Source organism: Chenopodium album, chromosome 27 (genome assembly GCF_948465745.1).
Source record: "Chenopodium album chromosome 27, dcCheAlbu1.1, whole genome shotgun sequence".
NCBI lineage: Eukaryota > Viridiplantae > Streptophyta > Magnoliopsida > Caryophyllales > Amaranthaceae > Chenopodium > Chenopodium album.
Window position 1 is genome coordinate 1,234,819 of NC_137860.1, and position 72,089 is coordinate 1,306,907.

At 33.8% G+C, this 72,089-nt stretch overlaps 6 protein-coding genes and 2 pseudogenes across 6 annotated transcripts; 3 read left to right on the forward strand and 5 right to left on the reverse strand.

Annotated features, from left to right (window-relative positions):
- Positions 1-284: 284 nt before the first annotated feature.
- LOC145621276 (protein BEARSKIN2-like) lies at positions 285-5,137 on the forward strand. Its single transcript, XM_081676022.1, has 3 exons — positions 285-546; positions 3,044-3,318; positions 4,114-5,137. Exons 1-3 carry the CDS (start codon positions 381-383, stop codon positions 4,723-4,725), a joined length of 1,053 nt encoding a protein of 350 aa, XP_081532148.1. The 5' UTR covers positions 285-380; the 3' UTR covers positions 4,726-5,137.
- A 922-nt stretch (positions 5,138-6,059) lies between these two features.
- Positions 6,060-9,548, reverse strand: LOC145620707 (monooxygenase 1-like). Its single transcript, XM_081675414.1, has 6 exons — positions 9,387-9,548; positions 8,656-8,802; positions 8,499-8,549; positions 8,023-8,191; positions 7,639-7,867; positions 6,060-6,917 (listed from the first exon to the last, which is right to left on the reverse strand). Exons 1-6 carry the CDS (start codon positions 9,464-9,466, stop codon positions 6,388-6,390), a joined length of 1,206 nt encoding a protein of 401 aa, XP_081531540.1. The 5' UTR covers positions 9,467-9,548; the 3' UTR covers positions 6,060-6,387.
- A 644-nt stretch (positions 9,549-10,192) lies between these two features.
- On the reverse strand, positions 10,193-16,062 carry LOC145621159 (F-box/LRR-repeat protein At3g60040-like). Its single transcript, XM_081675892.1, has 5 exons — positions 15,822-16,062; positions 14,348-15,592; positions 14,075-14,171; positions 13,442-13,572; positions 10,193-10,923 (listed from the first exon to the last, which is right to left on the reverse strand). Exons 2-5 carry the CDS (start codon positions 15,584-15,586, stop codon positions 10,696-10,698), a joined length of 1,695 nt encoding a protein of 564 aa, XP_081532018.1. The 5' UTR covers positions 15,587-15,592; positions 15,822-16,062; the 3' UTR covers positions 10,193-10,695.
- A 916-nt stretch (positions 16,063-16,978) lies between these two features.
- On the reverse strand, positions 16,979-21,414 carry LOC145619473 (monooxygenase 1-like). The gene is made up of 6 exons (XM_081674171.1): positions 21,259-21,414; positions 20,346-20,492; positions 20,168-20,218; positions 19,308-19,476; positions 18,211-18,439; positions 16,979-17,628 (listed from the first exon to the last, which is right to left on the reverse strand). The coding sequence occupies exons 1-6, from the start codon at positions 21,339-21,341 to the stop codon at positions 17,099-17,101; spliced, it is 1,209 nt and encodes a 402-aa protein (XP_081530297.1). The 5' UTR covers positions 21,342-21,414; the 3' UTR covers positions 16,979-17,098.
- Positions 21,415-36,911: 15,497 nt separating this feature from the next.
- Positions 36,912-39,113, forward strand: LOC145620694 (chalcone synthase 3-like). The gene is made up of 2 exons (XM_081675401.1): positions 36,912-37,089; positions 38,099-39,113. Exons 1-2 carry the CDS (start codon positions 36,912-36,914, stop codon positions 39,085-39,087), a joined length of 1,167 nt encoding a protein of 388 aa, XP_081531527.1. The 3' UTR covers positions 39,088-39,113.
- A 14,934-nt stretch (positions 39,114-54,047) lies between these two features.
- LOC145620792 (chalcone synthase 2-like) lies at positions 54,048-55,946 on the forward strand. The gene is made up of 2 exons (XM_081675503.1): positions 54,048-54,225; positions 54,955-55,946. Exons 1-2 carry the CDS (start codon positions 54,048-54,050, stop codon positions 55,944-55,946), a joined length of 1,170 nt encoding a protein of 389 aa, XP_081531629.1.
- A 1,078-nt stretch (positions 55,947-57,024) lies between these two features.
- LOC145618955 (trans-resveratrol di-O-methyltransferase pseudogene) lies at positions 57,025-59,569 on the reverse strand (annotated as a pseudogene).
- A 9,624-nt stretch (positions 59,570-69,193) lies between these two features.
- LOC145618956 (chalcone synthase 3 pseudogene) lies at positions 69,194-71,660 on the reverse strand (annotated as a pseudogene).
- Between the last annotated feature and the right edge of the window lie 429 nt (positions 71,661-72,089).

The following is a 72,089-nucleotide window of genomic DNA, read 5'->3' on the forward strand; positions in this document are numbered from 1 at the left end:
GCTTCCCCTAGCCGACGGCGTCGAGACCGCCCCGTAAACTTTCTCTCTTTCACGCTATCCCGTTGACATCTTACTCTTTATTCCTATCTGTCTTTAATAAAGTCATCTTCTTTCATTCATTTTCTAACATTTTAGTTATTTTTTTCTAGCTTATATTAGTAACTTAACGTATGTTATGTAAGTCCATTTATATAAAACCTTATGTAACTGCATTTTAAAGCACCAAAAAATCATTGGTTAGAAAAAAAGAAAAAGAAAAAAAAAAAAAAAGTTTGTTAGTTGCAATAATATTATGCGTGTTTATGCGTAGGAGTACGGTTTTTGAGTTGGTTGGTTGATTGATAGTATTGCTTCAGGTGAGAATAAGAGGCTAAGTTTATATGGGATCTTCGAGCAATGGCGGTGTGCCGCCGGGGTTTCGGTTTCACCCTACGGATGAAGAGTTGTTACACTATTACCTTAAGAAGAAAATCAGCTTTCAAAAGTTTGATATGGAGGTTATTCGTGAGGTTGATTTGAACAAGATGGAGCCTTGGGAACTTCAAGGTAAATTTACTCTGTATTAAATATACTCGCTTCAAGTTCTTTCTGTTTTGACTTAATTTTTTTTCGGGATATAATCACTATCCAAATATGAAGAGTATTTAGAAACGAAGAAATTATTTTCTTTTCTTAAATGAAGTATTAGTGTATTACCCAATAACACCTAAATGTTTTTACTTTTTTTTTTTTACAAATATATTATATCCCTTTTTTTTTTTCCTAGGGTTTTAAGAGGGTTGCAGGGATCTTTAAATTAGTTGTACAACTTTGCATAAATCTTTTTTTTTTTACCATTACTAACCATCTTAAATGTTAAATTTCAGAGTTCATATTCCTTCATTATAGTCATGCACCTAGATCCAGGATGTCACTTAATGTTCAATTGTTCATAAATATAATGATCTGATAATAATAAGTGTAAAGTAGGGAATTTAATGAATTGAAAGAAATTTTTGAATTTTAAAAGGACTAATGTACAATACTAACAATAGTATTTCTGTACATTCGGCCAATTGTAAAGTGTAACTTTTAACCAAGTGTTTTTTTTTTTTTTTTTTTTTTTTTTTTTTTTTTTGAAACAACTTTTAACCAATTCTGAATAAGTTATAACTTTTTATTATTTTATTTTATTTATATATTTTTAAAGAACTTATAACCTTTCTTTCAAAAAAAAAAAAAAAAAAAAAAAAAAAAAAAAAAAAAGAACTTATAACCTGGTTTAGGGTAAGTAGGTAACCATAAATATAATCGATTAAAATTTTTATTATAAAACGTAATACGGTATTATGTTTATGATTGATTTTATGAGGTCAATTTCTTGTAAGAAAAAGTAAGTTCTCTAAAAAATTATTCACAAAGAAATAAGAAAAGATAATGAAATTTATAGCAAACACAGTACAAATTTACATTTGATAGATGTTAGCAATCAATGTAAAATTCGATCTTAAAATATATGAGTGCTTTAAGTTTGATGTCAACCTAAGTTATCTATAATACACTTTTAATTATATTAGCTTTTATTCTTTTATAAATTTTAATCAAAGTAAAGATATGAACATACATGTTATTTAAAAATAAAGTATGCATTGCGTGCATTTAGATCTAGTAATGTATTTATGTATATATGTGTACAAGGGCTTCTTACTCTTATTTATTAGTTTTTTTTTTTTTTTTTTTAAACCTCTTATTTAGTTAAAGTTACTAAATACTAATTAAATCAACTACTTCTACACATTTGTAATAATCTTCTCACAATATTACCCGTGTTACAGCTTATCATGCATGAATCACACATAGGGTAATACTTATATCTGATTAGATGAATGCATGTTGATCAATGTAATTTATGAATAATAACTTAGATTAAATTTTATTTAGGTTCTTACTTGCAATCATAAAAATTGTATGTACTTATTATTATATTTTCCGATAAAAGTTTTGAGGTGTATATAATTTGTATTAGGTTGTTGGATATTTGAAGACTAAATATTGAATTAAATTGAATTGGATCAATTCATCCACTTTTCTTTTTTATTAAAAAAACAAAGTATTTCATTTTCGAAATTCTATTTAGTAAATAATACGATGAATTTATTTTTGTAAATAGATTTTGTATGCAATCATTATACTCCTATGATCGATTTACTTTCATACTTCATTTTAAGGTTTTAACTCATGTGATAAATGTATTTAGTCCAACATGTATGGGATGGCCTGGTATTTTGGTTAATTGACTAAACATTAAATTCCTTTCTTAATCTTTGTGCACGATCCTTAAATATCACTCAATTAAATTTACTCTTTTTAAATCTAAGGACTAAGGGAGTATGTACATATTACAAACATGTATTCTCTTGGACGTACTTAGTAGTGCTACTTCTAATTCCGTTCATCAACAAGGGTAAAAAACTAACCAATGCATGTTCAATTTAACCTTCTTTGGTTATAGATGTCATTTTACCGTCATAGGTCAAATTCTTGCAAAATAATAATGCATAAATTGTATTAATCCTAACATAAACAATAAGTAAATTTATTAGAAACAAAATTGACAAATCTTAACCAAAAAAAAAAAAAAAGGTGTTTCTAATTTGGTGCTTATGCCATATTAGAGGTGTTTAGTAATTGCATCATTGCATGTATGTACCACATAGACCAAATGACTCATCATCGAGTGTGATCAAAAAGTTTAAATTTCCTAAACTCTATGACAGTGCACCTCTGAAATTTCATTGGTTCGCCCCCATTTTGGGGCACATAATCAGCTCATATTCTTGACCTAGCTAGTCTATGTATGATTGAAGGTCAAAGTGAAAATTAAACTTTGTGCTGATTCCTAACAATCAAATATATGTATCAAAACATATTCATCAAAAGGTTTTCATACTAACATTTTTTATTAATTTAAAAAATACACAAGAAGTTAGAACAGTCTTCTTTCAAGACTATTGTATTGTATAATAAATTAACGTGTACGTTTAAACATGTTGATTATTGACAGAGAGGTGTAGGATAGGATCAACTCCGCAAAATGAATGGTACTTCTTCAGCCATAAGGATAGGAAATACCCAACAGGATCAAGGACTAACCGAGCAACGAATGCCGGGTTTTGGAAGGCCACAGGGAGAGACAAATGCATTAGAAACAGCTTCAAGAAGATTGGTATGCGTAAAACTCTGGTTTTCTATCGAGGAAGAGCTCCTCATGGTCAAAAAACTGATTGGATCATGCATGAATATCGCTTAGAAGATACTGATGATCCTCAAGCTAATGGTGTAAGTATTAATCCTACTTTTTTATTTATTATTTTTCTTAATTATACCCTTTAGATTAACATTTATGTGCTTATAATTTGGATGAATATATTTGATCTATGACAAAATCATCTATGATGTGCTTGCATGCTAATAATAGATACTCCGAAATTATCTAGGCTCACAAAAGATTGGTATACTAACTATATATGAAGTGTTAATTAAGGGCACGTTCGATAAAAGTAGTTTAATCATTTTAGTATGTTACTCTTGTTATTTCCAAAATAAATAAAGCTACTTCAACTCTATGATCGCTTTTAATACAACCTAAACCTCTAAAATCTACATTTGTAGTTTTGTTCGTGGCTTGATTAAATATGCATTTGTAAGGTGCATTCTCAAGCTAAGCTTCAATTGTGAGTTTTTGTGTTACATTATGAACTTATCATAAAACATAATCCTCCGTTGTATGAAGGAAGAAAAAAAAAAGTATTTGTGATACAACAGATAATACCTTAAAAAAAATGTATTTCATCCGTGTTTTTTTTTTAATTGACGTGTTTCATTAATTATTTTTGTTAATGCAGAATAACCATCAACACCTTTAATTTTCATAAGCAAAAATTATATATTATGATAGAATTTATTAAGAACGATTCTAACAAAATCTCACATGAATATGTTTTCGTTACATATAATTTACAAAAACGGTCAAAAGAGGGATGTTGAATAATGTAAAAGTCAAAGCAAAACAAGTAAAAAGGAACGGAAAAAGTATATGTTATGTGATTAAAATTATTTTTAATACATGTTCAGGAAGATGGATGGGTTATATGTAGAGTATTCAAGAAGAAAAACTTGTTCAAGATCGGAGGAGAACAAGGAGGAGGGACAACCACAAGCGCCACCTCCGATCAGCTACTATGCAACCCCACGGGATCAAGCAGCGCGAACCAATCACGTCACTTCATCCCTAGGGATCACACCAACAATAATCCTCAATACCCTCATCACCTCCTCCTACGCAATGACCCTCAAGCAACCTCAACCTTTGACTTATACATGAATAAACCCGACTTAGGGCTTCATAGCTACTCCCACCCACACCAAATAGCAACCCTAACTCCTCCTGACTACGCGACTCATCCCCACCATCTCTACCAAGCAAGCGAGGGTGGTGGTCCTACCTCCCTCGAGGTAGGACCATGTGAACCTTCTGACCCTCATCATCCAGGGATCAACGAGTGGGCTATGCTTGACCGCGTCGTAGGCCACCAACAAGATGAACACCATGGTGAGCAGCAGGCTAATGCTAATGCTAATGCTAATGACTTGACTTCTACTGTGCTTGAAATGAATCAACAACATCAGCAACAACAACAACTTTCATTACGTGGGGAAATGGATTTCTGGGGCTATACCAAGTGAATTTTTTGCATTATTTTTTTTTTTTTTTTTTTTTGGGATTTTATTCAATTAGATTTGACATGTAATGTATAAAATTTAATTTCCATGCATGAATAATGCATGCACAAATTAAGTTTAATTTAATTTGTTTGCATATAATACTTCATACTATTACTATTACTATTACTATTATTGTTTGTTGCATGTATACAATTGAATTGGTTCATGTTGCATCATTATTGATTATGATAATGTGTGTATAAGCTTGAATTCAAATTGTGATTGTTTTATATTTACTTATTAATATTCATTTACTTAACTGCCTGCTCTTTCCTTTTATTTTTCTTGATTACTTGTTCTTGTATGTGTCGTCTCCCACGTTATCTTTGTCGCGAACGACAATATATTACTATATACACAAATATATGTTTACTACTATATACACAAATCGAATTAATAATTTTTGGAATTTTAACTTTCACGCGAACCTAATTTAGTCATGTATCTTTCACAGCAGCAGTTAGAAACCTTTAAAAAAGAGCTTGCTCTTGTGTAGATCAAGAGGGAAAGCAAGTCAGTCAGGTTGATTTTAAGTCGGGTTTGGTTTATTCTCTAGATGTCAAGTTCTAATACTACAATTCAAGATTTCAAGCTCATTGCAACTATGGTTAGTAAAGCAGCAAAGCCACCCTGCCTCAAGGACAAGGCATCATACAGATGGCACCCGGCAATCCGGCATCCTCAGCTGCTGATTCGGCTTCTCTGCCCAAATTATACAGTGCAGATAGTTTCAATTGCACAAAAGACAATAAAAGCTTCTTGTTTTATTTACCATGCCCATACTAGTGGCCACAATTTCCGTCAAGTAACCAACAATTAGACTCTGAAGATTCGATCAAGCACCGGTTATTAGCCTAAACAGTCTAATAAATGCATGCAAGAACTTTTGGTATTGTTCACTTAGCTTATGCAGGACATGCACTCATACCTGAATTAATACCTCAACGCGATTCAGGATACAATAAGAGCATCAACGATGAACAATTGCATCCTTCTGTGAAACAAAAGTCAAGAAAAGCCGTCTCTTCATGAGGACCTTAGACATTGGCCTCAGCTCATACAGATACCTTGTTTCCCCTGTTTCAGCAATGGCCACTAGATGTCATTGTGTGTGTGTTTCGTTCGCAGCCATTACTTCAGCATCCAACATATAAACTCATGTCCCAAAGGTTCAGATATTTTATAAACTCCGTGATTAATTAATCATATATTGTTGGTCTCAAGTCTACTACATACTACTTGATAGAGAAAGACGGTAAAGCCTGTCACATTTTCATGCCTAAACCAAAGAAGAATTAAATATAAATCACACCACACTGCAACAAAAACCTTTCTAGAAGACTGGAAGCGAGAAGATAATTTGGAAGAGTTGCATTAGCCTTTCTTTTGACTGTAGTACCTCGTTCAGATCATCAGATTAGACCAAGTTCGATGACACAATACAGTACATAAAACTATTTCAGAATACAATCATAAGAGGATTTCACGTTGCACCAAAAAAGGTTGGTGCTACTGCTCATCATCTTATATTATTAACTATTACTCGTTTGAGGATGAGTAAAAGTGGGATATCCAACCCGGAGATATATAGAAACTACTTACAGCGGCAGCATCAGAAAGGTCTTAGAGTTCACCGCAGTCATATTTTTGGGGTTTTTGCAGGTCTCGGAAAAAAACAAACAGGATTACGATGCACAGGAATCTCAGCAGCAAAGATGGTTTTTCAACTATCAATAAACCTGTGAAGTAAGTTTGGGTGGATAAGAGTACTACTCGCTTCCTCCTTTCCTTCAAATAGTCATCCAGAGCTTCCATAGCCTTCTGTGCTGACAAATGCATAACACTCTCATTCAAATCAGCAGCGCGTATCTTCTTTGATAAACATCTAGCAAGAACAACTGCATCTTCCAAAGCTGCAGACCCACCCTGCCCTAAGAAAGGGCCCATAACATGCCAAGCATCCCCAGCTACTGTTACAGTTTCTTTGCGTAATCCTGAAAGTAAATTCCATGGGGCTCGATATCTCAATCGTGTGCATGACAAAGTGCTTAAGTCAGCGTTCTCTATCATCTCCACGGTATCCTTAGGTAAACCCGTTGTTTTGCTTAAAGTAAATTGTTTGATGGAAGCAGGATCCTTTGGCATATCAGCATCTGCTCAAAAACAGATTAGTTGTAAATTCCCAATCTGATTAAAAAGAACATAATGTATTATTCCTGAAAAAAAGGATGTGGTTATAGGGGTAAGAAACATTAAAATGAGTTAGTTGAGGTTGTAGACTACATAAACGTGAACGAAGGACAATGATGACTAAACTACCTAGTATTACACTTCACTTAGAATTGTTCCATCCATGTTAAAGTGTTGAACATACCAAAAGGTTACAGTACTTTATAAAGAAAGAGGTCATGTAAAATCTAGGATTACCTTCATACAATTCTAATCAATGTTGCTTACACACCAATAATCGATAGTCACTGATGTTTCAAGAAGTCGTATATAACAAGAGTTGGTTTCTCCAGAGAACCAAAGCATAAGCTAGACCATTAAATTGACCAAAATTCTTTATTTCACTCTATAAACATAATTCCCTTCATATATATTCAAATTTGATAACTCCAGAACCAGCTTAACTCCAAGCTACTTGTAAATAAAAAGTTTCCTTAAACAAATATTACGTTCCTCTTTGTGAACCAAAAATTTCCAAACAGGAACCATGGTGAATTACGGCATGTTAGGTCAGGTAATCAGTACTTCATGATAACCCAACCATTGACATCTCTTGTATGATAGGTTTAGAACTATGACATTATATCAGGAAGGTCCTCCATCAATTATATTATACATTCAATGATGAAATAGGTGAAATTATACCTTTTAGTGCCCAACGCAGAGAAACATACCAGTACACTGTCTTATCATCAATTGGAACTCTTCCAACTAAATGCTTATTTGCTCTTACCCTCAAGAACTCAGGAGCATAACCATGACCATCTGGATATCGAGTCAGGCCTCTGACTGAACATGTGGAGTAAAGCCGAGTAGGCTTTAAGCCAATGTAATTAGCAATGACTGAGTTTGCTCCATCACAGCCAATCAACACCTGCAAGTTGAATTTGTAAGTGTATGATTATTCAAGTGTAAATCTATATTTGAAATGTAATTAATGTTTATTCCACAATACCAATGCTAGTAAATAGATAAAATATTGGGATGTCTATCACGCATTGGAGAAGTAAATAACAGCAACTGTAGTACCTTAGCCCTGATTAAGCTCCCGTCAAGGAGTTGAAGAACTGCATATGAACTTGATCTTTCAACATTTATAGATACAACTTGGCAGCCAAAACGTATAGTCTCTTGTGGTAGCGCATTTGCTAAGGCTTCAATGAGATCACTTCTTCTTATACAACGAGCTTCCCCTTCACTGTAAAATGCCCAAATTCAGACTGTCATTGTTTTCCAATGTACTTTAAGAAACTATAAGCTTTTCCACAATATAATCCCATTCACAATTCAATCTAGCATTTTTCACTAGAACCTCTATATTCCTTAAAGCTCCATAACTAAAATTATCGAATGTGCATCATGTGACACACTAACATAAGTACATAACACGAGTAAACAAATCTGCATCTTAACAACATTTAAAGACAATCTTAGTATAGTATGATAAAGAGATGCCTGCAGTGCTGCTGCCAGTTAGACAAAATCGAAATAATTGTAATGATTACCACAAAAGAAACCTTCGTTCCACACCAGTCTCAGCCTGAAGATCAACTGCACTGTAGGATACTGAAGGATGTTAGCTAGACAGAAACAAAAACACTGAAAGTAAACAAATTCGAGTAATTTAGATGTCATGCAGCTAATTTGAATTTCGGGTTGTACTTATGAAGTGCAATAGCAGTTGTTCGAAGACTGGAGTCAAGACCAAGCTGGTGGAGGGCACGCCAGCCATTAGGCAAAACACCAATAGCAGCTCCTGTCGCTCGCAGTGTATCGGACCTCTCTAACACTACACTCTTAATACCTTTCCTGCATAAGCAGCAGACATGTTTCAGTAGCAACTTTCCTTCTTAATACTATTTAATCTTTCAACCATCCTTAACTCACTTCTGAAAAACATCATATTTCTTGCTTCTTTAAGGTATGTTAGTTTTTATCACCATTGTACTACAAATATAAAAGTTGTCATCTTTACTGGATACTAACCAAATTAGATCAACTTGGTAACATTCCCAACAGCATGCAATCATGGAATTGGTAATGAAATTGTGCATAAATAAATGAAAAAAATTGTATGTCAATACCAATGGTAATATGAGGTCATCTCAATACCCTCATTTTTCTTCATTACCATCCATTACCATTTGCAACATCGTATTGAGTGGTAATAAAAATTCACATATATGGGGATAGAGTTCTATTACCTAGACATGTTAATTCCTGACCGACCCGATTCCAAATACGAGTTACTAAGAGAGAACCTAAACCCGATCCAACCAACCCAACTCAACCAAAACTACCTGAAATCGACCCGATTTGACCCATTTATCATATATTGTAATGACCCAAACGATCTAAACCACTCGAATCAAACGAGCCGAAATTTAATTTACCTGTGGAGAGCAAGAGCAGTAGCTAAACCACCAATTCCACCACCAACAATCACTATATCTATCTCTTCCATCACTGCCATCAGCCCTCCTCTTTCTTTTATTTATTTTCTTTTTGGGATAAAATGGGACTAAAGCTCAGAATAAAAAGGCAGAGCTGTTACCAAAAGTCCAAAATGGCAAGCTTAGTATAGAGAAATAAGGGGATATCAATGAGACACTTCAATAATTGTGAATTTGTGATGTTGATTGGCTAACTACTGGGTAAGTTTTTATCCTTTAATCTATGTGAAGACTACCTTTTTCTCTCTTCGTGCAAGATTTGAACCTTAACCTCAAGAATGAATCCCAAATTATAAAATTACTGTGGTACAATAACAGTACATGTAAAAATATTGTATAATACTTCGCTCTAGGTAGTACCCGAGTCATGTTGTGTTTTCACATTATATTACTCGGTATAAACTACCTCATTCATATTATGTGCAACAAAGATCTTGTCCCGGACTCCTGGGCAAAATTGATGACATGAAAAGCTTAAGAGTTAAGATAAGACTCTGAAAAGTGGACAAAATTGAGACATAGAAAAGTAGGAATCCTTGAACTCACGTTTTCAACTCACGTTTTCTGACTAAAACAATTTTACTATACAAGAAAAGTCTACACATACTCCTCCCAACCGCATGCAAAATCAACTAGAACTGCACTGTGTGCACCAGCCTCAACACTTTGCAACTCGGGGCTGGTTTAGGTTCAACAAGCCCTAAAAGCTAATGATATTGAACCCTGAACAAAAAGGGAAGGCCAATCTTTCTGTATTAGAGTGCAATTAGCCATAAAATTATCAAGCAATTTCTGGTTAATCATGATATTGCAGAAGGAATAAGCAATTAGCCATAAAATTATCAAGCAATTTCTGGTTAATCATGATATTGCAGAAGGGACAAGTCATTTGCTCAAAGGGTTCATAAACTTGCAGAATTAGTTAAGAAATATATACTGTAGTAACCTAAAGCTGTTATTAACATCAGATTTCAGATCAAAAGAAAGATACTTCCACTACAGTCTACATACAAAAAAGTAGAAGCTCCTTAACCTTTAGTACTAATTCCAAAGCTCGAAAATTATAGATTTATTTATTTATTTTTGGATTTAGTTACGGTAAGGAAGGCAAATAATTTTCGAGCTATGGAATTAGTACTGGCTCAAAACCATGCTCCTCAAAAAACCACCAACAATGAAGTCAAAATATGTCATGTCGTCTCAAGACCTTTGGAGAAACATGCTTCAGTCTTGGAATTCTTGACAAGTTTTACCAATTACCATATACGTCTATTTCAGGCGCGGTAGTCTTGACAAAATCCGCCATCTTCCCATCAACCCTGGCATTGCGAAAGAATTCTGCTAATTCTGTATCATCTTCATCCCCTTCCTCATACTCAAGCAATACATTGGTAAGCGAATGCTGCCAACAATTAATAGCCAGAGACTTCCAGCAACCACATTTTTTCTTGCCTTTTAATGGCTTCTCATATGTAAACTGAAAAGCAAAAGAAAAGTTAATAACCGCCAACAATAGCTTCTAACAATCATTTCTATTCTGAGAGGGAGAGGTTTCTTTAATTTGGATCAGCAATGATTACAATTCTCAAATAGAATGTGTTCCTGAAAGAGATACTAAGAATGAACAACATACTCCGTATATATTGCACATAAACAATTACTAATTACAAAGCCTGTGCGTACTTATTCCAGCAGGGCAGAAGTAATTTTCATGCCTCTCGACATGGGTTTGGCCTAATACAACCTGAGGCTCATTACAGGTACAGCTAATATCAAACTGAGCACAAGCCGAGCTTCAAAGAACCAATATAGATGAGACAAAGATCTAACACACCACACACAATGTCATAAACAATCTAACAATCTGTAGATGTATACCATCATAAAACAGTACAAATAACAATCTAGCATAGAAAGTTCAAACAAGATGCTTAACTCCCCTCTTGTAAAGATTAACTCGACAATTACTTCAAAAAAAAAAATCAAGTGCAGCCGCAATCACATATTCACTCTATAACCTTGAGATATTCTCAAATATCAATATATTGAACTACCACAACGTGACAATTTAAATACAATTTTTTTATTGAAGGCCTCTTTGCTTACCCTAAAAAAAAAAAAGATTTTTTTTTTTTTTTTTTTTTTTAAAAAAAATTCCGTCTTGATTGTAGCCCAGTTCTTCCAAATCCATCACGTTGAGAAAAGCACATCCCCAGCTATCAAAATGAGACATAAACCAATTTTTTAGACCATAACAGGTATAGCACCTAGCTAAATACTTGAGCATTCCCCATATCCACACCCCTTTAGCTGAATGAAAACAAAAGAATTTATGATAGCATTTCCAATCCTTCACTACCAACTACAACAAAGCCTTTAGGGTCGGCTAACATGAATTGACATAAGGAGCCTTTCGACAAAGAATAAAGGACATGACAAGATAACCAGTTGAAAAGGTTAGAAAAAAGGTGTGTGAAGTGAGGAAAAGACATAACATCAAAGTAAAATTAAGATAGTTTTAGAAGAGTACCAAGAATAAAAAATAAAAATAAAGGAGTGGTTAAAATGTGTAAATAAAAACATAATGATTTATGAAAACTTTAGCAAAGGAAATCAATAAAGTTTATAAAACACGAATTGAGTAATATAACAAAAGTATTTCCTATCCTCCAAGGATATAAAATTGGAAAATATTCCAAAAGTGAAGTTATCCTACACCAATAAGAATCAATTTAGACTAGATTACTTGTGACACATCAGAGTAACAATAGCACATAGCCAATGTCATTCCACACTCAAGGGTAATACATTCATCGATATCTCTCATAAGTCGCAATGTAGCCTCCAACTTTGAAGAATTTATAGCAAATATCGATGATACATTAACTAATTGTGAACAGATTCTAAAGTGGCATGAGAGTTTAATTATCTAAGTATTTGTACAATATACAACCTTCCTGGTTCCTACTCTATGTTAAATTGTTATTTAGTGACAATTATGTACCAATTAATCTTGATTACCCAGGGACTTGCTTATTTGACTAGATTATCAGATAATTCAATTGCATTTATAAGTATAACAAGATGCATTAAATTAAGTTTTGCACTTGCACATGCAAGTCCAGGGATCATTGCTTGACACAAACCTTCTTGCAACTCCTAGATTTCTCCGCTTTTGCTAGCACTTCCTTCCCTAACCCACAATGCACATTCAAAGAGGGTGCAATTCACAAGAAGATAGATACTTAACATGTCAGCACTGACACATCATTAACAGTTATCTACAAGGACAAAATTTAAGCCTAAATATAAGCACAGAGGACTGTCTACCATCAAAAGGGGAAAAAAAAAAAAGTGAGGTCCCAGATATTACTTTCCCATCACATAATATTTGAAATTGAGAGGTTTATAATAAACTACTATGTATCTATGATTAATTATTTTTTTATCATGTGGAGAGGTAACACCAAAAATAACTTGGCCTATATCCCTTCGAAAACATGTCCTTTACAGGTAATCATTAAAATCAAGACTAGCCCTTCAAATTGAATATTGTTCTATAAACAATAGTAACTTTTGAAAAGAGTATGAATCCAAAGTCTCCATGACCAGGATGGAATTCAACCCAAACCATACTCGAAGAATGCTCCTACTAATTAAGTTGTGTAATAAATTCACAAACACTAATCATTCCATAAAAATTAATGCAGAATTCAAGGCCAGGGTACTCTGCTGGTCTGCTTAACAAGAAGAATTAAGTGAGCAACAAGCAACTTAGAGCTGCAGCTGTATGAAAACTACGTAAATTGATATTGGTGCCAATATGTGGGTTAATAAGAATGAAAGATAGAAAGCCAAACCACTAGTAGACAGAAACAAGTGGACAAAAAGAAACAAAGAAAAGAGAAAATTACAGATTACAGGACAAAATTAAAAGAGACCACATTTTTTCATTGTTGATGTATGTTGTATATAGTATCCAAATATATACCTACCTTATATAACTTAACAATTTCATCATCGAAATTGCATACACGTAGAGTCTCTGAGCAGGGAGCAAGCCACAGGAGACACTTGACTAAATCAACAGGAGTATGTTTCAATCTAGCATAATCTGCACCATAATCTGCATGAGTGCAGATTTATTGTCAAAATACAATACAACTATACTAGAAGATACTTATTGACGATTAATTAAAAGAGCGTGACTAAATGTTAACCGAAAAAAAAAAAAAAAAAAAAACTACAAAGATATTATCCAACATCACTACCGGCTCATATTTAATGTTACCCTATAGTTTTAGTAGATAGCCAAGGTTAGCTACAATAACCTCACAATCAAGACATAATAAAAACTCAACCTCATGCAAGGACACGTGAAGAATAGCTATTGGAAGATTAAAACAGCATGTGACCACATCTAATAGTTATCTTCAAATGCAATTGAACGAGTGAAGTAAAAGTTTACTCAGAATTATTCCCTAATTTTTGCTATAAATCAGTTTTTTCCATAATCCTTAAGCCTTTCTTTTACCTTTTGGTAATCTCTGCAATTACTTTTCTCTCAAACCATGCATTATTACACTAAGCCAACAATACATACTATCTAGTACAAAGTTATAGAATACCATGAATCACTGACAGCTGAATCTCAACCATCAAATGCTTGACACCATACAGTGGAGGGCGGAATTTCAGTCTCAAATGTTCTGGGATTACGGCATCCTTCATCAGCACAAACAAAAGCACACCCCCATGAAAAAAATAAAATAGAATAATTAGAATCATGGATATGTAGAAGAATCATGTAGTAGCTAGTAGGAAACAAATCAGCTAAAGCAGATGACTTATGTCCTCGGTAAAGGATTATGAGAGAACTAATTACATGAATCATTGGTTACCTGAATAGTTGCGAGATGGAGTGAGAAATCTTCAGTGTGACTAAACTTTGCAATTAATTTGATGAGTCCAAGATACCACTTTTCAGTCTGGAAGCCAGCTCTTAGGCCAACGACAGCAAATTTCAACTTCAGAGCTGGACCCTTGGACACCAAAGATATGGCATCTTCTCCCCAGTAAGTGAACGATTTTAGATTAGGAGTATGAATTTTAACTTTTACCAAGTCCCTACAGTTGTCAATAGACAGGTGTGCAAGGCGTTCACTTGAAATCTCAACATATTCCAAATAATGACACTTGGTTAAACACAATTTTTCAAGGACAGGAAGGTTTTCTAAATAGGAACTCAAGTCATGATCATCCAATTGAACACAATTCAGGTGCAAACTCTTCAGATTTTTACAGCCTGATACGTCTATTTCACAAAATTGCTCACTGAGACAACCATCATACCAATAATTGAAATTCAAAAGGCTTGGTAAACTTATTTTAATCACTTCCAAATCAACTTCTTGGAGAAAAACATCCACCTTCTGTAGTTTGGGAGTAAGATTAGAGATTTCAAGTCTTGTCAACCCACGGCAATTTCTTAAGTAGAAACTTTCTAGATTAATGCAAATTCCAAGTATAATCTCCATAACCTTCTCATCCAAAAAAACATCATCAAACTGTAACTCCTGTAAAGAAGGCAACTGTGTACACATAAAAGAGGATAAATTCAGCTCACAATTATTCAATTCCAATTTTACAATTGAATTCGCACCAAGTACACACCCAGGCAAAATATATCGAATACCTTCTGACTTGGCTATTTTCAATTCCAGATATTTGACACTGCATCCAACAGCACAATCAAGCCAATGATCCACACGAGACTTCAACTCCGACCCAAAACCAGGCACATAAAGCTTAAGCTGCTCTAACCCCGTAACCAAACCCAAAGCTCGATCAAGAAAGTTGTAATAGTTCTTCCTCATCCTAAAAATTGTCTCCCCCTTGGTGTTAAAGGCAATATCCCTATGATAACGAGACAGTCTTTCCACGGTCAACGAGCTATCAAGATACATTTCACTGAAATCCAACTTACGTAATCCAGCCCAAACCATCCGCCAACTGCTGGACAAAATGCTTGTTTGGACAGCATACTTAGTTGGCAAAAATGAAAGTATATGGTGCTTAAGGGGTTCCGGTAACTCGGTGATTCGATCATAACTCATTCCTAAATCAATCTTCTTCTCCATTTTAACCTAATAACATAATCGTATGAACTAAGAATTTTCCAATTTACACATTCAATTATAATCAATAACTTATAATGTATGCCTTAAATATCATATTATCATACTTATACATGTCATATATGAATAATTGTGCAAGAATGACAAACAATTATAGAATGACTGAATTAAATCAACAATATGAATGGAAATTGAAAAAAGAAAAAAAAAAAAAAACAACATGATCTTAGGGAATTACCTGAGTTATTGGAGAAGATGGGATGCAAAACCCTAATTAGTAAATTTTCCAATATATTTGGTTAAGCGGGAAATTTAACGAAATTTGAAATTAGGGAACTTTAAGTTTTAACTCATCAAGTGAATGAACCTCGTACCACCATGGAAGACCCAAATCCTCGAGCTTTAAGCCTCTGTTTTCATGGAGTTTGTTGAGAAATGGTGGCTTGCATTAACAAGTGTAATTGTGTGAAGTAAATGGGCTGACCGGGTGACCACTAATCAGTAGTTATGCATTATAGTGTTTAAAGGTTACTTTGTTAGAGTTACAGGGGTTATTTCGCCAGTATTAAAGGGCCATTTAATTAGTGTTAAAGGGGTTATTCAGTCGGTGTTTTATGGGTTAATTACATAATACATACGTAGTATAAGAATTTGTGATCATACCGTACTATGAGGTGTCAAGAAATGGTCTTACCGACCCAATCCAAAACCTATCCAAAAATAACCAAATGCATATTCGATTTGTATAGATACAATAATTTAACATGTCACAAATTTAAAATAAACTCGACTCGACCTTACTAAACCCAAACCAGACACTTAAATTGAAACCTCAATAATTGGGTACCCTACAAATAGTTAGGACTATTAGGACTGGAAATTCAATTTTAAGTTTGGATTTGGCTCAAGTCCAATCCAAATTTATTATTTATACTGTTATACATCTTATTTGATCCATTTTAAATTTCTATGAAGTAATTTATAATTGGATATCTATAACCCAATGTAAAATCCTTTTTTTTTTTTTTTTTTCCACTGGGGCCCAAGGGCTTATCTATCTGTAAAAAAAATAAAGGATTTCATTAGAAAAAAAGGAGATAAAAGAAAAAGAGAGAGAGAAAAGAAACAGTAATGCCAAGCAGAGCTGAGTTGCCCACAGCAGCCAAGCTTGAGCTCAGCGTAATTCTACTCATCCGTCCAAAGAAATGCACTAAATCGTTAAAGTGATGCTCATTAGATGCAGTCCATGCAGATCACGTCGCCACGAAGCAGCCAAAATTGAAATATAAAACCGATGGAGCAGAAGAAAGACTAAGAATACCTACACAACAGTTGCTTACAACAATTTACATAACCAGTCTTTGGAGTTCAGACAGAAACAGTGTTACATCCAAGTATCCAACAGAAGAAATTCAAAATCCATTTACAGAAGCAACAACAAAAAAGACTTGATAGTTCTCACTTCTCAGACAACAGCCAGTTACACAGAAATTACGTGACTTCAAGAAAATAGCCTTAGAGTTTCCCGCAATCATATCTTGTGTGACTTGATGGATCCCGGAACATAACAGATATGATTAAAATGCACAGGAATCTCACCAAAATAGAGGAATTTTCGACTAACAATAAACCTCTAAGGTAGGTTAAAAGTGATAAGAGAACAACTCGCTGTCTCCTTTCCTTCAAATATTCATCCAAAGCTTCTATAGCCTTCTGTGCTGATAAAGGCATTCTACTCCCGTTCAGATCATCACCTATCTTCTTTGATATACATCTAGCTAGTACAATTGCATCTTCTAAAGCTGCAGACCCTCCCTGCCCAAGGAAAGGACCCATAACATGCCAAGCATCCCCAGCTACTGTCACAGTTTCTCTACGGAAGTTACCAGAAAGTAAATTCCATGGGGCTCGATACCTCAATCGTGTGAGTGACAAAGAGTTTAAGTCACTGTTCTCTATCATGTCAACAATATCCTTTGAAAAACCAGCTGTTATGTCTATGATCATCAGTCTGATGGATTCAGAGTCTTTCGGCATCTCAGCATCTACACAAAAAAGATGACTGATTTTTATTTTTTACAATCTGATAAATAAAGAGAATGATGTGATTTCAAGGAGAACGAAAGGAGAGAATCAATGAGATAAGGTTGTAAACTTCAAGATGTGGTTTCCATTCCATGCTGAACAAAAGACCATGCCAACAATACATAACACTTCACAGAATCATGTACAATCTAAGCAAAATTCTCAATAATTAGTCCGAAGAAATTTTTATTGACGTAACAAAACATAGGAAACAATTAAGAGCTGGTTTTTCCAGATTCCACAGCGTCTTAGTTAGATCACTTAAGGCAAATCAAGCAATAAACCTATACATCAGATCACTCCAAGAAAGAAGTAAATCAGAAAATCCTCAAAACAAATAATACATTCCAATTTGTAAAACAAGAGCTCTAAACTACAAAACCAACACAAAGTAGGACACAAATTATCAGAGAAGCAGAGAATTTAATGAGCACATATATTTTATGACTGTTCGCCTTCTTATAATGATAGGACTAAATCTAAGAAAATAAGCATTGAAATACATAATGCATAACAAAATAGTTTCGATATTACATTATTACCTCCTTGAGTCCATTGTAAAACGACAAACCAGTAAACTGTTTTTTCATCAATTGGAATTCTTCCAACTAAATACTTATCTTTTCTTACTCTCAAGAATTCAGGAGCAAAACCATGGCCAATTGGATAAAAAGTAAGGCCCCTGACTGCGCATGAGGTGAAAGGCCGAGTAGGTTTTAAGCCAATGTAATCTGCAATGACTGAGTTTGCTCCATCACAACCAATCAACACCTGAAAGTCCATTTTGTAAACATGCAGTTAATTGGGTGCAAACATATAGTTAAAAGAAAGGACTATTCCACATTACACCACATACATGCTTAAAATAAAGTGGAGGTGAGGGGCAAAAGAGCCAAAATCAATCTGGAATCAACAATCCAAAGCAAGACAACAAAACTCACTATCTTCGTTGAATCCTAAGATATGTTACTTAAAACCCTTCATTCCAATCGAGTATCCTTATTAACTACACACCCCAACATGTGTGCATGTGACAATAGAATTTTGACCCAATACTACATAAAACCTTCAGAAGAAACCTAACAACTGTTAACACCATGCACTAGCATAAGCCATGAAGCCTAATACTCTACAGTTCTCTTTTAAGGCATTAGGATACACAAAACCTTACCTAGGGATAACAAAGTGGATGTTCCAATCATACCTTTGATCTGAAATGCAATGACTATCCATATTGTACAGTCATTAAAAATAAAAAATAAAAAAATAAAAAAAAAAAAAAAAAAAAAAAAAAAAAAAAAACTATTAGGCTCTAAAGATTGGCTAATTATGTACTCCGTAGTCCATATCAGTTTTTCAGCTTGCCGAACTAAAACTTGTTGAGTTCTTAAGGATCATGAGCCAATATAAAGTCAATACAACCTGTGCAAAAGCTACAAAGGCCAGTAAAAGGCATATATCACTGATATAAATATAATGCTGCATCAACCGTAACCTTGTATGCAATATCAAAATCGAATACATTTCTGCAATGTACCTATGTGCGATTTTTTCTGCAATGATGACCGCCACTGCAGTATATATATAACTATCTTAAAGCCTCTAAAACACTTGGAGAAGTACATCAGTATTGAAATACCTTAGCTTTAATCAAGCTCCCGTCATGGAGTTGAAGCATAGCATATGAAGTAGAACTTTCCACATTCATAGATACAACTTGGCAGCCAAAACGTATTGTCTCCATTGGTAGTGCATTGGCTAGAGCTTCGATGAGATCATTTCTCTTCAAGCAACGAGCCTCCCCTTCACTGTAATAAAACACTAAAACCCATTTTTAGAATTGTTTTCATTTTCTAGAGTAAGCTTAAGCATTTATGAACTTTTCCAAGATCTAATGTAAGCTACATGATCCAATTTGAAGGGCATAATATTCAACATTTTCAATAGCACATTAGCACTTCACTTTAAAGTTCTTCCAGTTTTCTATTCCAAACCATGGCATATGTAGGTTAGTGTCACACTGTTAGGGCCTTCAGTTGAAGATAAGATGCCAACTTTTCAAGGATTTCTTAACATTTGATGCTTACTTGACCCATATAATATAATGGCCTTAATGGGTCTTAAATCTTAAATTAACCTTACAATCTAACCTATTTGATTAATTAGGATAGTCGTGTTAGTAAGAAACAATGTGTTTTGTTAGGCTATATGATTCCTATTCAGAACAAACATATTTCTCCAATATGTCTTCGGTATTTAAGTTAACAATATTAGATATTACAAGTTCTCTAACGAATGCAGATCATGGAAATGCAAATATAGTGAGAAACAGAGGAAAATATCAATTGAGTGTAAATTGTTGTAGTGATTGTGTCAATGACCATAAAAGTAAACAGCAAAAGCTGTCAGTGCACGGCTCATTTGATCCAGAATCAAGATACTCGCAAAAAACAAAAAGAACTAAAGCTTTGGAAGTTGGACACAAACTCTCAAGATTACCTCAAAATAGTTTCTCGTTCCACACCCTTGTCAACCCAAACATCAAGTGCCCTGTAAGACACTTAAGGATGTTAGACAGAACCAAAAGCACTGAACATACAATTAAGAAATAAGAAATTATTACATATGTCCTAATGTGTTAGAGTGCAGCTTTTCTGTACTACAATCAAATCATCACCTTTGAAATGTAATAGCAGTTGATCGAAGACTGGAGTCAAGACCAAGCTGATGTAAGGCACGCCAGCCATTTGGGAAAACACCGATAGCAGCTCCTGTCACTCGCAGTGTATCTGACCTCTCCAACACCACACTCTTTATACCTTTCCTGCAGACATTATGTGTCAGTGACAGCTTTTCTATTTATAGCATTTAATCTTTCAGCCATCCTTAACACTCTTCTTTAAATCATGAAATATACTGGTTGCTTTACTTCACTAGTGAGCTACTAACTAAAAAGCAAGAAAATGACTGTGTCCCTGAATCACAGCATTCATCCAAGCAGAATAAAAGCTAAATTTGATCCTATGTAACAACACGAATCGCCAAGAATCACCAAATTTCATTACGAACCAGTTAAATACATAACAAGAAACTCCTAGTTGATCCCTAGATTCCAATCACATAATTTTCTTTTCTAAAACTACCTCTTATCAATCAGGTAAATCCCATAATACCTCCAACCATACTGCCCAAATACAAAAAATATTGCCTAGAATCGAAACCCCGGTCCCTAACAGTGTGTTTGGATAACATTAGAGGAAGGAAAAGAAGGGGAGAGAGGAGAAGAGGAGGGGAGGGAAAGGGAGGGGAGAGAAGAATGGTGAGTTTTCCTTCCAAATCTCTCCATTGTTGGAGGGATCATTTTCCAACAATTTAATCCCTCCATTTCTCTCCCCTCCAATTCCCTTACTTCCTCATTTGTTATCCAAATGAAAGATATCACATCTCTCCATTTCTCTCCCCTTCTTTTCCTTCCATTTCCTTCTATCCAAACACACCGTAAGAGTGTTTTATCATTCCTCATCGAATCCTAATTTTTCGAAAAGACAGGGAAAACTACCATTAAAATGCAAGAAAACAATAAATTGGACCTGTGAAGAGCAAGAGCAGTAGCTAAGCCACAAATCCCTCCACCAACAATCACTATCTCTATCTCCTCCACCGCCGCCGCCATCACCACTTAACCTCTCTTTCTCACTCTTTCTCTTTACAACACCATATGATATCTGGCTAAATCATGAGAATAACTATGCTACCATAACATAAATATTATATAACCTATAGTTTATAGCAACTTGCATTTCTACCTCCAATATTAAAATCCCCAGAAACCTTGATAAGTTTGAAACGTCATCCCTGATCTAATCAACATTCTGTATAAATCACTTTACAGAATTCCTTTATTAACAAACCCATTAAAAATTTAAGATGCCATTTAAAGATTTGATTTTTTTTCTTATATATGTAATTCCAAAAGAACCCCTTTTTAATTGGATTCATTTGTATCAGAAAAATACAGAAGCAAGCAAGATTGCAAGAAACCCCATTAAAATAAGCATATAGACAAAAAGTTATTAACAGTAGAATAAAAGTGGGATGGTGAAAATGAGTTTCAATTGAGAAAAAGGCAGATGAATAGATGATACCTTTGATGAGGAGAAGCAGTAATCCATTGAAATCAATAACAATGACATAGTCCCACACTTTGACACTCCCACTGCAAATCACAGGCAAAACTGCCATTTAAATTCCCTTTGATTGTAACTTTTAAATTGTAACCAAGCTAAGCTTAATTTAGTTGAAAGAAGCGCATCTTTCGAGAATTCTAACTACTACGTATTAGGTTGTAGGCTTGGAGCTGGGTTTAATCTTTGCTAGTGACAATTTTGGGATGAAATTTCGATTATGTTCTCTTCAACTTATTTCAGGTCCTTAATAAATTTTGATTAGACTAGACAAAAAACAATCAGATCAAATCAAATCAGAACTTTTATCATTTACTTATTGCTAAATATTGTTACTAAGGATGTCAGTGGGGCGGGGCGGGGATGGGTCTCGGTTTGGCGGGTGGCGAGGCGGGGATGAGGATGAAAACGATACCCGCCATGGGTGATGGGGCGGGGGTGGATTTTAAGTTGTACCCGCCCCGCCCCACCCGCCCCATCCCCACCTCATACCCACATCTATATACTTTTATATTATTTTATAAAATAACTACGTGAAATAAATATTAATTATAATATTTTGTACTACACTTATATTATAAACAAAAATTTGTGTAATATTAAGAATTTTTTTTAATATTATAATCCGTATTAATTATGTAGGATTGTGTATTTGAGACATGGAAATTTGATGGGTCTTGGGTGGGGATTAGGCGGGTATTTGGTGGGGATTAGGCGGGGATGGATATCCAAGTGGGGGTGGGGCGGGGATGGTTTTAGAGTTGTACCCGCCGAGGCGGGGATGGGGATGAATATTAGACCCGCCGCGGGGATGGGGATGGGGATGGGAAGGCCAACATGCGCCCCGCCCCGCCCCGCCTCATTGACATCCCTAATTGTTACTTGCGAATAATAAAAAATTATGAAAATTACATGTTTGAAAAATGCATAATGAAACGAATCTAACAAGATCCATTTTGATAATGTTTTTCTTTATAGATTTGTATTAAAATACGGTCAAAGTTTAGTCAAATTATTAAATCAAATCATACCAGATCATATAATAAAAATTCAAATCAAATTAGATCTTATTAAAATCAGACCAGATTTCCTTATTCAGGTGAAGAGAACAAGTCCTTCCTTACCTTACACTATTTTCAAATTGTCTATTTCGTTAAGTTGTAAGTGGTTTAAGCCTGGTAAGGCCCTTCATCTTACCTACAAAAAAAAAAAAATTACTACACTAGTTTTCGATTGGTTGTAATACATCGACTTTCTTCAATTGACCGTAAATTTGGATGAGGCATAGAATCATAATCAAAAGTATGTAAAGGTAAAATATGTAAGTAAAAAATTCTTATATATGACTGGCTAGTCATTATAGGGGTTACTTCATTAGTGTAATAGGGGTTACTTGGAGCCTTGTAGGTTATTTCGTTAGTGTTATAGGGTTAATCGATCAGTATTACAGGGTTACTTGATTAGTGCTATAAGAGTTACTTTGTTGTTTTAATGATATGTCTAGCAGACTAGCACTCTAGCCACACACAAGATCAACTATATCACTGTATGTAAGACTAAAGAGTAAAGACTATATGTAAAATTGAGGAGCAATTTCAAAGGCTTTGTTCCGGCCTTTTAATTTTACAAAAGGCCTAATGTGGCATTCATAAACGAAATCCTACATTGAGGCCCATATAATTGAGTCTAGTTTGCTGAGAGTTCTTAACTATATGTCATGTCCTCGCAAACATAAAGTAGTATGTTTTTTTTTTTTTTTGAAGAACAAGACAGAGTATTAGGATAATAAGGGAAGAATATATTTGATAATATTTGTTATGTGATAAGTTAGAATATTTCCTATCCTACTTGCCGTAGGATTAGGAAACCTCCTATGTATAAATATTGTCCTCTGCCAATTAATGAAATCAGAAGCTTCAATTTAGCTTTACATGGTATCAGAGCGGTTTTTTTACGTTCATGGAAAACCAGATTCCTGGCAATATGCAACGCAGACTGACTATCACAATAGAGGGGTATTGCCTTCGGATGATGTACACCCATACTCAATAATAGAGCCTTAAGCAACTTCAATTCATAAGTGATCGCAACCATAGAGCGATACTCGGCCTCTGCAGATGATGTGGAAACCGTGCCTTGCTTCTTAGTCTTCCAGGAAATAAGAGAGTTCCCCAAAAATACCAACCAACCTGTGAGAGAGCGCCGAGTCATAGGGCAAGCTGCCCAATCAGAATCACACCAACCAATCAAAGAAAGCTCACTATCTGAACGAAGTAGTATTCCCTGACCCGGGATACCCTTCAAGTACCTTATTACCCGCAATGCAGCTTCCCAGTGCTCTTGTCGTGGCTCATTCATAAATTGTGACAAAATATGCACAGCATAAGCTAAATCGGGACGAGTAACTGCCAAGTATATAAGACGTCCCACTAATCGACGATACTGCTCAGGGTCATCTAAGACTGCTCCATTTGCACGCCCAAGGTGATGATTTTGAATCATCAGAGTTGGAGCAGGCTTACTACCCAATAAACATGTATCATTAATAATGTCCAGAGCATATTTTCATTGGGAAAGAAATAACCCTTCAGAACTACGGGCAACCTCAATACCAAGAAAATATTTCAGAGCTCCAAGGTCTTTCATAATAAAACAGGAACCAAGATAATCTTTAAAGGCCTTAATTGCAGCGGAATCATTCCCAGAAATTATCAAATCATCAACATAAATCAAGATATTCAAATGTATGGCACCCTTAGTATATGTAAAGAGTGAATAGTCAGAGTATGACTGCAAAAATCCATACCTCTTCAAGGCAGCAACCAATTTGGCAAACCAACATCGAGGTGCTTGCTTTAGGCCGTATAAAGATTTCTTCAGACGACAAACCTTACCAGGAGAATCAGACTTGAATCCTGGAGGGAGCTTCATATATACCTCTTTATTTAAGTCACCATGCAAAAATGCGTTGTGGACGTCCATTTGATGCAGCTCCCAATTCTTAGATGATGCAATTGCCAGAAAAGAACGAACAGTCACCATTTTTGCTACAGAGGCAAAGGTCTCATCATAATCTATCCCTTCAACCTGATGATTGCCGAAGATAACCAAGCGAGCCTTCAGTCTTTCAATACTACCATCGGACTTGTGCTTGATTTTATATACCCACCTACACCCCAAAGCTTTCTTATCTGGGGGAAGGTCTTCCATCACCCATGTACCATTGTCTTCCAAGGCACGTATTTCCTCTTGCATAGCCTTACACCATCCTTCATCTATCATTGCTTCTTTGAAAGAGGTAGGCTCCTTCCCTGCTGTGACAGCTGCAATAAAATTTCGGTGTTTCACAGAAAATTTGTCACAACTAACATAATGTGCTATAGGATACGGCATACCTGAAGGAGGTGTAGATGTAGACTTAGGGGAGACGGGGGAAGGACTTTGCGTGATCATGGTATGAGTGACAAAATCTTTGTGCTTGACGTTTGGAAATTTCTGCCGGAAACCACGGCCCAAATTATCACCGTCTGCCCCTGTATCATGAACTGCGGAACTAGGGTCTGCCCCCCCTGCATTCGGCACCACAGTAGGCATAGCACCCTGCTGCTGCCCCTGTGGCTGCGGCTGCACAGCGGGCACAACAACCTGCTGCTGCTGCTCTGCTGCCTGCTGCTGCGGCTGGGCAGTAGGGACTGCAGCCTGTTGTTGCTGGTCTACTACATGCGGCTGGGCAGTAGGTTGCAAGTCCTCTTCGCTGTCATATACCAGTTCTGAAAAATCGGTACCCATCTCCTGTTCAATACTCTTAGGTACAAAATTGGTAGCCACCGTTGTAACACCCTAGAAATTCCTTTCCTTTAAAAATACCTATTTTACCCTTTAAAATACGATTTAGGAATATCTAAGACATTACCGCCACCGTGAGAACGGCTCAGACAATTATCAAAGACACATAGCGGAAGACTTAACTCAAAACCATTCAAAACGAGTCAGCTTAAAAGCCAACCAAACGAAAGTAAAGTTAAAACCAAAGTCAAACGAAGTCAAATAAGATCAACCTACAACTTGGAACCATTGTAGGCCCTTATCAAAACCAATTAAAATACGAAAACCTTTGTGTTAGTCTCATAAGCATAACATAATATAATATTTGAAAGCAATAAACCACATCTCAACTAATAGAAACTAGCATGATTCGCTCTTCACTCATGCCCCGTCATGAATATGCTTCAACACCTGAAAAGATTATCTCCACTTGCCCCCACTACTCTCCATTAAAAATGGGTCATCATAGGGCCAAGATAAAGACATGACCAAGCACACAAACACACACAGTCAGCAAAGCTGAGTACATAAGCGTAAATAAACACACTAACATGCTTTTACCTATCAACACACACTTACCTCAATGCACCTGTTTACAAGCACACACAACAATTGTAATACCCGAATATTTTATGATTTTATATTTAAAAAATTATTTATTTATTAAATAACTTTTCTAATCTCATATAATTTTTATTTTAAAGTTTGGAAAGTTTTAAAACCCTATTTTAATTAAATAGGACTCTTTTATTAACACCTGGCCTATTAATATTCTTAAACCCTAACAATTATAAATATTTTGTTGCTTCATTATTATTATTATTATTATTATTATTATTATTTTTAATCCAGTTGCCGTAATCTGGCTTCCTCCTCTTATGTTGTGCTTTAATTTGGAACAAGCAATTGCTTAAGCTCCACTAGCAATTAAGCAATGTAATTCTCTTCTTATAACTTCAGGCCTTTGATTATTATCTTATTTCTCCACCAAACCTTTTGTCCTGATAATTACTTACTATATGTAAGTCCACGTATTCCATTTAACATGTCGTTTCGCAAGGAGTGCAATTCATGAGTCGAGAGGCACGTAATGTATTACCCTTCTCTTATATTTCTTTAATTGTTTCCGAAAGGTAATCGCACGAACCTTATATTGGAGTTGTTTGTATTATATATATTTCGTATAGTTATATGTGAATTATATGATTTATTATTTGTAATGGTGTACGTATATATGATTAATTATTATGATATTATGTGATTTGATTGGATTTGAGTTTTGTATTATTTTGTTGTATATATAATTGATCGTACAACTATATTAGGATTTTTAATGTTGTTGCTATAGAGAGTATTGTTCTTGAGGTTTTAGGATTATCAATGAAGATTATTATATTGGGTTGAGATTTGATTAATTTTGGGTACTAGTATTAGCCCTATAAGAGTTGAGATATTTTATGAACCGAATATGTCGTCATATATGAATTGGGAACTTGTGCCAATATTGAGATATTATTTTTTATCATGTGAAAGATTATTTGATCAAGTATGAGATCAAAAGGTTGAGAATTATTATATTTTATTCTTGGTTTGAGGCTCGGCGTTATATACCTTAGTCCTTGGCATGTTGGTAAGAGGATGATAATCATGAGTTAATGAGGTACAATCTTTATTATTTATTTTTCTATGGTCCCCTACAGTGGGAATTGACCCGTATGTGGTCTGGTTTAAGGTATTTTCTAGTTATTGGGAGTATTCAAGTTTTTATACTTGTTGGTTTAATTCGAATTACCCATGTCCAAGGCTAGGTATAGAACAATGAACATGGCACACTTATGGGTTATATGAGTTGATGATTGAGTAAAGGTTCGTATTATTATTCGAGGTTGAGTTGATCAATGGTTACTTTTCTCAGAGTACAATGTGTAATGTAGTTTGAACTACATTGTTTAATTGAGCTAGTAATGTTGATTATTTTGCTATACTCTGTATTCTGATATGTGGTGATTACTCAGCTTTTTGCTGACGTGTGTGTATTTTTTGTTGTGCTACTTGTGTCTGCGGCCACGTCTTTTTCTTATGGTGGCCCTGCGACGATCTATTTTGGGATTTGTCCTTAATGGTGAGCAGACAAGATTGTTTTAGCAGGTTGATCAAGTGATCGTAGCTAAAGGAGCTCAAGTGTTTCGATTAGTTTGTTATAACGAGTTTGTAAAGTTGTACAAATAGCTCACCTAGATTAATGGGTTGTAATTATTGGGATTTTGTAAGCCTTAGCACTTGACAGATTGTCGAGTGTGGCGGTAATACCTCCGATTTAGGTGTATGCTTCCGCAATTTTATTTAAAGGTTGTTTATTTTCCTTTATTTATTGTTTATTATTAGCTAGTAAATCGGGGGTGTTACAACAATCAACAAGACACTTTAACTAAGCTAGACACTAAATAATTCATTTAGCGTTGATTACGCATCGAACGGGTTTCCTACTATACTTCCCCCAAATAAATTGAGGTTAACTGACACGGGAGCTAACCGTGCCAGCGACAAAACCACTCAAAGGTGGCGGAATTCCTGCGCATAATAATAAATAAAAAGGAATGTACAGCGTCCTGTACTCCATTAGAAGTTATGGTTAAATATAAAACCCCATAACTCCCCCATTGTTCATACTCAAGGTATATACGTTTCAAGAGTTTTGGTGCGTAATCTCTTTCACTTTACGAAAATTACATGTTATTGGACTTGGTGATGACTCTCAAAGCATAGTAAAATCAATCAACAATAATAATTCAATCAATCAAACATACCAATTTAATTCTTGAATATTTAGTGACCACATAATATTTAATGTTGAACCCTTTTTAATTCTACCTCAGTGTCAAAGACATCTTAAACGCATAAAGCGCCAAAAATCTTATCCCTCGGTGTTAAAAACACCTTAAGTGCACAAAGACACCAACATACTATTTATTCCTTGTGTACATAGACACTTATATAGCTCCTTCCTCATGCTTAAAACATCAATAAAAATTATATGAACCATAATAAAATTCCTTTTCAATATTCCAAACATAATTAAACAATTAGTTTAATTAAACATGCTCTCTATCATGCCATAAATAAACATGTGGTTCATAAATAATATTCCAAACTATAAATTTCCATTCAATAATTCATCACAAGTAAATCATGCTTCTCAATTCAATCACTAATAACATCCAAATCACAAATTTCCATTCCAAACCTAGCATGATACTATTTTTAATTAATCAAACACATTTAGCATACTACTACATCAACATAACTATGCTAAGTACGCGAACGTACCTCGATAAAGCCCTTAAAGTGGCCGAAAACACTACAACAATTCCCGAATCAAGTCTCCTACATAAAGGGACAATTATACTAGATTAATTACCCTTGTATACACAATTTCTAGCAACTTAAACTCACTTTAAACCATTTAAAATAATCTGAAAATTATTTAAAAACCCCTAATTAAACTCCCTTTTAATAAGTAATTACACCCTTTTATTAAAATCACAATTATACTACTTTAAATAAAATTCCAGCATTTTAAACTAATCAAAAACCACTTCAAAACTTCATCAAAATACATCTTTATACTTAAATTATCCATAGAAAAATTAAATTATCTTTTACCCTTTAAACTCAAGGATAAAATTTTAAAAAAACTCCGTTAAAAACTCAAGGATAAAGTGGCCGAAAATCTTTCTTAAAACGTTGTTTCCACATGGAAAACACTACTTTTTTGTCAAAATCGGATGAGTTTAGAACCTGGTCGGGATTAAAACGGGATTAATATTAACGAACGGGAATCTAAAAATTAAAACACGAATTTATGTGTTCAAAATAATCTAGAATTAAGTTAAACTAATTAGTAGTTATAATCACTAAAATTTCAAAACATCATTACTATAAAAGCCCTAAATCAATTGTTCATAAAAACCCTAAAAATCAAGTCTTTAATAATTTTAAAACCCTAACTTATAATTTTATGAAATATGAAAATAAAACACTTTATTATTTAAAATTTACAATCTTTAATCATTAAAATACAATTACCAAACATACTAATCTTATTTAAACAATTAAAATCAAAAACCCAAATTATGAATTGTTAGAACAATAATTAAAACAAGAGGAGATAGAAAATAAGACTAACCTTTTTGTGTGGGAAATTTTTGGGGATTCATGGGGTATTTATAGTGTAGAGTAGGTTAGGGTAGGTTTGGGCTTCATAAAAATAATGGACTTTAAATGATGAAATAGGTGACCCAAAAGTAAAAATAGGATGATTGGGTTCATAAGAAAGATGGGCTACATTTGGATTAAATACTTGTTGACCCAAATATAAATACTTGCTTTATCTATAATCCAATAATTAAAATGGTTTGACCCAAAATATATTTTATAATTAAATAAATAATTTATAAAATACATTAAAAATACGGGGTATTACAACCGTATCCAAGTATGGGAAAATATTCTCAAAAAATTTGACATCCCTTGACATGAAAAATTCCTTAGTGTCTAAGTCAAAAAGACTCCAACCCTTCTTGCCAAACGGATATCCTACAAAAATGCATTTCCTACTCCTACTAGCAAATTTATCTCCCTTGGCACGTTGATTATGAGCAAAACACAAAGAACCAAACACACATAATTCCTTAAAAGATGGTGGATGACCAAATAGCACCTCATAAGGAGTACGCTTATTCAAAATGCTAGATGGAGTTCGATTAATAACATGTGCAGCGGCTAAAACACACTCTCCCCAAAAATCAATCGGTAAACCACCTTGAAATCTAAGAGCCCGAGCAACATTTAGGATGTGTTTATGTTTTCGTTCTACCCTCCCATTTTGTTGAGGAGTGCCAACACAAGATTTTTGAAACAATATCCTATTTGCCAAAAAATAATCATGCATACAGTTAAATTCAGTGCCGTTATCACTACGAACAATTTTAATTTTCTGTGAGAATTGTCGGTCAATCATAGCAATAAAAGACATAATTCTAGGTTAAAAAAAACCGCTCCGATACCATGTAAAGCTAAGGGCTTGTTTGGCATCAATTTTGGTTTTTAGTTTTCTGTTTTTTACAAAACTAAAACCCAAAAACAGAAAACAAGAAAAAGGTGTTTCTACTTTTTTGTTGCCAGTTTTCAAAAATATTATGATTTTAATAAGTTTATATAATTTTTGATTCATTATGTGGCATATATCATATACTTTCATATAACAAAAAACCAAAAAACAGAAAACCACAGCAATGCCAAACGAACCCTAAATTGAAGCTTCTGATTTCATTAATTGGCAGAGGACAATATTTATACATAGGAGGTTTCCTAATCCTACGGCAAGTAGGATAGGAAATATTCTAACTTATCACATAACAAATATTATCAAATATATTCTTCCCTTATTATCCTAATACAGAGCCATTTTATTAATTAATGTCCAAATCCGTCAAAGTTAAAATGCTTTGGGAGAAGGTAGATATTTATCTAAATTACATTAGTTTATCTCTAAATTGTAAAATAAGAAGTGAGTAAAAAAAAAAAATTACCTTAAGGGGGTGTTTGGTAAATGGGAATTGAGGGTGGGAATGGAAATTTTAATCCCAAATAAAACAAAATCTCTTGTTTGTTAAATGGGATTGAGATTAAAGGAGGGAATGGGATTGAGAATAAAAGGGGTGAATTCCCACCATTTTACTACCTAGGGAGGGTAGGTAATAAATGGGTGAGAATGAGAATAAGTGAAAAATGACATTTTTGCCATTAATGAAAAAAATGGAGGAGAAAGATTAGTAAGGGTAATTTTGTATTTTTGTTATTTATTCTCCATCTATTCCCATCCACTACCCAAACAAAGTATTGTCATATTTTTCTATATTCCCAACAATCAATTCCCAATCTCATTCCCATTCCCATTCCCACATTTAAATCCCCAAACTCCCATTCCCACATTCCAAACGCCCCATAATTGTTTCTAACATGAGATGAAAGTTAAGGAGGGATAATTGTCTTTTCAAGTAGCAGTGGAGGGATATATCATATGTGCGTCTTTTCATGTACTAGTTGAGGGGTACATGTGTAATTTCCTCACCAAACAGTAAAAGCAAAAAGCAAACAATAATTGGACAGCTCACCAAAAGTACTGAATAAATGACCCTACTTTTTCAATATATTTACAAAAATGCCATCAGATTAACAAAAATTCGTTTATCTGGTAGATTAACTTGTATTTTCCCAAAGTTAAGTACTCCTTAAAATGAAAAAAAAAAAAAATGTGTTTTTCAATCAATATAAATATAAATATGACAAATTGATAAAATTAAATGCGTTATACAATTATCAGATAAGCAAATCATAGACACCCTTAAAACTTTTTAGATGACTACTCATTCTAAGAGTACTCCTATTAAAACATGCTCAATTATAGAGTATCTTAGCTCTAAATGCATCTTTTTGGGATGAGTAGAACATCAAATTTATTTAAAGCATGCTTTAAAGAGGTTTAATTTGATTTAATACCTACATACTAACAAATAATTAGAATTTAGAAGGGATGCAAAGTCATGGGTCAAGGCATAGATGATATAGGTGGTTTCAAGCTCTAGGCAAGCGTATTGAGTATTGAGGATTTGAGGTCTTATGGGAGCCTCAGAAACACCTCGATGTACAACCTTTTCAAACCTAAAATGTAAGAGAAAGGACCAACTATCATTTTTTCCCCAATATACTGAAATTAATATAATGTTTTTTAAAGGTGTCTCATGGAATTGAAAGCATACTTACCATCAATCACAAAGATTAATAAATAATAATTTGAAAGATCCTACATATATGGGTAAAAATTATTGGATTCAATCGATATAGATTATCAAGTAAAATAAAAAGAAAATAAAATAAAAGAAAATAAAATCATTCATTCATTCAAATACAAATTTGGTTTAAAACGAAACTATCACTCAAATTTGGTTTAAAAGGAAACTATCACTTTTTTTTTTTTTTTTTTAATGAACAAGTCAATATTCAATAAACATCCATAACATAGTTAAGAAAACCTTATGCAATCAGTGATATCATAGGTACGTGTATCAATTCAAATGTTTAAGTAATTATCAAGAAATTAAACCAAATTAAATAACAAAATATATAGATCTGACCTAAAATTATTAACATATTCCACTAGATATGAATTTATGAATCATATGATACATATTTAATTTATTTGACTATATCAACATGAAGGAGTGGGAGTTTGAAGATGACAAACGATAATCTTTGTGACCAATGTAAAATTAAAGGTTTTTTTTATTTTTTATTTTTTATTTTTTTGTTTGTTTTGATCTACTACTAGTTTATTTAGCTACTGTTACTTGTTAGAAATGTCCAAGGACGATTGTCGCAACCACAATATGGTTGTTTGACGTGCTTCCGTAACCTGCTCCAAGTTTATATATGTAAGTTAAAAAAAATGACGAGTTTCACCAATAAGTTATGAGGTACATGGACAGAATTAAGATTTAGACCAAAATTATAAAGGGTTGTTTGGCTCATGAAGTCTTGTTATGAGGCACTTCCTCCGTTCAAAAAAAAATATATTTCCTCAATTTTTTTTTTTAAAAGCTAAACTTGTTATTTTCGTCCGTTTTTTAAGAGCTATACTTTCATTTTTAGAAACATTTATAATTTGATAATTAATATATCTTTATCCACTAATGGTCCCCACACTAGTCAGACACGAATTAGTTCAAGTATATGCTCTGATGCTGAATTAACTAGCTTTGACTGTTTAATGCTGATGTTTTTGTTTAGAGCCACAAGGGAGGGTGAAAAGAACCTATTTCAGGATCTCCTAAAATTAGAAGGGAAGCTCTACCGATTGAGCTATTCCTTAGTCTTAACATACTTTGACTATGAGATCAGTTAGTTAGGAGATGTTCATAAACATATTAGCACATTTGCATGCCTAACGTTACCTGATTACACAATTCGTTTAAGACACGCGACTTGCTACATACTGCTATGATTTGACATAAACATGAACTTTCTGTAAGATAATTGAAATTGTTAAATTTAAACTTCACCTGTTTAATCGAAATTGGATAGACCTGCCTTGATTACAATCTAGCTTGATATGAACCTGAACTCATTTTAACCCGGCTGCCCCAATTCCAACCAAGCCTAGTTCAACCAAAAATGAATATGGCTAACCTTGATTTAAAACCATACACAAAATAACTTAATTGAATCGATTCTTTAATTAATTGAACTAACCTGCTAGGAAAACAAACTCGTTTTAACCTAACCCATCTAACTGGCGGATTTAGCCACGGGAGTACATAGAAGTACAACTGTATCCCCACCCCATCCCCCCCCCCCCCCCCAAAAAAAAAAAAAAAAAACTAATGACACAGAGACTAGTTGTAGTATAATGACGAGTCTTTTAGGTATTGCTATATAGACAAACTGAATACTAGTTCACTTCCCTTTTTTTTTTTTTTTTTTTTTTTTTTTTTTTTTTTTTTTTTTTTTTTTCTTTTTTGGTAAAATCAAAGAGACTAGTTATATCTGAATATTCCATCAACCAAATAGGCCGTCGATTCACACAAATAACTGATCTCTTAGCTAGATAGTTCCTTTTCTATTACCCACAATTATATTTAGGCCCTGTTCTTTTAAGCTTTTGGGCAGAGCAGAACAAATTACAACAGAGCAGCGGTAAAGAATGGGGCCTTAGGGTTTGTTCTCATTGACTGAACTCAGCTGAACTGAATAGAACTGAGTTTAACTGAACTGAACTGAAATGAATATTTTATAAGAGAAGGAAATTAGGAGCTGAAATGAACTGAATTTCAACGTATGAGAATAGGCCACTCATGTATAGACCTCATTATTGGAGGATTGGTTACATAGTACACGCATAGAGCCATAGACTAATAATACAATACTCGTAAAATGCACTCATAACTCAAATTTTAGTTGATAAAAATTGATAATACTCCACCTACTCCGTATTATTTATTTATTTTTTGTTTAAATTTTTATTAAGGTTAATATCGTGCACCCATATCCAATTTCCTGAATCAGCCACTAACCCATAATCTTCAACTCAAAGCCGTTCAACGGACCCAATCCAAAACCGAACAGTCAACCCGAATTGATAGTACGTACTAGCCGTAATACAATATTCATCCTAGCTAGTCGATGGCTCCTTCAAGGCTTCAATTAAAATTGAAGTCCCCTTCAATTTTCATCACCATATGTGTGAGTCGTTATCATCCGTGAGAATCAATGTGTGACTTCTCACCTTCTACGACTGACTTTTGCCTCCATGAAAGCAGCTTCATCCTTCTCTATCTCTTCAGTTTCATTGACCAGATGATTTTATTTGGTACTCCCTCCGTCCCCTTTTAATAGTCCCTTATGGGCATTTTTTTACAGGAATTAATAAATACAAATAAGAATAATAAAAGTACATTGAAAAAGTAAATTGACATTGGGTATGCAAAAAAATAAAGAGAGAAAGTAATAAAAGTACATGGAAAAATTTATATGGGAAAGTTAAATTTGCACAAATATTCATGTAAATTGGAGGGAATTTTGATAAAAAATTAATATTAATGGTTATTGGAAAAAGCAAATGGGGTGAACATTTTGTGACTAAAATTTGTCCATAAAAGACTATCAAAAAGGGACGGAGGGAGTATCATTTTTTATAAATAATAAATAAAAAGACAGAATAATGTATTGAACTAATGAACTAAGATGTTTTTTTAATTAACTATTAGAAACATCATTAAATGTTCATTGGTAGGTGAGATTTGAGAATTTCTTTTACAAATCATTACTACAAGTCTATTAATTAGTTGATAACTACACGCATGCATTACTACTTCTACATAAAAAAAAAAAAAAAAAAAAAAAAAAAAAAAAAAAAAAAAAATTAAGTTCTTTTATTGTCAAATTGATAAAAATACAAATTTGGTAAACTAGAGAAACGGTTTGTTAACGAACTGAGAGAGGGAGGGAAGTTGGTAAATCACTAAATCCACATTACATGGGCCCTCACCCTTTTTACTCTCTCTAACAAGACCCCGTTCACTTTACCTTAAAAAAATAATATTAAGTACCTAATTGAAGCGATAATGGAAAATTTAAGTTATTCATACGTAGGAGCTTGAAATCGTCTAAATAACCCATAAAACGTACAGCTTCAAACTACTTCCTATGTTTTTATTTAGTTTCAACATTTCTACTTTTCATGCTTGCATGTCAATGCATAATAAAATCTGCATACCAACCATTATTATTTTAAATTTAATTATCGATGACACATCTAATAACATCTCATATACTACTATGGTTTTTTTAAAAAGTATAAAACACCAAAGATAAGTGGAAATAAAGGCATGTAAATAGTGCAATGAATAAAAATGTTGCAACTAAATAAAAACGAAGGCAGTATTTACAAATTTCACGTGATATTATATTGAATGATAGTATGTCACACTTCTAGCTTTCCGAGATGATCAAGCCTTTTAGGATGCTAATTAACTTATTAGCATTAGAGACCTACTTGTCCAATGTAGTACTTTTGGCCTATTAGATAAGATCCCATACATAGGTTATATCATAGGCAACCTCTTTATTAGAAATACCTCTCTATTCTCTAACACATTATCAAAGATACGTAACAATGTAACATTTATTACTACAAAGATATTTGTTATAACATTTATACCTTAAAGCAAATCAAATCATTCTATAAACTTTACCATTGATTTGAGTTACCTTAAACTATCATTCACTAGGATAGTTAACGAACGCGTATCCTAATTGTGCAAGTGCCCAAATTAGAATAATAGATACTTTACCAACTCAAGACAATTCTCCAATCGATACTCATATTACCAAATCACAAAATAATATTATGAAATATAGGGATTGGTCGATTGGATCAACGGAATAATATAATTGAGTCAAAGGCTCTACCAACCCAAAACCACATAAAATAATGACTTGCGTGCGTGGGACAAAATATGACATCAAATTTGATTTTTATTTTTTTAATACATGTAACACACAATAATTTCTACTATATAAAGGCTTGATTGTCTTACCTTAAAGTCATCAGCTTTCTAAAGTTAACCAAATTTCTTAATTATATATCCTAGCTTCAATATAACCTAATTAAGAGAATGGGTTCTATGTATGAAATTCCTATGGCTCCAAAAGCAGTTGGTCCAGCCACAATCTTGGCTATGGGCACTGCCAATCCACCAAATGAATTTATCCAGGCTGATTATCCCGAGTACTACTTTCGTAGTACAAATAGTGAACATTTAACTCGTCTCAAGAGCAAGTATCAGCGCATGTGTATGCCCTTTAATTTGCTTCTTTTATTTCTATACTATACTATCTATTATTTGCTTAATTATTGGTTATCATAAATGCTTCAATTGATCGAGCTTATTAATTTATGATTCCTTAATTTAATGAATTTTAAGTAGGTCGAGTCCCTTGGTAGCAAGGGTGAATTGAGGGTAATTAAATGATAAAGTATAAGTATTGGTTATTAAAGATAATGCAAATAAAGAATTTTTCTGTTTATAACTCAATTCAGTTGTATCGCTGTTTGTAAATTAGTTTTAGGATGAAACTTCACTTTGGGCTACTATTAAAAGTGATTCTATTTTGGATTTTTCTACTACTTGTTATAACACCATACCCTAGTATATAACCCTACTAGACTAAGTTCAACCTAGTCCCTTTGTTTGGTATTGAGTATAGATCCTTTAAATAAGCCATCTCTCCTATTGACGAGGTTTTGAATCTTTTGACCTAGTGTATAAGACCACAGGTTAATTTTTAATGTATCATTCGCATGACCCATTTGCACAAAAAAAATAAATATAATATATCTCTCCTTAAATTAAATTGTAGTACACTCTGTTAAATCAAAAATACATATCGTAGTTTAAAACCTTTACGAATTACTTCATTATTTTTTTTTCTTAGGGAATTACTTCATTATTTATGGAAAGTAACATAAAATATAACATAGGATTAGATGAATTTTGTTTATTAAATTGAATTTAAAAAAAAAAATAGTGGATGATGATTTGTGATTGACACTACCAAAAAAAATGGCTATTATTTACGAATTGATGAGAATTATTGATTTATATATAGGAGAAATGATGTTTATGTTTTGGAAACCGCATGCTTAGCTATAGCTTACACTTCGAAAGTTCGAATACTCAGCTCGTATCATTATCTACAAAGTCAACCACTTGTAAAGTTAAAAAGTCGTAAAACCTTTTGCTTTTTCGTAAATTTGTACATGACTAGTATCTCGTGTTTATTGATTTCTATTTATTTGCAGGCGATAAATCACAGATTAGGAAACGTTACTTGCACGTAACCGAAGAGATCTTGAAGGAACACCCACAAATGTGCGATAGGAAGGCTTCTTCCTTAACAGCCCGTCAAGCTATCCTGGCCACTGAAGTCCCCAAACTCGGAAAAGAAGCCGCCGATAAGGCGATCGCCGAGTGGGGCCAACCCACATCTAAGATCACCCACCTCATCTTTGGCACCAACACCTTCGTCGACACCCCCGCCGCTGACCAATACCTCGCCATGCTTCTCGGCCTTTCGCCTTCCGTGAAGCGCTTTGTTCTCCGCCAGGGTGGCTGCCACTCTGGCGGTACGCTCCTTCGTATAGCCAAGGCCATGGCTGAAAACGAACGCGGAGCACGTGTGTTGGTTGTTTGCGCCGAGTTGAGTACTGTCATTTTTTACCATGCCCCTGATGACACTAATCTTTTACCACACACCTTATTTGCTGATGGTGCTGCCGCATTGATCATAGGTGCTGATCCTGATGAGCCAATAGAGAAACCTATTTTTCGGCTCGTGTCAGCCGACCAGGCCACAATTCCCGGTACAGACGGGACTATACAGGCCCGTCTGAGGGAGGAGGGTATGGTCGGGGACATTGAACCTGATGTTCCTAAACTTATTTCCAAAAATATCGAGAGTTTGTTGATTGAATCATTTGAGAGAATTGGGGTCAAAGATTGGAACTCCTTGTTCTGGATCCCTCACCCTGGAGGTCCGGCTATATTAGACCAGATTGAAACTGAACTCGACCTTGAGCCGGGGAAACTAGATACCACTAGGCACGTCCTAAGCGAGTATGGGAACATGTGGGGTGCGAGTGTGTTGTTTATATTGGAAGAGATGAGGAATAAGTCGTCCAAGGAGGGCAAATCGACTACCGGAGAAGGCTTGGAATGGGGTGTGCTCTTTGGTTTTGGTCCTGGCCTTACTGTTGAAACCATTGTGCTTCAAAGTGCTTCGCTTAATTAATTAACACTAATTAATTAATTAATCACTTGGGATTAAATTAATGAAAGTTGGTTATTATATCAAAATATATAATTGAAGGTTGAAATTGTAATGTATAATAGAACTATTTTCTCGTCAAAATTTGAGGAAGTAGAACTATTATACATTGTGGGTGTAAAATATACACCAAAGTAATTTAATCTGTATAATTGTACGTGAATTGTTGTAATAACGGGTATTATTATATATACCTCAGTTCATTTTGCTTATAATTTTTTTTTTTAATTTTTTCTGTTCAATTAGTTTGTACCATTTTTATCGCTTGGTTATGTTCCTAGTTTGTTGGTTGTATACTTGTATTGTATCTAGAAATATGTCATATAATTAAAATTACTGTATTTAATCTGTTTTTTATAATTGTTTTGCATGCACTATTTCACTTTTTGCACAATTTTCAATGCAAGCTATATATACTACCCCATTTCTTATTAATTGTAATAAAATAAATTTTTGTGTCTCACAAATAATACACATTTATTGTAACTAATAAGAACCTGAAGTAGTATGCATTTAACTTAGAATTCGCATGCAAGTATATAATAATCAAACGATCAATTATTGCAATGGGTATATACGTAAGCAACTGATCAAAATATAGTATTGAAACGTAAAAAAAAAAAATGGGAAATAAGGAAGATTATTTTGAAACCCATCTATATTTTTTTGCTTTAATAATAAATTAGAACTTTGGGTCAAGTCTAATGCTGTGATGCAAACATTAGCCCATTATAATTCATAAGAAACCATTTGTGTTAGCAGCTAATTAATTGTTTTGAATAGTGAGATAAATATTAAATTATTTTATTTCTGATGTTGACAAGAGATTAGTATAGGAAAATTAAAGATGGTAGTAAAAAAAATTGAATCGGAAGATCTTAATAACTTGTAAAGATAAAGTCGAAGGGATGATTCTATGGTGTCATTCTTAAAAAATGACACCATAACATGACGAGGTGTCATGTTATGATTGGGCGAATTTTGACTTATTTTTAAATACCTAAATATACAATACATGTATGTATAATTGTGAATACGTGTATTTTTTTATAGAATACGTAATTATAGTTTTTAAAAATCTATTTTAAACTTAATTAATTCATTTTCAAAAATTAAATTAGAATTACAATTTAGTAAAAATAAAATCATCATTGTTCTTCGTTGTTCTTCATTCCGTCCACAATTCCGACCACAATTCCGACCAAAATTCCGACCACAATTCCGACCAAAATTCCGACCAAAATTCCGACCACAACTCCGACCACAATTCCGACTAAATTTCGACCAAATTTTGACCAAAATCCCGTCCAAAACCCCATCCAATTTCGGGTATAAATTTCGTTTAGGGTTTGATTGATGATTTTGATTGATATAAAAATTACTTTATTTGATAGTTTTGAGAATGGAAAAAGCCTTAGTCGTGTGTAATATGATGATGTGAAATGCTTAATTTCTTGTTTTTTTAACGTCAATGGATAACGAGGGTTTGCTCTTCAGTTTAGAATTCGAGTTTGTTTTTTCTTTTTCGAACTGTTTGATCCAAAATTTTCATTTGCGATTTTTGTAATATGTTTGTGGTTAGGTAATTACCTGTATGTAGTTAGGTCATTACATTTATTTATGTAGGTCATTATCGTAAATATTTAGCTATAATTAATTAGGTTATTACCAATTGCGTTTAGTAATCATAATTTTACGATAATCATATAACAAAAAAAATGATTTAAGGAATTTTTATCTTATCATTTTTGCAAAAAATATTTATGGTATCATTATCTTATTGTATCTTGAATAAAATATTTTTGAAATTTTTATCATAACATTTTAGCAAAAAAATATTTATGAGATTATTATCTTATTATAATTTGGAAACAATATTTTTGAAATATTGGGCATATAAATTAGTGGCTATAATTTTGGGTTATTCCTAAATTAGTATATTGTTCTTTATCAAATCCTGCCATGTTCTTAAGTAGAGTTTTACTTATTTTTCTTTTTTCACGTTCAATTGTGGAATCATAAGTCCTTCGATCGAAGTTGGTACTGCTGAACTCCAATCATGGTCAAGAACACATATGTAAGTGTGCTCACCTAACTGACTTTTTATCTTATTAAAAAAAATAAATTACATAATCATACTTGCAATTTCATTTATAACATGATTTTTAAACATAATAAAAGTAATTGATTTCTAAGGAATGGGTAACAGACAAACTCTATTTTTTTGTAGGGTGTGTATATAAATATTTATTTCTCATAGGCTTGTAATTTTCAAATTTTAATTGTATTTTTTTCGCAAACCCTGTTTGATTCGGAGAAGTGATGTGCGAATTTGGTATTCATCTGTTTGTGATTTTGGCATTTACCTGTATTCAAATTGGTCATTACCTAAAACATTTTTTTTGTTTTTTTTAATTGGATTCCGCTTGTGGTTAAGGCATCCATCTTTCGTTAATCTGGTCATTACCATGTCAGTTAATGTTATTTTGTAATTGGAATTTGCTTCTACAATAGGCATTTATTTGAATTTAGTTTTGGCAGTATCTTTTTTTTTAAATAGAATTTTGGCATTCCCTAACAATTTAGTTATAATTTTTAATTGGACAGAAAAAGAAAAAAAATGAAGCCGAGGAGGATGTGAATAAAATTCGTTCACAAATGTCCAACTTGGAGAACGATGTCAAAGAAATGCGATCTTCAATTGAGTCTTCATTGGCGCAAATCATATCCAAGATCGAGCCTTGTTGTGCAACAGATGCTAAGGCGATTGCATCCAGAAGTCTTCGATGAGACTACCATGACTGAGTTCCGAGAGAACGCGAAGTCTCAGATTGGCAATGCCGATTATGTTCATGACTTAGATAAAGGTATTCTTTTATGTTTGATCTTGAATTACTCAACTGTTTTGATCAAGTAATAATTTTGAAAAACACTAATTTTAGATAAAGGCTTAACTCTGTTTTGATCTTGAAAAACACTGATTTTAAATGGAATTGTCCTTTTATTGTGCAGGTTACTACCTATTACTTTTTTTAATAGTACAGAAAACTCTCCTGTTTACTTTGTAGTTGACCTTTTATTGTTAAGATCATTACCTATTAAATTCTATAACAAAATTCAAACAAGTCTATGTTTACCTTTGAATAACCTTTTACTGTTAAGGTCATTACCTTTGAAGTTTATCTAATACTAACAAGTTTCTGTTTTACTTTGGAATTGACTTGTTATTGTTAAGGTCATTATCTGTTTACAACCCTTTTGTTTTATTTTGGAGTAACCTGTTACTATTAAGCTCATTACCTGATGTTATATGTTTCTGAACAACAGTTACATCCCTGATTAGTGTTGAAATTGACCTTGTGTGTTATGGAATATTACCAATTGTATTTTTCTTTTGTCTGTTCTATAAAGTACATGTTTGCATATCCTACATATTCTTTTATGAAAACTGACTGTGTTTTAAAATTGGTGAAGATATTGGCAATAACAATGATGGAACAAGCAGCCGCAACATTCCTGATGGGTATCAGTCTGGACGTGAAGAATTCAATGATTAAGATAATTAGAAGATATAATATGTTTAAATGACTTAATTTGTAATTACCTTTTGGGTCCTTTCTTATTATGGTTTGACTTTTGCAACTTATCTAAACAACATTGAATATCCCGCATAAATATTTTGGTTTTTTTTTTTTCTTGCTTGAACTCGGTTTGTGTAGCTCTGCTTTTGACAGGTATTAAAGACACTACATATATTACCCCAATATATATTTGCAGAGTTGTCTTATTTAAAAATTGTTTTTCTATTTAAATTGTTAATCTTATATAATTGTGTATGTGTACGTTTGTTGATTTTATTTAGGAAATCAAATATTATTATATTAAATCTATTCAAATGTAATAAATGATCTATAGCTGAAAAAACGAAAGTATATAATTTTTTAAACAAGAATTTTGTGATGGTGTATATTGAGATGAGTGAATGACTAAATGAGCCGGTTGGGAGTTGGTCAAAGATATTGTAGTTTAAATCTGAAGACTAACGAAATTCTAGGAATTTTATTTTACAAATTCAATAAGGGCTTCAACTCAAAAATATTCAAAAATGGCTTAAAAATTTTCAATTAAATACTGCTTTTAGTTTCAAATTCTTAGAAGGGTTTTTATAAACGGAAAATGAAAATAAAGGGATTTGTTTTAGAACAAAATTTTATGAGGGGGTTATTAAACAAATAAAAATAAAATTGAACTTATATTATGACCTATAATAGAAAAGGTTAATACTTTGAAATATCATGCTACCTTATTTTTTAAAATAGGTACATACATACATACATGCATGCATGCATACATACATACATACATACATACATATATATATGAAACTAGTTTCAGTCTACATTATTCAAAGTAAAATGTAAGAAAAATATACGTGACTTATGTAACTAGTTAAATTAAAACATATGTTACATACAAATCTTATCTGAAAATTAGTTTGCCGTTGGAGTTGGATTGGAGTAGGGCTAATGTAGATTAATATATGTGATCTGTAATAATATTTATTGAAAAAAGAACGAGTATAAATGAACAATGCCGATCAATAACTTACCCGGGTTCAAGCTCGGTTTAAGCTTAGCTTGTTCAAGTTCTCATATAAAATTTCGGGATCGTTCATGGACTCGCCTTAGTTAAATGAACATGAACATACCCAAGGTAATCCTCGGCTTAGTTAATATACACCTCTATCCCGTTGTTTCATAATACTCGCAAATCTTTCTGTTTTCATCCGTTTAGTAATAATTGCAATATTTTCTTATTTCGTAATGACCTATAATTACTTTCTATTTCTATCAACCCCGCTTAGACTATTTAAAATTACTACATTTCTTTCTCTTACTAACAATTAAATATATCTCTATTAACCATATTTTATATCAAATAATTCTACTTCTAGTCACACCCTATAATTTTTCAAAAACTTTTAGCCAACACCACATTTGCGATTATTATGAAACATATGGAGTATTTATTTTCTAACAATATATAGGTAAATTATAGTATAGTGTGAGAAGGTATATCAAAATCTAATATTTTGTCACTTCCATATTATAATAAGGTTCATACCAAAGTATAAAAAACATTGTTTTCCTATGTAGTGACCAAACTTAGGTTAAGTCATTACCTAATCCACAAACAAGTCCGAGAAAAGCTAATTACATAATTACATTTATCGGATCAAACAGAATGCGACCACTTCATTGTCTACAAACTTGATACTCCTTGTTCTTTGACAAAATTGCACAATTTGAGTCCACATAAAACAAATTTCGAACCATTTAAAGAGGAATTCCTTCTTTACAAATACTTATGAACAATATCAATTTTCTAACAATATATAATTATATTATATATTTTTTTTGACAAAATATAAGTATATTATGTTAGAGTGAAAACGTGTATCATAATTTAATTTTCACTCTAGTCCATAATATAATAAGGTTAATTCCATAATTTAAAAAAGATTATTTTCTTATGTCATGACCAATGATATTTTAGGTAATTACCTAACCCACAAACAGCTTCGAGAAAACTTGAGTACATTTAACAGATCAAACAGGGGTTGCGGTAGTTAAAAACATGCGACTAACTTCATCTTCTAAAAACTTGACACTCTTTGTTCTTTGACAAAACTGCAGAACTTGAGTCCACATAAATCATATTTTCGAACCATTTATTCCAAAATTCGTCATTTGCAAATAATTATAAATGCGATTGTTGTTGAGATTTTTGTATGAACGAAAACCTAAAATCAAAAAGTGCAAAAAAACAAAATGCAAAAACACAATTATTTTCGAAATTTTATCACGATTTTAGCTGGGATATGCGAAATTATCAACGATTAACATTGAATTCGGGAATGAGGGGCTAATCTAAGGTATGATTGATGAACGATGATGAATGAAGAACGATGAGCGATGAGCGATGATGAACGATGATGAGCGATGATGAACGATGAACGATGAACGATGAACGATGATGAGTGATGATGAACGATGAACTATAAACAATGATGAGTGATGATGATCGATGATGAAAATTTTTGATGTAAATCATGAATGAATTTAATTTTATGATTTATAATTATAATTACAAATTTGAAAATTAATATTTATTATAAAAAAGTTTTTCATAATTTATAAATATGTATTTCTAAAAAAAATACACGTATTAAAAAGAATACAAAAAAGAATACAACTTTAATACATTATGGACATTAAAAATAATTCAAATTAATAATAAAAATACAAAATACCGCCCAATCATATTTTGCCACATCAGCAAATTGTGGTGTCATTTTTAAAGAATGACATTGTAGAATTTTTAAAAGTCGAAGGCTACTAATGTACCAAGTCAAAATCCCATAGACAAATCTCACAAAACAGCTTGTAAGCCTACAATATTAAATAAAAAATTGACAAGTCTTACTAATCACCTTCAAATTCAAACTTGAGAATAAAAAACTAATAGTAGGAAATCATACAAATAAAAGAAAAATGGTAACAAAACAATAGGAAAATTGTGTGCAAGTAATGTGTAACCCAGACAAAGTTATTTGGAATTATTTTAATTGCGATTGGTCGTAGGAATAATACTTAGTTGAGCCAAAGGCTAGCTACCAACCCAAAACTACGAGGTCGTCTAGGTGCATACCCGGTTAGACCTAGCAAGAACAGGGTCATTCGAAGCGGGTCATATGGGGTTGCATCAATGGTAAGTTCTAGTCATGTTAGTCATTTCGGGTTCTATTCAACTAATAATCGGGTCGGGTTGAGACTTCTGGTCAAATAAATAAGAGTCGTCAGGTTGTGTTTGGGTTCAATCATTTCTGGGTCATGTCACTTCAGGTTTCGGGTCAGCTTCAGGTCGGCTACATTCAGGTCGATTCACTTTGGGTATCATATCAAATTCAGGACAACTACATTTCTTATCGGGTAAGGTAAATTTTAGGTTTCAAGTCTAGTTCGGGTCATATGCCGGGTTATTCAAGTCAAGTCATTGAGTACAGGTCAAGATCGGGTTGCGAGGTTTATACCGGCCTGATATGTTAAGCATCATACACACCAGGGTATATTGGTCTTTTTCTATAAAACTTTAAATTTCATTGTCATATTTTATACACCACTAGAAACATATAGATTACTATTAGTCTCAGATCAATGGTACTTTCATACTTCTTCGTGAATCATAATTAATTTAATTTGTACGTACCATTGGAATTTGTACCTAGTCTATATTATAAAAATCTATTTGTACTACTAGGAAAATACTCCCTCTGTTTTTTTTTTTTTTTTTTTTTTTTTTTTTTTTTTTTTTTTATATATATATATATATATATATACATCAGTTTGACCGGCGCATTTGTTGAGACGCTACTTTGACCATAAATATCTTTAATTGTGTATTAGTAAAAAATTGTAACAAAATTATATTATAAAACTAGACATTATGATGAATCTAATGATATATAATACAACAACATATATTCATTTTTTAGAGGTGAAAATTTTAAGTCAACCATGATATGTGAATAGTATAATTGTCAAAGTGATGCATATAAAAAAAACGGTGGGAGTAACAGGATATATTTATGAAATCAGAACTTCAGAAGGTATTATAATGCCGTAAATTATTATCTAATGATATTATGTATATATTCACTTAATGGTATCTTTGCTACCTAATAAAAAGTTCACTTTATTTACAAAAATGCCCTGGTATGTATTTGCAAATACATACCGAGTATATACCAATACTTAGAGAAAACTACGTACGCAAAATGTATTTACTCTATTCTATAAATATTACATCATGGGCGGAGTGGTTGGGGTGCCAAATATTGTAGTTAGTGGGAAAATGAAAGAGAAAGAAGAAAAAAAATACAAATTTGTTTATTTGATTACGATAATAAACTGAAGCAGTGTAATAAATGTTAAAAAGTAAGGGTATATTAGATATTTGTACTGTAAAAGAAGTTTACTGTTCCTTTCATTTTTGTATACACTCCCAATATATAGTTAGACTGACGCACATGAGCCAGTGCACAAGTTTGATCTCAAATATAAGCTATTATGCATTAATAAAAACTTAAAAAGTATGAAAATTAAAATTAGTTTGAAATTTTACATTGAAACTAATTTAACAATGTATTACTTCCTCCGTTTTTAAATACTTGCTCCATTTCTCCATGCACGGAGTTTTAGGAGAAATTGGAGAAAGTAATAAAATATGGAGGTAGTGGGGTTGATGGAAGAATAAAAAATTGTAAAAAACCAAAAGTAGTGGGGAGAATTGAAGGAGAGATAATATGGAATTAATATTGTTGGTTCCACTTGGTGAGAGAAATTAATTAAAAATTGTAAAAGCTTTCTAAATAAGGAAATGGAGCAAGTATTTAAAAACGACCGGAAAAGAAAAGTGGATCAAGTATTTAAAATCGGAGGGAGTACATACTCTGAAGATCTTATATGCTTTGACTTTTATCGTACCTTAACTATCAATAATATATAGCGTTTAATTGATCAATTAAAACATGCTAGCAATAAATCCAATTTAAATCTATACTAATATATTAAAAGGTGTTTCTAAAAACGTCTTAATGCCACGTAAATCCCCTCATTACGCCACATCACTAACTCAACTCTTTATTATGCCATGTCATCTGCTCAATTTCTCAATATGCCACGTCACCCGCACTACCAACAACACTCCATGTTGTCTCAACTATATTTGGAAAAAAATATGTCGATGAGAAGGTTCACACACTTGACCTCTTGAAAGAGACATTATTGTTTAACCAGTTAGACTAATAATAGCCAATTATGCTTTAAAGTTGCACACTAAATAACATTATACTATAAGAGAATTGAAAATATATACTACAAACATACTATTTATTGAATTCTGCGATTATTCAAGCTAAAGAAGATAGAGAGAATTTAGAGAGAAGAAGAGAAGATTGTATTGGATTCAATGTATGAGGAAAAAGGAAGCTAGAGCAGAATATATACTGCTGCTAGAAGTTTCTTACAGAAGGGCATAACAAACTTTGTAACAACCTGCTTACATCAGCAAATAACAAACTAAAGAATCTATAACAAACTCATCCTACGTGGCATGAGTATTAGCAGTAGTAACAGCCCCCCTCAAGCTGGAATGGATGTCAGAGGCAGACATTACAAGCTTGGATTTGAGCTTCGAATGCTGATGAACAGGCAGAGCCTTAGTCGGAATATCTGCTAACTGCTCTCCACTAGGAACATAGGTGAGCTCTAATAACCCTTCCAAGACCTTTTCTCTTGTGAAATGACAATCGATCTCAATGTGCTTAGTCCTTTCATGGAAGACAGGGTTCTTCCCAATATGAATAGCACTCTGATTATCACACCTCAGAGTAACTGGTTGCAAATTGTTCACTCCAAGTTCCTGTAACAATCTTACCATCCAAGCAACTTCAGATGCTGTAGCTGCCATTGCTCTGTATTCTGCTTCACTAGAGCTTGTAGAAGTAGTAGTTTGTTTCTTTGATTTCCAAGAAACAGGAGAACTACCCAACAAAAGAATATAGCCTGTAACAGATTTCCTAGTATTAGGACAGGCTCCCCAATCAGAATCAGAATATGCCTGTAATGTCAGCTTATCTGTGGCCTTCAGCAGAATTCCTTGACCAATAGTATGAGCAATGTATCTCAGCACATGGTGCAGAGCTGTAACATGTGGAAGCCTAGGTTGCTGTAAAAATTGGCTGAGAGTCTGGACTGAAAAAGCTATATCAAGCCTTGTGTGAGATAAGAAATTGAGTTTGCCCACCAGACTTCTATATAACTCAGGATCTGAATAGTAATCACCAACATCACACTGTAACTTCAAATAGGTAGGGAGTGGAGAATGAGCAGCCTTTGACAGATCCATATGACAGCCTTGTAAGAGTTCTTTAGTGAATTTCTTTTGTGTCATAAGAATACCAGCAGGCAAGTGACTAATCTCAATGCCAAGAAAGAAATTCAACAACCCTAAATCCTTGATACTGAACTTTGAATGCAGATGAGCTTTAAAGAACTCTATTTCCTTTTCATCAGAACCAGTGACAATTATGTCATCAACATATACAGCAGCCATGACAAAAGAACTTGCAGACCTTTTTAAGAACAAAGAATAATCATTCTTTGACTGAATATAGCCCATACTCACCAATTCTTCAGTCAATTTGGCAAACCATTGCCTAGATGCCTGTTTTAGTCCATATAAAGACCTTTTTAGTCTGCAAACTAAGTTCTCAGAATTCTGCATCCCTTCAGGCAACTTCATATACACCTCTTCACATAACTCACCATGTAAGAAAGCATTGTTTATGTCAAGTTGATGCAATTTCCAGCCTTTACTTGCAGCAATAGCCAAAATGCACCTTATAGTAGCCATTTTAACCACAGGTGAAAAAGTCTCCAAATAGTCAATGCCATACTTCTGAGTGAAGCCCTTTGCCACCAACCTAGCTTTCAATCTTTCAACAGTTCCATCAGCTTTTAACTTGACCTTAAAAACCCATTTGCAACCTATTGGTTTCTTGCCTTTGGGTAAAGGAACCAATTCCCATGTATTGTTTGCTGTCAAAGCATCTATCTCCTTCTGCATAGCAGCCACCCATTCTGGATGTTGAGAAGCCTCAAAATAGCTCACTGGTTCACTAATTTGAGACATGGTATTAATCAAAGCCCTGTTATCTGATGGAATCACTTCAAACTTCACAATATTACACCAGTGCTCAGTCACAGAATCTGTTATACACACAAAATTATCAAAGTGTTTGGGCCATTTGGTAGGTCTGGAAGAATGTCTAATGGGAACTTGAGTATCAGGTTGGGTTATAGGTGTAGAATTTGACTGAGAAAGATCATGTGATGCAGAAATAGGAACAGAATTTGGAACTGGACTGGGAACAGGACAAGTAACTGGACTGGATTGATTTTGTGGTGTTTGATTTTGTGGTTGTGAATTAGGCTAAGAATTTTGATTGTCTATGGGAAAAATAAAAGGTTCAGGGATCTCATAATATGAGGATAGATCAAGTGATGTGGTTACAGGTAGAAAAATAGGTAATTTAGGCAAGGAAAAGGTTGGGTCAAAATGATAAGGAAGGTGTTTTTCATAGAAAATGATGTCCCTAGAGACAATAATCTTGTTTGTTTCAAGATTCAACACTCTATAAGCCTTCTGATCTGGAGGGTAACCCAGAAAAATATAGGGTGAAGCTCTTGGATCAAACTTTTCCCTGTCATTTTTCAAAGTAGAGACAAAACACAAGCAGCCAAACACTTTCAAATGCTCCAGATTAGGCTTAACTCCATTCATCATTTCATATGGAGAACAAAATTGCACACTACTCAATGGCATTCTGTTAATAATGTGAGTTGCACATAACAAACAGTCTCCCCAGAATCTAACAGGAACTCTAGCCTGAAAATACAAACCCCTTGCTGTCTCAAGTAAATGTCTGTGCTTTCTTTCAACTACCCCATTTTGTTGAGGTGTGTCAGAACAAGTTCTTTGATGAATGATACCTTTCTCATTATACAGAAACAAAATATCTCCCTCACAAAGTTCTTTAGCATTATCAGTTCTAATGCTTAAAACTCTAGACTGAAACTGATTTTCAATCAAGGAAACAAGATTATTTAGAACAGAAACAGCCTCAGTTTTATTCTTCATTAAGAAATTCCATGTATGCCTTGAATAATCATCCACAACAGTAAGAAAATAGCTATAACCATCATGAGTTTTGACCCTATATGGTCCCCAAGTATCCACATGTAACAACTCAAAGCATTTCTTACTCCTTGAAGTACTAGAATGAAAAGGTAATCTAGTTTGTTTGGCTTTATGACAAACCTGACAAACTGTATCACATCCAACAGTACAACCAAATTTCTTATTCACTAAATGCAACTTATCAAAAGGCATGTGCCCTAGCCTAAGATGCCACAATTTGGCTTCTTCTGAACTGCTTATTAAAGAAAAACTATCATCAGATAGAATGTCCTGTGACTTGTATTGTCCAGCATCATCAACAGCATACAGACCAGAACTCAGATTACCAAGAACCAAGGATTGATTCGAAGTTGGATCCTGAATTAAACACTTATCATGAGTGAAAGTGATTTCACAGTTCAGATCCTTACACAATTTATGTGTAGAAATCAAGTTGAACTTAAAACCAGGCACATGAAGCACATTATTAAGTTGTATACCATTATCAAACTTAACTGTGCCTATATGATTAACTACTACTCTTTTTCCATCAGCAATAGTAATAGTATTAGGATGCTTGTCAAAATTTCTAAGTTCACTAAATAAAGCAATATTAGAGCAGATATGATCTGTAGCTCCACTATCAATTATCCAGTTAGAATTAGAACATGTGATTAGACAAGTACCTGCAACATAGGCTCCTGCAGATGACTCAGGCTGAGCAAGTGAACCTCCAGATCTTGCATCAGACTCCTGAGACTGCATATATTTCAGAAAATTGCTGTAATGTTCCTGAGAAATATGAGTGATCTGAACATCCTCAAATTCAGTGCCCTGTACTTCATCATAACCTTGAACAACTGCAGCTACTCTCTTGCCTTTGAACTTATTAGGATGATTTGGTGGATATCCATGAATTTTGAAGCACTTATCCACTGTATGACCAGGAAATTTGCAGTAATCACAGAACAAAGGTTTCCTGTTATATACAGCAAATTTATGAGTGTTATTGCTTGCAGATTGGTATTGAGGTCTTGGAAATGCTTGAGGCTTCTTATAATCTGCAGCAAATGCCATAGTCTTATTTGCTTCCTCAGCTAACAAACTCATTTCCTGCTGTTTTTCTTCCTGAATTAAAAGCCTGTAAGCAAGAGAAATAGATGGCAGTGGTTGCATTATCAAAATATTCGATCTAGTATTAGAGAACTTGTGATTCAACTTCATTAACAACTGAACAAGTCTCTCCTCCTGCTGTTGTTTCAAGAATTTCTGAGTTAGAGCACAAGTGCAATTACTGCATGAACAAACAGGAATAGGATTCATCTCACTGATCTGATCCCAAACTGCCTTGATTTGAGTGAAAAAATCAGCAATAGAAGTATCAAGACCCTGAGATAGATCTGATAATTTTTGCTACAATGTGAACAATTGAGGTCCTGAGGTTTGTGAATACCTCTCCTCTAAATCCTTCCAGATTTCTCTAGACGTTGTCAAATATAAAACACTTCGAGCAATTGAAGTATCCAGAGATCTCAGAATATAAGAGATGATGATAGCATCACATCTCTTCCAAGTAGCAAATGCTGAATATGTAGAACTAGGCTTAGGAAGACTTCCATCAATGAATCCTAGTTTATTTTTAGCTGATAATGCAATCATCATACTACGTTTCCACTCACCCTAACCTTCTCCAGAAAATTTCTCCGAAATCAGAGATTGACTGGTATTTTCAGATGGATGAATGAAATAAGGACTAGCAGGATCTTGAGTAGGTTGTGAAACAAAATTTTCAGGCATGATTGATAGTAGTAAACAAAGAGATGAACAAAATATGAAGAAATTCCAGAAAAATACCAGAAAAACTGGAAGAATATGATCAAATTCTCAAGAACTAAGCCGCAGAAATTCGATCAAAATCAGAGAAATCAACTGCAACAATCATAAAATTGCATACCTCAATCAGAGAACAAGCAGAAAAATGCGGAAGACGAAGATAAAAAAAACCAACAGAATTCAATTGATGACTGAAGAACAGTCGCTCTGATACCATATTGAATTCTGCGATTATTCAAGCTAAAGAAGATAGAGAGAATTTAGAGAGAAGAAGAGAAGATTGTATTGGATTCAATGAATGAGGAAAAAGGAAGCTAGAGCAGAATATATACTGCTGCTAGAAGTTTCTTACAGAAGGGCATAACAAACTTTGTAACAACCTGTTTACATCAGCAAATAAAACTAAAGAATTTATAACAAACTCATCCTACGTGGCATGAGTATTAGCAGTAGTAACACTATTAAATGCTCTTAAAAATTAGCAGTTGCATGCACAACTTTAAAAGTGATATCCTGGGGCAACGACAACGCTCAGGCTTACTCACTAGTTAATTATTATGAAAACGAAATTAAGGACGTAAAGAGTTACGTGTTTAAGTGTTTCATGTTATTGCTTATTTATGTTTTGCTAGAATTGCTACGTATGTAATTGTCCAGTAACTGCCTCATACAAATTACGCATACATGCAAATTCTTTCTAACCTTGAATAAATTTTTTGAAGTAATAATTATACGGATAGTTTGACTTGTTAGCCTACCACAATGTACTAAAAACTAAAATAAGAAAATGTCAATTGACCTTGAAAATCAAACTTGAGACTACAATATTAGGGTCAAGACATCAAACTAAAATCAAACAAAGAAAACTCACAAAACAAGCTGAGTAACTCTAGTCAAAGTCAATGCAAACACAAAACTATCATACTTTAGAATATTATAGGAATTAATTAATCGATTGGATAAGCGGTGTAATAATATTTAATTGATGATCAAGTCAAAATCTACCAACGCAATAAACTACGTACACAGAACAAATTGAGGTGACTTGCATTTATGCATGCAAGACAATATTTGACGTTAGTTAAATATAATTTATATATTTATCATACTCCGTACGTATGATAAATTTCAACTATATATAGGCTTGATCGTGTTACGGCAAATTCATCATACTTAAGCTATTTTACTTGTTTAGCTTACATAAATTATAGCTTCAATATTATCTAAAAATTCTTTTGCTTTCATTTATAAATTATCCTAGCTTCAATATAACCTTATTAGCTAAGAAGATGGGTTCTATTTATGAGATTCCAATGCCTCAAAAATCAAAGGGTCCGGCTACAATCCTTGCTATTGGCATTGCTAATCCACCAAATGAATTTAGCCAAGAAGATTATCCCGATTACTACTTTGGTATTACAAATAGCCAGCATTTAACCCATCTCAAGGCCAAGTTCAAGCGCATGTGTATGTCCTATAATTTGCTTTCTACTCGTATTTTTTATACTCTTATTATTTGTTTATTATATGTAGACAGCATAGATAATTTAATTAAATATAACTAAGCTTGAATGATGGAGTTGGTGGGGAACCCACATTGTGACATGCATCAAGGTCACAAGTTCGAGCTCCATCAACTACATTTGTTTAGGAGTAAAGGGATTCCTTCACCTCCTCCCTTGACCTCTACTCTCTAGCATTGACTTGCGGAGTTAGACTGATTAAACTTGCAAGAGGTGCGGGTTTAGTAGGGTTGATCATCCATTTTTGTTAAAAAAAAATATAAAAGAAGATAGTGAAGAGTAATGGTGCGAGAATAGTGGGAAAAAACTAACGTTGTGAATAAAAGTAACATGTATATTTTTTTGGGGAAATGATTTTGGCACACCCCCAATTGATTTTGGCACACCCTTATGTGAGAGCACAGTTTTTTATGCTCTTCTCACATAGGGGTGTGCCAAAATCAATAAAGGGTGTGCCAAAATCAATTAAGGGTGTGCCAAAATCAATTTCCTTTTTTTTGCATGTATGTGACTAATAACAAATGAAAATTGTACTTTTTTTTTCTTTTTATTTTTTTGAAAGAAAGAAAATTGTACTTCGTTTGGCATCTTTTGATTCTTTCCTATTGTTACAAAATTATTAGATTATGATTGACATTCCTCTTACTTGCATGCCTTTAATTTCTTATTTCAGGCGAAAAATCAATGATTAAGAAACGTTACTTACATGTAACCGAAGAAACCTTCAAAGAGAACCCTCAAATGTGCAATCGCAATGCACCATCCCTAACAGCCCGTCAAGCAATACTCGCAACCGAAGTACCCGAACTCGGCAAACAAGCGGCCGAGAAGGCCATCAAAGAATGGGGGCAACCCAAGTCCAACATCACCCACGTCATCTTCGCCACCAACTCTTTCGTCGACACACCCGCCGCTGACCAATACCTCATCATGCTTCTCGGCCTTTCGCCTTCTATCAAGCGTTTTGTTCTCCGCCAAGTTGGCTGTCACGCAGGCGGAACACTCCTACGTATAGCCAAGGCCATGGCTGAAAACGAACACGGAGCTCGTGTGTTGGTTGTTTGTTCGGAGATGAGTTCCACTATCTGTTTCCAAGCTCCGGATGAGACTAACCTTTTACCTCACACCTTATTTGCTGACGGGGCAGCAGCAATGATCGTGGGTGCTGACCTAGTTGAGCACACAGAGCAACCAATTTATCGGATTGTGTCTGCTGAGCAGACTACAATCCTAAACTCTGAGGGGGCTATACAAGCCCGCCTAAGGGAAGTAGGGTTAGTCGGTGAAATACGTCCAGATGTACCTATACTCATAGGAAAAAACGTCGAAAGTCTATTGATTGAATCTTTTCAAAGAATTGGTGTTAAAGATTGGAATTCCTTATTTTGGATCCCTCACCCTGGTGGTCCAGCTATATTAGACCAGATTGAAACTGAACTCGAGCTTGAGCCGAGCACGCTGAGTACTACTAGGCATGTCTTGAGTGAGTATGGGAACATGTGGGGTGCGACGGTGATGTTCATATTGGATGAGATGAGGAAGAGGTCGTCGAAGGAGGGCAAATCGACTACCGGAGAAGGATTGGAATGGGGTGTGTTGTTTGGTTTTGGTCCTGGTCTTACTGTTGAAACCATTGTTCTTCAAAGTGTTCCACTAATTAATTAATTAATTAGTTAGGATTGAATTGGAGAAGGTTTTGAATATATTATAAACAAATTATACTTGTTTAATTAATTAGTTAGTGAGTGTGTAGACTGTGTAGTTAGAGAATAAAAGGTATTCAATAATTTCTTATAATAAATTTATACTAGTGTATGCTGGAATTTGTTTTAATTTAGATTATTGATTTAAGTTAATTTGTACAAGTATAATTTGTTTATTTAGTACTACCATCATTTTAAAATTAAAGTTTTTGTGTTGAAATTAATTACTATTATATTCACAAGTGCAATTCTTTTCATTATTATTAAGAAAATATGTAATCAGTTTTGCAATTCTTATCAATATTAAGAAAATACGTAGTGAGGTTTTGTTTAATTCATCTATATATATCAGTAGATAAATATTTTAAATAACTTAAAATTTTTGTACAAATCACTTTGTTTCTTTTTTGGTGTTCTTGTATTTTTATACTCCCTCCGTTTTTTTTATATGCATCACTTTGACAATTGCACTATTCACATACTATGGTTGACTTAATTTTTCACCTCTAAAAAATGAATAAATGTTATTATATTATATATCATTAGATTCGTCATAATGTCTAGTTTCATAATATAATTTTGTTACAATTTTTACTGATACAAAGTTAAAGATATTTATGGTCAAAGTAACGTCTCGGCAAATGTACCGATCAAACTGATGCATATAAAAAAAACAGAGGGAGTAAATTATAATTTCTCTCCTTTGGATATTAACAAGTTAACAACCACTACCAGTTCCAGCTTTGTTTGGGAAGGGGAATGCAATTAAGACATTATAAACTAGTTTAAAATACACATTATTGTATGATTTGCATCATGTTCCAAAAAATAAAAAAAGATTGAATTAATTAAACAATAAACAAATCCCATCTTCATTCCACTTAGAATTATTCAAAGGAAAATAACAACATACAAAAGTAAACACCAATATTGTGTAAAAATGCGAAAGCATGATAAAAAAACCACAAACAAGTGCAAACTTAAAACGTACATATAATCGGATACTTAAAACACTCCCATAAAACTTATAGCAGAATCACACATGTAGAAATCATCATCGATCAAGATTTTTGTTATGCTGGAAAAACCTCGATAACAGACCTCGACCCTAAAATTGGTAAAATATTGTAGTCACAAAAACCAGCGTTATCAAAGAGAATTTTCCATTGTTGTTCAGTTCTTTCTTTTCCTCCAAAGAGATACGACATTTGAATGTCTGCAAGAAACTGCGATCTCGAGTGATTTTCATCGTCAGTTGGGATTCCGACTACCATATCTATGATCAGCAACTTTCCTCCTTTCTCTCTACTTGGAATTGCTTCTTTACACTTTTCAAGTATTTTTATGCAATTTTCATCGCTCCAGTTATGCAATATCCACTGCAAAAAAATTTATAGGAACTGCTTAGTCATTATATACTATCTCCGTTTTTTATGTGCAACAAAGGGGTATTATTTGTGAGATATAAAATTACTTTGTTACATATGATAAGAAACAGAGGTAGTATTATATTTGTAGATATCTAAATATGAATAGGATTGGATTTATAGCCGATTATGTATTACTAATATAAATATTTTTTCTTGTGCTAAGGAATACATGAGTACATGACTCTAATCAAACCTCATCAGCCGCCTTTTTACGGCATGATCTAGTATTTGTGAACAAGACACTTGGAGGTATAGGGTAAGTAAAGAGTTTGTATTTTTTTAGTGGGTAGATTATTACTTTTGTTAGATATTACGAAGTAGATATAAATAAGTTGATTACCCCTGTTATTACGAATTACACATTAATCAATACTATATAATAAAAGAGAGACCGAGAGTGACACTTGTCATCTGGCGGTTAAATTATTACAATGAACGTTGTTGTTGTTAAACCTACTTTAAAGCTATGATGTAACGATAACTTTCATATAAATGATTTTATACCTTTATAACAGGGATTTATAAATCATGATAAACGAACTTATATAATGTAATATATGTAAAATAACTAAGATTTTTATAATGTTTTTTTTATAGTCATAAAATTCAAGTTGATTTATTTTTATGTAAAAATACTATTCTTTTTTATATACTTCATATAAATTATTGTATATATAAACATATATATATTGGCAACGCTAGTTGATACATATATTAATCACTTGAGACGATAAAGTTACAACAAGTAGGTGGACATGTATTCCATGTAAATATCACTTTATTTGACAAAGCGCAATTCATACGACAAAGTCAAATACACTTATATACAACGAGTATATAGGTGGACATGTCTTCCATGTAAATATCACTTTATACGACAAAGCTATTATAAAGTTGGATTAGTGATTAGTGTGATTAATTATAGGTGCCAAGTTTTAAGGAGCATGTGTGAGTAGAGTGTGATAGTTTGTTCCAGTCAAAAGGTATGCTATCATTAGCTGAGTTAATGTATCTTAGTGGATCTGTGTTTAGCACTAAGTCAGTTTATGTGTAAATTACATATTAATAAAATAAACATTATTTTCCTTAAAAAAAAAACATTATTATGAATCTGTCAAGATCTTGATTGATATCCTTTCAAAAAAAAAAAAGATATCGATTGATATAATTTTTTTATTTATATATATTATCTTACACATAAGGTCAAAGTTTATGCAAGTTAAGTTAAAAAATCTAACCAGATCTGATAATCAAAATAAAGGTGAACTAAACAAGCCTTTAATTAAGTTAAAATTTAAAAACAATAATAAAAGAAAAAAATATAATAGTGGGAGTATAAGAGTCTTTATTTCACCTTGAGTAAGACGACATTAGCTTGAGGAATAGCTTTGAACATGTCACCAGCAACATAAGTCAAGTTCCTTGTTTCACTTAGTTGTAAATTGTTGACAACATGTGGTTGATCAAACAAGATACAATTCACCTCAGGAAAAGCCTCAGCAATGGCTTTAATCATAGTACCGGTACCTCCACCAACATCGACGATGGATTCAACGCCTTGGACTAGGCCCTTGAACTCATCATTAGCCAGCAACAAGCTCGAGATCAATCGAGAATCACTAGCCATGGCTAGGTTAAACAAGTCATTGAGTTTGGAATCACTAGGCATGCCCTTGTACAAATGCATGCCTTGAGCCACGTGAAAAGAAGACTCACAAGATTGGTCATTACTTTGAAACCAACTAGCAAAATGATGTGATGGTTCAGTTAATTGCGGAGTTATCCCTATTAGGGCTAAGTGTGCATGAGTAAGAGGGTGATCTTTTAAAAGGAGTTCGGAGTTTAGGGTAAGATCGTATGCTTCTTCTCCAGTCGATATAATTTGGGTGGTGTAGAATTTGTTGTGAACAAGAAGACGCATCATTTGATGCAAGGATGAAGCCTTGTTTGGATGGATCGAAAGAGAATTAGTTAGCTCATCAAGAGTCATGGGTTTGCCATGTTTTTTGATGGCATCTGAGATGCCTAGTTGAATGGCACACTTTAGAGCCATGGAATTTAGGAACGATAAACTATGGTTCCATATAAAACCAACTGCATCTAATAGCTCTTTTGTTTGTTGGTTGGAACAATTGTTTGGTTCCATTTTTTTTTTTTTTTTTTACTATATTTGCTTAATTTTCACAATTATTGTACTACAAACTGGTCTGAGAGAAAGAGGTATATATAGGGCTGAAAAATGAATGCTAGCTAGAAGCTCCGTCTTATGAGAATAGAATTTAAAAATATAAACCCCCACCGACCCCCCACCAAACCTTTTTTTTTTTTCATTTTTATTTTTTCATTTGAAGGACCTATCCTTTCTGTTTAACTCACTTTATTTTTAAATTATTTTGATATAAAATTAATTCATAGATAAAAGTCATACGACATGTACAAAGAGAAGATTTAAATCTAACAAATACATGATAATTGAATCAAATAAATTATCTTGTCAGCAAATTAATCAACACTCGTTACGTTGTTACAAATCGCACATCCTTCATACCTTCTTTCATATCACTGTGATATACAACCTTTTTAAGCTAGGGGTTATCGATCTGTTGTAGTCGTGAAGAAAATTTTCGTCTGATTCGTTAGATTGTTGTATTGATCTTTTGTACCAAACACCTTAAAATATTTTTTTTCATGAATGATTAGTAGACCCTAAAACTTGTAGAAGGTGAGAGAAAGTTTCAAATTAATCTAAAAACAATAATTGACATTGAAAAAAAAGGGGGACATGACTCAAGTACTTCTACTTTATGATAGGTTGATTAGGATTGATAAACCACTAACTTACAAGTTCAAATCTAGTACTTTTACTCTATAATAGGTTAACAAGGATTTGTTAGTCACTAATTAACTTGTAGCTTACAAGTTGAAATCTAATACGAAGAACTTAAACTTTGTGATAGGTTGATTAGGAATGATAAACCACAAACTTACAATTTCAAATCAAGTACTTCTACTTTATGATAGGTTAACTAGGAATCTTGGATTAGTTAACCACTAACTTGTAATTTACAAATTGAAATCTAATACTTCAACTTTATGATAGGTTAATTAGGAATGATTAACCACTAACTTACAAGTTCAAACACATTTTCCAATTTGAATATAAGATTCATTATATTAGAGCTTAGGGACTTGTTCTTGATAGTAGGCTCGTTGACAATACTATTAATTCACTACATGATTAAGATGGAGCAAGTCAAATCTGCTGTTTTCAATTGAGATTTACTTAAATTATTACTTCAGTTATAATTAATTGATTAACTATACATCACTTGTCATTAGACAATGATATTTCTACCAAAAACAAGAAAAATACATATTTTAGACACAACATGATTAAGACCAATGTATTTAATTTGAATGTGGATTAAGTCATGACATAAGTGAGCTACACGAAATTCCAATAAGTTAGCACAACTCGGTTGAACAATACTATATTGTGTGTTGAATTAGCAATTATTAATTAATAATATTTTTGCATTTGGATAGTACAACAGTACAAGCACTTCTACTATTGAGTATTGACAAACATATACAAGTATCAGAAAACACATTTAGCACTATTGTGAATTAGTTTCACCAATAAAAATTATGGAGGAATTATTTAAAAGTAAAATTATCAAACAAGGTTTTTAAACAACTTTATTTCCTCAAAGAAGGAAATAATAAACAATTTTGTTTTTATTGGATGAAACAATAAATTAGTATTGATAGTATAGATGTAGTGACGGATCCAAAATTTGGAAAATGAGGTACGAAATTAATTTCATGAACCAAATTTACAAAAAATTATGTGGAATGCTATAATGTTTTCCCAACTAAATTTTGAGTTATTAATCCATTTCACTATTATATTAGTATTTTCGTGTACAATACACTGTACGGCTGTACCCATCCTTCAACAAACAAGGCTTAGTAATAAGTAACTGAATAGGTTTTGTGGGTAAAAAAAAGGAAAATTTGACTACAATAATCCAACCTTTGCCCGGTTCTATTTTAATAATCCCACCTTTCGTTAATTGTACAATAATCCAAGCTTTGGCCCCCCTTCTATTTTATCCGGACTAGCAGGTAACCAAACCTGCAACAGTAGGTTGCTGTCTTACGTGGCAATGACTGTTGTATTTCTTCCCTTTTTATTTTTTTTCCCTTTTTTTTCTATTGTTTTCAACGGATCTTTCTCCTTCTTTCTCCCTGTATAAATCTATTCACTCCCTTTTCTTCCTTGTTTAATCAATTCATCCCTAATTTTGCAATCTTCCTCCCTCACTAAAAATTGAATATATTTTCAATTAAAAATTTAAAAATTCAGCCAATATAATGTCTGCAATTAGGCAAGTTTCTGGTTGCTCTGGTGCGTCTTCTCCATCAAGAGATGGAAGAAAGGTGAAGTGCAAGTGTGGAAGGGATGCAATTTTGCGAACAGTCAAGAACGGACCTAACATGGGAATGAAATTTTATGGGTGTCCATTGTGGCCTGTAAGTTTAATTGTTTTCAATTTTGGTATTGAATTGATTTAGGGTTTTCAATTGATTTAGGGTAATTGCAATTGAAGTACCTTGTGTGTGTTATGGCATGACACCACTTGCGATTTTTTCAAGTGGAACTCAGGGGATACTGTTGTTGATGACCTGCGGTTTCAATTATTTGAAAAAGAAACAACAATTGCCGAGCTTGAGCTGGAGAAGAGTTTGATGGAAGAAAAAATAAAGAAGTTGCAAATTAAGAAAGAAAATGCAGAAGAAGAATTGCAAGAGATGAAGATGGAACTTGGGCAGATGAGGATTGAACTTATGAAAACTTCAAGGAATGAGAAGAATTTTTCTATGTCTTTATTCTTCTCTTGGGTTTTTTTTGCTATCCTAGTGTTTTACCTTAAATGAAGTGTTCTGTAATCAGGGAAGTGTTTTAGTTGGTGGATGTACTTAGATGAATGAAAACAAGAATGTAATTCACTGAGAAATAAATAAGATGCATGGCTTAAATTATGCCAGCTTAATTACATTGTTTCCAAAATATACAGCTTACTGCAGTAGTTCATTTGTTCATAAAATGACAGGCACCATGATCAAAAAATTACATTTCCAAACTTAAGCCACTAATTGTTCAATACATGGAAACAACCAAAATAACATGAACTGCAGCTTGTCCTAATTTGATCATTGAATGGTTGATGTTTGGCTTGATTGTGTCAAAGAGACAAGTCTACCATTCCCAGCAGGTGACTGAAGAAGGAAAAATAAAACAACAAATTAATGACCAAATTCAATGGTAATTTCTCAAAAAAACAACACAACAACAACAAAGTAACTCACATTGGTGTATGCATTTCCATCAGTTGATATAAAAACACCAACTCCAATGGGAATTCTGCCACCTCTCCCTCTTGCACCACCCCTTCCTGTTCTTCCTCCCCTTGGTGTTGAACCCCTCCCACCAGCATTCCCTTGATTTCTACCCCCTTCCCCTCTTGCAGTTCTTCCCCCTCTTGAACCTCTACCTCTTCTAATCATTCTACCACCTCTATACAATTGAGTAGGCTGAGCTGTGGTAGAGTGGTGGTCTTGTGACAGATAAGGAATTGATGGAGTGGAAATACTTGGACCAGCAGAGGTAGAACCCACTTGGCTTTGTGTGGTGGGATTGTTTGCCCCTGTCCTAGGAATTGGTGGTTGGCCATCTTTCCTTGGTCTTCCCCTAGGTCTCTTGGCTGGTGGTTGTACTTGTGTAACTGGTACAGTAGTGTCCTTCATTGGACATTTTCTCTTATTGTGCCCTTTGACACTACACAAAGTGCATGTCATCTCCATTCCTGTCCTACTCAAGACTCCTTTCTTTTTTGGATCCTCAAATGGATCTTTGATTCTGTTTTTCCTAGGTCTTCCAGTACCTATTTTGATAGGTGGTGGAATCAAGTCAAAATCCACCTTAGGCCAGTGCCTTTCTCCCTCACAAGGAGGTATAGATCCTACAAATTCATACTACAACACATCAATAACATATATGATATAAGTGTATACAACAAACTGTAGAAGTGAAGTAATTACCTGCATATGATGCTAGATACACATCCCTACTGTAGCAGCTGTCAACAAAGGTTTCAGCCTCTTTATTTAAGAAGAAGATACATGCCACAGCATGACAACAAGGGATTCCAACCATATCCCATTTTCTGCATGTACATGTTCTGTTGCCCAAATCAACTACTACTTGGTCTAAGTAGTATGTGACATTGAAGAGAATATCAGATGATGGGCTCACATCACAGTAGGCTGCTTTCTCCTTCTCTTTATCAAGCTTAATCTGAATTCTGGGACACAGAACACCAGTTCCTTTCTCCATTTCTTGCTTTTTCACCACCATTCTTTGCATCAGAGTTGTCCTTATGTCCTCAAGCATGTACAGTATGTGCTTGGTTCTTGCATTGATTATATAACCATTAAAGGTTTCAGCCATGTTACTTGTGATTGCATCACATTTCACAGATGAACTTAAGAAAGCTCTGCAAAAAACTTCAGGATTATATGACTCAAAGGCAAGGGCAGCCTCTTCACTAATCTTCTTAAGCTCCTCCAAATATTCATCATAGTCTGCCCTGTTGTAGGCTTTTGCAATCTTCCAGAATTGCAACTTGAATTCATCCCCTCTGAAATTTTTATGCCAATGGGCAAACACATGTCTGGCACAATGCCTGTGTTCAGCCTTTGGCAAAACTGATGCTACAGCACTGAGTATAGACTGCAACACATACAACTCATTAACAAGAGAACATGTAACTGAATATACACAATTATTAAAAGACATTGGAATTCAACTACCTGGTGCTCATCAGAAATGATGCAAATTCCTTCTCCATCTCCTAAACCCAGGCATGATTGAATCTGCTGGAAGAACCACTCCCAAGACATGTTGTTCTCTCCCTCAGCTACAGCCCAGGCAATGGGAAACATCTGGTCATTCCCATCTCTGCCAACAGCAGATAAAAGTTGTCCTCCAAGAAATGTCTTCAAAAAACAGGCATCTACACATATCATCCTTCTGCAGCCAATTACCCAGCCTTTTTGCACACCCTCAAAGCATGTAAACAACCTCTTAAACACAGGTGGGTTCTTAGTTTCATCACTCACCAGAAGCACAATTGATGCAGGGCTGTTGGTTTTCAAAGCTGCAATATAGCTCCCCACCTTCCTGTAATGATCATGCATACTCCCATGGAGCAACTTGTGTGCATTATATTTTACAGTGTATGCAAAGTCTCTCTTCACAACAACCTTAAAAGCCCTCTTAATGGTCTCTATGATCTCCTTTGCAGGCCAATGTGGCCTAGTCTTAAAAACCTCAAGAAATTGTCTAGCAACCCAAATTGATTTTAATTGCCTGTTTTTCTGCATATTTCTATGACATGTATGCTCATCTACAACTCTTTTCACCACAAAAGTAGCCCTCCTTGACTCCCAAGAACCATACAAATAAAAAGGACAGTTAGGAACACAGTTTATGCCTGTCCTTTGGTTCCTATTTTTATTGTTGTCACTAATGTACACATTCCTACCTTGAAGAATCCCATACTTTGCAACAGCATCCTTGAAATCTTCCCTATTAGCAAACCTTTGACCCACTTTCCACTTAAATTGGGAAAAATCTGTATCCCTACTCACAAGCTGACTTCTCTTCCTAACTACACCTACTCCCTCATCACCACTTCCTGGTGGTGTGTGGATATCATCATCACTACCCTCATAATCACTTACAGGAGCATCAGTTGCAGTTGCCTCACCACCAAGTTCAACTTCAGAAACAGCTCCTAGCCTACCATCCTCTGCTTCCTTTTGCAGCTTCTCAGCTAGCACCAAAATCTTGCTGTTAAACTCCTTCACTCTATCCCGAGCAGACCTACACTCTTCATCATCTCTAACATCAGATCCAAAACCTTCATCCTCAACAATCTCAGGCTCCTCCTCACCATCTCCTCATCACAGCTATAGTCATCCCCTTCTGACTCTTCCCTACCCTCAACCACAAACTTTCCCTTGTCAGTAACTGGGTTATAACTAGGGTCACCATCTTCATCAGTTGTGTAGCCCTCAAGCATATCATTCAGGTTAATTGGACTGTTAGGCCTGGGATCTTCCCAGTCATAGTCATCAGGAACTGGATTTGTTTGAACATTCAGGTCAAAACACAAAGCAGAGGGGTTTTGAATTTCAGAAGTAGTTTTTTGGGGAGTTTTTTCTGAGATCTGAATGCCAGATATTTGTTTGGGAGGTGGTATTTCTTTTGAAGCAGCTGGTGTTGTTTGGCTAGGGATTTGGATAGTGTTTGCACATGTTATGGTGGAAAAAGTGTGGGAATCTTTTGAGGAGGAAGAAACAGGTTGGACAGTTGACAATAAAGGCTTTGGTGGGCCCCTCCTTATTGCTAATTTCTGGCCCTTAGATGAAGTACCAACTTTATCCAATGCATGTGTTTTGTTTTGGTTGCCAAGTGTGTCTAATGGATTCAACACTGGGTGTTCAACTCTCTCAAGTACATACACTTCAATGCATCTAGACTTTATCACCAACTTACTCAACTTTAACACCTCAACATCATTGTACACCCTCCTTAACCCACCAGATAAGGTAAGACCAGGAACTAAGTAATAAATACCTTCTATCACAGTAACCCCACATTTGTTAGCAAAATCCTCTAACCACCACCAACACAGTTCATCAGGGTCAATATTAAAGGTCCTACTTTTCCCCCCATATACACCAATTCTCCATTCCTAATTATGTTAAAAACCCCACCATACCAGTACTTCAAAGTGAAAGAACCATCCATCATCAATATCTACCTATAATCCAACAATTTTATGCAACAAAAGAAACAAAATTCAGAACAAATAACATTCACTTTACCAAAGGCCACTACAAATCACAACAACAAAACCAAAATCCAAAAAAATCGCAACATGCAAAATTCCGCAACCACAATTTAGCAAACAACATCAGCAATAACATCAACAATCACAACAAAGACGCTAACTTTACTGCAATTACAGTTAAATTTCAATGAAATTAGGTTTCAATTTCGCAAATTACCTCAAAATTCGACCTCTCCTTCGCTATAAAAATCGCGACTTTTCCACTTCTGGGTTCTTGCCTTTTCTGGAAAAAACTTCCCAAACAAGCTTTTGCCTTTTAGAGATGAAAGAGAGTGAGAAATTAACTGAGAGGAGTGAATTTACAGAGAGGTGAACGGTGAGAAATCGACCGCCATTGATGATGATTTGACATAAGTGGTTGGAGGGTGGAGTTAATGAGGTTTGGGAAATTTTGGGAGGGAAACCAACGTCCAAATGGTCAAGGTACGGGTCAACAAGTCAAGTGGGGGGTCAAGGATTGTGGTATCCGGTTGCCAGTCATCTAGTCCGGATATAATAGAAGGGGGGCCAAAGCTTGGATTATTGTACAATTAACGAAAGGTGGGATTATTAAAATAGTATCGGGCAAAGGTTGGATTATTGTAGTCAAATTTTCCAAAAAAAAAGGAATAAGAGACCAGTCATTTGTGATAAAATGTCTCTTTGATCAAAAAATACTAATCTGATGTGGAAAAAATTAATTATAACACCTAACTACCTAAGGGACGTTTAAAAAAAAAAAAAATAAGAGGTATGCTCAGATTAAAAACTAACATAAGCGGGCTGATTGTTTGATTCATGGTTTGGGCTAGGCTTACTACATAAAAATACCTAAGAGATCAATATCAGTATTATAATATATAGGTGATTCTTTATTATCAGTTTTTTTTTTTTTTTTTTTTTTTTTTTTTTTTTTTTTTTGGGGGGGGGGGGGGGGGGGGAGGGCATCAGGAAGGCAAAATTAGGGGGAAAAGGGAGGGAAATGCTTTTAAAAGTCATGTGGAGGGTGAACGCCAGAAAACTTGGTCAAGGGTGGGATTCCGATTTAGGATAGTCATTTATAACATGACCAAGTGTGGGATTCCGACTTAGGATAGTCATTTATAACATATACCCTTTTAAAAGGTAGTTCTTCACAATATATTTTTTTTTTTTTATAGTTTCTCGCAAAAAACAAAAAAAAATTATAATAGATAGTTTCTAACAAAAGAATTATTCCTTATTATTAACTGGTTTCTAATCAGGAACGAAGTTATTTTTATTTTTTTATTGACCTTCACCGTTTAACATTGTTCATTATATACACTAATTAAGTAATCATTAATAAGGTGACTAGTACTTTATGAAGCTAATTATATACACTAATCATTAATTAGGTGACTAGTACTTTATGAAGCTAACTAATTAAACTACTAGTGCATGATGATGACTATTGTTAACTTTATACTCCCTTCGTCCCCTTTTAATAGTCCCTTATGGACGAATTTTAGTCTCAAAATGTTCACCCCATTTGCTTTTTCCAACAATTATTAATATTAATTTTTTTACCAAAATTCCCTCCAATTTGCAACAATACATGTGTAAATTTAAATTTTCCATGTAAATTTTGTTTTTCCATGTACTTTTATTACTTTCTCTCTCCACTTTTTTGCATACCCAATGTCAATAAACTTTTTCAATTTATTTTAATTATTCTTATTTGTGTTTATTAATTCCTGTGAAAATTGTCCATAAGGGGCTATCAGAGTTGAAGGGGACGGAGGGAGTAGGTTTTTTCTTTTTCTTTTTTTTTTTTTTCGGACGGGGAATCGGAGAGATTTATTAAACCATACCCAAATTGTCAAAGGTTACAACATCTAAGGCACAATCCGGCACCTCTTCCAACCAAACACGCAACTCTTCAAACATCATACTACTTTGAGCAAGCCATAAAAGGATGTGTAGTCATACATGACAAATGCATTTGTATGGCCCTCGGTGATAAATGAGGTTCATCCTGTCAGTGGAAATATAGATGAGGTTCATCATTTTACTAACTTATTGTAAACTTTAGGAAAACTTTTAGGAAGTAATAAGGCAAAAATAGATAGAGCTTTAATATTGTAGAAATATAGATAATACTATATAAATATACATTAAATCCCATTCCTAAGCAATACAAATGCATTTGTCAATTGTCATGTATGACTACACATCCTTTTTTGGCAAAAAACTACATTAAAATATTACTCGTATATCTCTCTCCTCTCATGGTCCCCACCCAAATCCACTACTATTTTTTTATTATATCTTTTCTCTCATATTCATTCATTACTTTTCATTAAACTATTAATCCCACTATCTTTCTTTTATAATTTTTTGATACTCCAACTACCTCACCTACCTCTTATTTACCACCTGAGACTGAGCTACTAATAAAATAAGACTTCATTCATCAAATATCAAAATTAATTTATAAATTATAAGATTCTTATAATAACTTCTACAATAAAATTGAAGTATGTTAAAAGAATTTAGACATTAAAAAAAATAATAATAAGTTGAAGCATATATAATAATATATTGCAAAAAAAATTATATATATTCTCTTTAATGTTGTTGTACTAACAAGTAACAACACCTATTATTACAACAATTTATGGTTGGAGTATTGCATTTAGCTCCTCCACCATAGTTAAAAAAAAAAAAAAAAAAAAAAAATACAAGTACACAACGTACTCAAATTATTTTGGTGTAAACTTTTTATTCAACGTACAATTAAAATTAAAACAATTTAACATTACTAAAACAAATGCATATATTATTAGTTTAACATCTTAATCCCAATTAATTGAAATTAATTAAGCGAAGCACTTTGAAGCACAATGGTTTCAACAGTAAGGCCAGGACCAAAACCAAAGAGCACACCCCATTCCAAGCCTTCTCCGGTAGTCGATTTGCCCTCCTTGGACGACTTATTCCTCATCTCTTCCAATATAAACAACACACTCGCACCCCACATGTTCCCATACTCGCTTAGGACGTGCCTAGTGGTATCTAGTTTCCCCGGCTCAAGGTCGAGTTCAGTTTCAATCTGGTCTAATATAGCCGGACCTCCAGGGTGAGGGATCCAGAACAAGGAGTTCCAATCTTTGACCCCAATTCTCTCAAATGATTCAATCAACAAACTCTCGATATTTTTGGAAATAAGTTTAGGAACATCAGGTTCAATGTCCCCGACCATACCCTCCTCCCTCAGACGGGCCTGTATAGTCCCGTCTGTACCGGGAATTGTGGCCTGGTCGGCTGACACGAGCCGAAAAATAGGTTTCTCTATTGGCTCATCAGGATCAGCACCTATGATCAATGCGGCAGCACCATCAGCAAATAAGGTGTGTGGTAAAAGATTAGTGTCATCAGGGGCATGGTAAAAAATGACAGTACTCAACTCGGCGCAAACAACCAACACACGTGCTCCGCGTTCGTTTTCAGCCATGGCCTTGGCTATACGAAGGAGCGTACCGCCAGAGTGGCAGCCACCCTGGCGGAGAACAAAGCGCTTCACGGAAGGCGAAAGGCCGAGAAGCATGGCGAGGTATTGGTCAGCGGCGGGGGTGTCGACGAAGGTGTTGGTGCCAAAGATGAGGTGGGTGATCTTAGATGTGGGTTGGCCCCACTCGGCGATCGCCTTATCGGCGGCTTCTTTTCCGAGTTTGGGGACTTCAGTGGCCAGGATAGCTTGACGGGCTGTTAAGGAAGAAGCCTTCCTATCGCACATTTGTGGGTGTTCCTTCAAGATCTCTTCGGTTACGTGCAAGTAACGTTTCCTAATCTGTGATTTATCGCCTGCAATTAATTATATGGAAATCAATGTCACGTCCAAGGGAAATATATATATATAATTAGTCGTGATTCTCATGAAAATCTTTCTAATGAAAGCAAAGGGTACATGCTCATATAAAACGTGAATAAAATTCAAGCTAGTCATATCATATTTGAATTCCCAAATTATGTGACCCAAATTTGATTGAACCAATATCAAAACATGTCAATTGGGGTTCCAAAATTGTGGGAATTGGGGAATACAAGGTCGACAAATCATTTAATTTTCTTTATTTATTTATTTTTTTTAAAAGAAGTAAGTAGCTGATTTTATGATGATAGAAGATCAATTTCCGCCAAAAAAGTTGATAAGCTATTAGGAATACGACCAAGAGATACAAATTCATCACTTCCCTTAGCATCCTACCTTTGCTAGAGCTTTTTATCAACATAATTTAATCTATACATTATTTTTCTTACTTTCCATAAAAAAATAAGATATTCCAACTATCTTACTTCGTATGTGGTATGTATATACTCCCTCTGTTTTTTTTTTTTTTTTTTTTTGTATCACTTTCTTGTTATGGGTGTTTTTTTTTTTAAATGCTTCTTCTATATTAGTAACTTTATACATATATAGTACTACATACTGCATTAATTTTTTTATTTGAATAGATTTATATATAATTTAACTGTACTCAGTAATACACTCGTACAATTACTTTATTATTTCCCAAATAATTTTACTAAAGCGTAGAGGTTTTTTATTTAGGAGAAAAAGAAGGGCACACTTATTAGGCCCTGTTCAACTGACCTTAAAAAGAATTCAGTAAATATAATTATAGTTTAGTAAAAATAAGTTTAGTTCAGTAAAATTAATTTAAATTCAGTAAAAATCAATAAATCTGAAGAAGAAATATAATAGAAAATCAATAAAATTAATTTCAGTTCAGTAAAATTAATTTAAGTTAAGCAAAAATAAGTTCAGTTTAGTAAAAATAATTTCAGTTCAACAAAAATATGGTGAAGTGAATGGGGCCTTTATTTGTCATATTAAACCTTATCCTTTATGACTTCGAGATCTCAGGATTATATACAACCCAACTAGAGAACTAACTTAGAAGTAGTGAGTGTTTTCATTATGCTTTCCTTCACCGGTGCTTCCAAATTAAAGGACCTGACCTACTTAACATTTATCAAAAACTCAAATGAGATTAAGTTCACTTAGATCATTCACACTATCTACAAATAAATAAATTAAGCAAGCAACAAGAGGAAAAATGGATAAGAAACAAAGGGCATACACATGCGCTGGTACTTGCTCTTGAGACGGGTTAAATGTTGGCTATTTGTACTACGAAAGTAGTACTCGGGATAGTCAGCTTGGATAAACTCATTTGGTGGATTGGCTGTGCCCATAGCCAAGATAGTGGCCGGACCATTTGCTTTTGGAGGCATTGGAATCTCATAAATAGAACCCATTTTAATTTCTTAGGTTATATTGAAGCTAGGATGTATAATAATTTAATGAAAGCTAAGAATTCTTAGATTATATTGATGCTAGGATTTATGAATTTATTGCAAGGCAATCACGCCTTTATATAGTAGAAACTTGTTGAAGGTTAACTATATAAAAATTAATTTAAACGTCATAAATTGTCACTTACATGGATCAATACAAGTCACCTCATATTATATTATGTACGTAGTTTTGGGTTGGTAGCTATTTGACTAAATTAAACATTACTTCGTTGATCCATTCGACCAATCCCTATAGTTCTCCACTATAATTTTTGGTTTTCCTAAACTTTTACACTAGAGTTAGACATTTAGATTTTCCTTTGTGTGATTTCTTATCTTAATTTTTTAATCTCAAGTCTAAGTTTGAAGGTGATTTGTAAGACTTGTCAA

Bases quoted from the DNA above. Each gene is read 5' to 3' on its own strand.
- LOC145621276 (XM_081676022.1), top strand. From the start codon at position 381: ATGGGATCTTCGAGCAATGGCGGTGTGCCGCCGGGGTTTCGGTTTCAC. The intron at 547-3,043 runs GTAAATTTACTC...GATTATTGACAG, and splicing joins GGAGCCTTGGGAACTTCAAG to AGAGGTGTAGGATAGGATCA. The intron at 3,319-4,113 runs GTAAGTATTAAT...ATACATGTTCAG, and splicing joins ATGATCCTCAAGCTAATGGT to GAAGATGGATGGGTTATATG.
- LOC145619473 (XM_081674171.1), bottom strand. From the start codon at position 21,341: ATGGCGGCGGCGGTGGAGGAGATAGAGATAGTGATTGTTGGTGGAGGG. The intron at 20,493-21,258 runs GTCCAATTTATT...TAATGTCTGCAG, and splicing joins ACTGCTCTTGCTCTTCACAG to GAAAGGTATAAAGAGTGTGG. The intron at 17,629-18,210 runs GTAATAATGTAA...TTTTTTGTGTAG, and splicing joins TTTACAATGGACTCAAGGAG to ATGCTGAGATGCCGAAAGAC.
- LOC145621159 (XM_081675892.1), bottom strand. From the start codon at position 15,586: ATGGAGAAGAAGATTGATTTAGGAATGAGTTATGATCGAATCACCGAG. The intron at 14,172-14,347 runs GTAACCAATGAT...GTGCTGATGAAG, and splicing joins TCCATCTCGCAACTATTCAG to GATGCCGTAATCCCAGAACA. The intron at 13,573-14,074 runs GTATTCTATAAC...GCACTCATGCAG, and splicing joins TCAGCTGTCAGTGATTCATG to ATTATGGTGCAGATTATGCT.
- LOC145620694 (XM_081675401.1), top strand. From the start codon at position 36,912: ATGGGTTCTATGTATGAAATTCCTATGGCTCCAAAAGCAGTTGGTCCA. The intron at 37,090-38,098 runs GTATGCCCTTTA...ATTTATTTGCAG, and splicing joins GAGCAAGTATCAGCGCATGT to GCGATAAATCACAGATTAGG.
- LOC145620707 (XM_081675414.1), bottom strand. From the start codon at position 9,466: ATGGCAGTGATGGAAGAGATAGATATAGTGATTGTTGGTGGTGGAATT. The intron at 8,550-8,655 runs GTACAACCCGAA...AGTATCCTACAG, and splicing joins ACTGCTATTGCACTTCATAA to TGCAGTTGATCTTCAGGCTG. The intron at 6,918-7,638 runs GTATAATTTCAC...GTTTTTGAGCAG, and splicing joins TCTGCGTTGGGCACTAAAAG to ATGCTGATATGCCAAAGGAT.
- LOC145620792 (XM_081675503.1), top strand. From the start codon at position 54,048: ATGGGTTCTATTTATGAGATTCCAATGCCTCAAAAATCAAAGGGTCCG. The intron at 54,226-54,954 runs GTATGTCCTATA...TTCTTATTTCAG, and splicing joins GGCCAAGTTCAAGCGCATGT to GCGAAAAATCAATGATTAAG.